The 54,810-nt window shown below is 47.1% G+C and overlaps 1 protein-coding gene and 1 long non-coding RNA gene across 4 annotated transcripts; both read right to left on the bottom strand.

Annotated features, from left to right (window-relative positions):
* Positions 1–8,040: 8,040 nt before the first annotated feature.
* Positions 8,041–54,335, bottom strand: LOC118087288 (Golgi integral membrane protein 4). Of its 3 annotated transcripts, XM_060276195.1 has the most exons (15): positions 53,729–54,335; positions 53,194–53,637; positions 41,226–41,300; positions 39,039–39,088; positions 37,897–37,950; positions 33,754–33,904; positions 32,695–32,777; positions 31,282–31,425; positions 29,520–29,816; positions 28,208–28,365; positions 25,876–26,090; positions 17,704–17,771; positions 16,601–16,765; positions 13,880–13,951; positions 8,041–8,621 (listed from the first exon to the last, which is right to left on the bottom strand). In XM_060276195.1, exons 2-15 carry the CDS (start codon positions 53,378–53,380, stop codon positions 8,538–8,540), a joined length of 1,803 nt encoding a protein of 600 aa, XP_060132178.1. In that variant the 5' UTR covers positions 53,381–53,637; positions 53,729–54,335; the 3' UTR covers positions 8,041–8,537. The 3 variants fall into 3 exon arrangements, with proteins under 3 accessions (XP_060132178.1, XP_060132180.1, XP_060132179.1); XM_060276197.1 differs by lacking the exon at positions 53,194–53,637 and having other exon boundaries at positions 53,729–54,333; XM_060276196.1 differs by having other exon boundaries at positions 8,518–8,621; positions 13,867–13,951; positions 53,194–54,335.
* Positions 18,845–25,869, bottom strand: LOC132592345 (uncharacterized). The gene is made up of 2 exons (XR_009557813.1): positions 21,108–25,869; positions 18,845–21,069 (listed from the first exon to the last, which is right to left on the bottom strand). It is a non-coding gene; the product is annotated as an uncharacterized LOC132592345 (long non-coding RNA).
* Positions 54,336–54,810: the final 475 nt, after the last annotated feature.

Raw genomic sequence — 54,810 nt, 5'->3', positions numbered from 1 at the left:
CCTTCCAACCGCCTCTTGGCTGCTCCGGGTGACCCGCTCCGCCCAGGGAACATCGAGCTCCCTGCAAAAAGGCTCATTAATAAAAGATCGCTGGGGACACGGGACCGTCTCGCTTGCAAATGAAGCCAATTTAGAATACAATCTGTCTAATGGGCCGCAGCAGATTTGCTGGGTCAAGCCAAGAGTTCGTGCAGCAGGGTGTTTCCTGCCCCCTCCCCCCGCACTGAAACTGCTCAAAGAGAGGGATCGTAGTTCAAATGGCAGGATACGTGCTTGGCGTGCAGAAGGCACCTGCTTGAATCCTTGGCGTCGCCTGCTGAAATGCTGGCAGGGAATGGCAAAGAACACTCTCTCCCTGAGGTCCAGAGTAGACTGAATGTGACCCTCAATATTTCTCCATCTGTCCCTCCAAGCTCTTCCCCGGGTCATAACCCTGCTTTGCACGCAAAGTATTAAAAAAAAATCTGGCTGCAATGTCTCCTTGAACTCTGATAATGCCTCTTGCATTTCTGTATGGAGACTAGAGAAGGGGCAAGGGATGTAGCTCAGTAGTAGAGCACCTGTCTTGCACACAGAAGACCTTGGGGTCAATCCCCAGCACCTCCAAATAACTCTGGGAGAGATTCCTACCTGAAACTCTGGAGAGCTGCTGCCAGTTGGTGCAGACGGTACTGAGTTAGATAGCCCCGAGGTGTGGCACAGTATAAAGCTCCTATGTGCTTTCATGTCTATAGAAACCAGCCTAGTGTGTGCCAAGGTAACATTTGCATTCATTGCTCTGCCCAATGCTGGCATGCGGCCCTTGGGAGTTTGGCTAAAAGGAAATGCTGGCAAAGATTCCTTAACCCTGGACTGGACAATGCTGGGCTGGATGGACCAATAGCCTGACTTTGTCTTAAATTTCAAAACAGCAGTGCACAGCGGAGGCTGGTCCTACAGGGTGGCGGGGGCACTGCCCCACCAACCTTGGTCTGCCCTCATCCAACTCCCACCAGCTTGCCTTCTTGTTTAGGACTAGTCCAGAGAGAATGACTCTGCCTACCAGCTTGCTTCTGCTCCTCAGTCTCACATCCTCCACCTTGGAGAACTTAGTAGGAGAATGGAGACACAACTATTGTTTCTTGACTCCGCCTTCTGTTGGCTCCAGCTCCGCCCACCATTTGGGCTCCCGACATTCCGCTCTGCCAGCTCCTAGGGTTAAATTGCCAGTGGCTAAGGACGCAGGTGGCACTCCGGCTCCTGCCAACCTAGCAGTTCGAAAGCACGTCAAAGTGCAAGTAGATCAATAGGTACTGCTACAGCGGGAAGGTAAACGGCGTTTCCGTGTGCTGCTCTGATTCGCTAGAAGCGGCTTTGTCATGCTGGCCACATGACCCGGAAGCTGTACGCTGGCTCCCTCAGCCAATAACGTGAGATGAGCGCCGCAACCCCAGAGTCGGTCACGACTGGACCTAATGGTCAGGGGTCCCTTTATGGAGGCACAGGATGTGGGTGGCGCTGTGGTCCAAACCACAGAGCCTAGGGGCTTGCCGATCATAAGGTCAGCGGTTCGAATCCCCGCAACAGGGTGAGCTCCCATTGCTCAGTCCCTGCTCCTGCCAACCTAGCAGTTCGAAAGCACAAAGTGCAAGTAGATAAATAGGAAAGGTGTTTCCGTGTGCTGCTCTGGTTCGCCAGAAGCAGCTTAGTCATGCTGGCCACATGACCCGGAGGCTGTACGCCGGCTCCCTCAGCCGCAACCCCAGACCAGGGGTCCCTTTACCCTTTACCTTTAAGGAAGCACAAGATAGCTTTTCTAAATGCAACCAGTGATGTTCCAGAAATCAGTGATGTTCCAGAGCTGTTCTTCGCTGCATTGCAGGGGGTTGGACTAAATGACCCTTGGGCGAAGAATGGATAAACAAAGAGATGATAGATTATGCAGAATTGGCAAAGTTAACAGCTAAAATAAGAGAACCTAATGATGAAGGTTTTGTGGAAGAGTGGAAACCCTTTTCAGATTATTTAAAGAAGTATTCTATGATGAACACACGAGCAGGATTTGAACGATGAGCAACAGAAGGGATTAAAGATTATAGTAGTTTTGTTAAGGTTTAAGACATAGAAGACTGGGTGCAGCAGGAGAGAAATAGAAACACCATGGAAAAGAGGGTGGGAAGTAAAAAGAAATGATTTTATTATGCATTGAAAGGTATGTGTGGAATTTTGGAAAACTTAATAAAAAAACCCGACCTTGGAGTAATTCGATGGACGGGGGAGACTGTTCCCAAATTGCACGCCTGCCAGAGGCTCCTTTTGCTTCTTCCTTTGTGCAAAAAACTCTCTTTTGATACCTATTTTAAATGTGTCTATGCCCTAGCCCCAGAGTGCAGGGGCGTAGCCAGGATCAAAACTAGGGGGGGGGGGGCAAGCCATGGTCGTTCAGGGGCGGGGCCCCGAAGTGGGAACGTGGGCGGGGCTACAGGGCCAGCTGGCCTGATGATATCGTGGCGGCGGCAGCAGCAGCGGCCACCTTGTGCTTCTGGGGCTGGCAGCATCGGCGGCTACCCTGCTTGGCTGGAGAGGACTGGAGGGTCGGGCAGGCGAGAGGGGGTGACAGGGCGAGGGCGAGGCAAGGCACGGCCGCAGACACGATGGTTCCAAGGCGTTGCTGCATATCAGCATAATATTTCAACCATGTTGTGGGTTCAAGCCCCACCTTAGGAAAAAATTCCTGCATTGCAGGGGGTTGGACTAGATGACCGTTGTGGTCCCTTCTGACTACAATTCTATGATTCTATTGATATATAGCCATAGCATATGCATCATTCTGCTTTCTTGAATTGTCCTACTCCTAGGCATAGCAGCCAACTCCTAGAGGCCTAGGTGCATCTCCCCCCCCCCGAATTACTGGTAAATACAGTGGTACCTCGGGTTACGAACGCGATCCGTTCCGGGTCGCAGTTCGTAACCCGAAAAGTTCGTAACCCGAAAAGGGCCCGAACCGCCGCTTTGCGCATGCGCAAAGCGCTATTTCCGCTATTTTTGCGCTTTGCGCATGCGCAAAGGCGTGCGGCGCTTCTGCGCACGCGTGCACGGCGAAAATACTTCCGGGTTTGCGAAGTTCGTAACCCGGGTTGTTTGTAACCCGAGGTGTTCGCAACCCGAGGTACGACTGTACTGTATTTTAAAGAGTCACACCCCCCCCCATGTTGATGGGCTTTCTATGTGGGGCTTTTCTGCCCCCCCCGTATTAAGGATGGAAGAGGGAAGGAAGGAAGAAATAGAGAGAGGGATAACTCACATTTGTGGGTGCCTCTGGGTGACGCTGTGATGCTGGAACTCTGCAGCAAGAGGAAGATACTGGTACGCCTGTACAGGAGCCTTGCAAGCAGCTTTCTCTCTGCTTGATTTACAGTATACAGATGCAGGAGGAGGGGCAGACTGGAACACCTCTGCTTTTTATAAACATCACTGTGTCTATCAAAAGCTACAGCCCCCCCCTTTTCTTATTCATTTCCTTTTAGCCTTGCAGAGCCACCTTAGTCAATGCACCCTCATTAAATCGCCAATAGAACTCTTAATGCGATCACTGAATGCTCATTAACAACTACCACTGAAGAACAATAGGGTGAATTGGTCAGCTATCAAACCTTGCCTGAAGGGATTTTCTGCTCCATTGTCTTAACTGCTTAAGTACCGGTAGCCACTTTGCTTTATTTATTTGATGTGTTTTTGTTACAGCTGTGTTCCCGCCCCCCCCCCGCAAGTGGAGAGCTGCTCTCGCTAAAGCAAAGCCCTTTCCACTTCAGTTTTTGGAGGGGAAAAGTGCTGGTTATGGTCTGTAAAATACAATAATTTTTTGCTTCTAGGGGGGGCAGCTGCCCCCTCCTGCCCCCCCTGCCTACGCCCATGCCAGAGTGGGGAAGCTTTTTCAGCCTAGGGGCCATGCTGCCCTCATAGACAACCTTTCAAGGACCACCTGGCAAAGGTTGGCAGCGCCAGAAGGAAAAGCCTACTCTTTCTGTAGAGTAGGCTGCAATCCAGCTGTGCCAAATTCTGAGGTTCCTGCACTCCATCCAGGGAAGGCCTTTTCGTCATTCAAGGACACGGAGCTGTGCCAACAAAGGAGAATGCCTGCGAAGAAAGGATGTCACCTGGGGAGGAATGTTGCTCGGAGAGAGTCCTGCGGGGGCCAGTTGACAGGCCTGGAAGGCCACATTAGGCCCGCGGTTCTCAGGTAGCACACCCCTGCCTGAGCAGACCCTGCTCAAGATTGCTCACTGCTGAGATGCGCTGGACTCATCAAAGCAAGATTGCAAAACACCCTGCATGTAACTAAGGGTTATGGGTTATTGCTTTTCTGTTTCATCCCTCCGGGTAAGAGAAAAGGCTAATTAGATTAGAGCTACTGTTCCGTCCCATTTTTAGAAAGGACACTGCCGCTGATATTTTTAAAGAAGGGACAGAGAACCGTAAATGGTGACAAATAGAGAATAATTGGCAGTGTTGGAAAGTGAAAGGGGGGGGGGGAGAACCACAGCTCATAGTAGCATTATGCCCATCTTTGACTCTGCTGCTCTGTTCCCAGGGCAAACCTCCGTGTCAGAGAGGGCAAGACACTCATCATCATCTCAAAGAGAAGACGAAAAAGATGCTAATTTGCACATGCTGATTTATAGGCACAGCTGCAATACCGTGTTTCTCCAAAAAGAAGACACTGTCTTATATTTTTCCTCAAAAAAACCACATGGTGGCTTATTTTCAGAGGATGTCTTATTTTCGGGGTATGGCTTATTTTTGGAGATCGTTTGACGCCTCTTAAAACGCCATAACCACATTTTGCATGATGGCTCCAGAGATCAAGGAGGAGGGGTTTTGTAGATGTTTGGAATAATTGCAATAATTTTAAAATGGGAAATGATACATCTCATCATGGTGGGAGAAACCAGGTGGCTTGGGCACCTGTTTCAGTCCGAAATAAGACACCAGGTTGAAGAAGACTGATCTACGCTGACTGGCAACCGCACTCTAGGATTCCAGACAGGTCTCTCTCAGCCCAAGCTGGGATTGAACCCAGGACTTTCTGCATACAAAGCAGATCTGCGGGGCTCCGGGCTCCCCATGCCTGCTGTCACTGGGGAATGAACCAAGGACTTTCCACAAATGAGGCCTGGGGTCTTCCATTGACCCCTGGCTGTTCCCCGTGGTCCCATCCATGAATATGATAGTTATTACGTTTTCTTCCTACTTTCCTTTGAGAAGTGCTCAGAGTGGTGTATGTACTGAATCCCCCTTTTCCTTACAACAACCCTGTAAGGTAGGCTAGGCAGAGAGATGGTAACTAAGTTGAGGGTCACATGGTGAAGTTCATGCCTGAGGAGCGTGTGCCCTACCACCTGCTAGGCCACAGGTGTGTCCATTGCCCAAGAGCTAAGTGTATTTATTATTACATGAATTATCCCAGCTTTTTTTCCTCCAAAGAGCTGAAGTTGTAGTACATGGTTCACCTGCCTCCCCATTTGATCTGCACAACAACCCTGCAAGGTAGGATAGGCTGGGGGAAGGTGACTGGCCCAAGGTCACACACCCAATGAGTTTGGGGGATTTGAACCCTGGTCCTCCCAGGTCTTAGTCTGATGCTAACCACTACACCACACTGACTCTTGCTGAGCTGAGCTTCTAAAATAGCAACATGGGAAGTGTGAATGCTTGGAACCTACAGCAGGGGTGTCAAAGCCGGACCAAAATAGGCCCACTGAGCCATTTTTGGTGGCCTGCTAGTCCCCAGATTTTCCCTGACGGCTTGTGTGTCAGGCCAAATTATTGCAACTGATTACAGCTCAAAATGATCTGGAAACAGGAAGGAGTGTTCTTTTCTGTGCCAATGACAACTTGCCACCACTACAGAAGCCAAAACTTCTTGAGATAGTGTTAGCCACCTGCTGTTTACCGATGTACAAAGGCTTTTTAAAAAATAGATCAGCTGCCTAATTAATTGGGGTCAGCTTTGTTGTCAATTAAAAGTCTATTTAAATTGAACCTGCGGCCCTCCAGATCAGCCTTTCTCAACCTTGGGTCCCAGATGTTTTTGGACTACAACTCCCATCATCCCTATCTAGCCGAGCCAGTGGTCAGGGATGATGGGAGTCATAGTCCAACAGCATCTGGGGAAACCCAAGCTTCAGAAAGGCTGCCGTAGCGTTTACATTTTAGCTTTGATACTACTAATAATTCTGGACTTTGCCTGGGACAAGCAGCACAGCTCATTTATTCCATCAAGCAGATTGGCGGAAGGAGGACAGGAGCAAAGGTTCAGGCAGAAAATCCACCCCCATTACTCATTTCTCAGCGGAGGCTTTGGCAGAGAAACGGCCGTGTCGAAACCAAGAGCATGTCAGCTCAGATCAGAATCCCGGCTGGTGATGAAAAGGGCCGCATCCCCGGAGTGAGTTGGGGATGTCATTTGACTGCTACATGGCCCGGCAGACGAATTAGCTTCTGATTAATCTGTTTGGAAAGAGCTATTCATGGCAGGCAGCGAGGGATGGGGATGCATTAAATCAAAGTTTGCGAGGGAAGAGCACAAAAATCCCCGGCTTCAGAGTTTTGTCAGCTACGCAGCTCCAAACTCTTGGGCTTCTGAGCTGACATTTGCACCTGGCATCCTGGCTGCTACCAGCCGAGTCTGGTACATTAGTGTGACTGTGGCCCCACCCAGCTCCCCACCTGCCTGCATCCTTCCTTACACCATGAATGAAAGCCCTGCTGGATCAGGTTAAAGGCCCATCCGGCCCAGCATCCTGTTCTCACAGCCAAACGTTTGGTACAGTGGCGGAGATCAGCTGTGTAATTGAGTTCACACAAAACTGAGTCGTATATTGAGATTTGATTTAGGGAAGCTTTTAATGTTTGATGGATTTCTGTATTTTAATATCTTGTTGGAAGCCGCCCAGAGTGGCTGGGGGAACCCGGCCAGATGGGCGGGGTATAAATAAATTATTATTATTATTATTATTATTATTATTATTATTATTATTATTATTATTATTTAGAAGTGTATAAAAGCTGTGGATTTGGGAATTGTGTGAAGTAAATAGAGGTATGAGAGATTTGAAATTGTAAGGAATTTTTACCAAAAAAGTCCATTGGAAATTGCTACAGATAAAAGAGAAATGAACCGCAGATCGAGGGAACTCGAGGAGGTCCCTATAGACAATGTTAAAAGGAAAAGGATTGTGTATTTGGATTTTTGCATTTTCTTTTTATTGTTATGTTATTGTGTTTTACTGTGTTGTTTGCTTTTGCTGTTTTTCTTATTTGTTGTAAAACTAATATAAATTATTTGCAGGAAAAACAAAACAAAAACAAAACTGAGTCGTGTCCCCGATCCAGCCACGTCTCTCGCTGCCTACACCTGAAGTCACATTTGTCATCAGATGCAGGGCATGTGCACATTTGGGGGGGGAGCGGGCCCTGAAAGCAAATTGGGGCTCATTTGGGCCAAATTTGGCCCACAGGCCAGAGGTTCTCTTCCCTGGCTGTTGATAACACCGAATTCTTATGATACAAACCTGCTGACTGGTGATAATCAAGAACACCTTTTAAAGAGAGCAACATGTTGAGCTCAGGGATGGAAGACCTGCTTTGCATGCAGAAATTCCCAGGTTCAATGCCTGGCATCTCCCAGTAGGGCTGGCAATGCCCTTGTCCGAAACCCTGGAGAGTTGTTGCCTGTCAGTGTAGGGAATACAGGGCTGGATGGTCTCATAAGTTCAACACAGCTAAAGGCAGCTTCCTATAGCGCTCAAGCACTGAAAGGATTTTTTTTCTTGCTTTAATCTTTTTGTAAACCGCTTTGAGGTTGCTGCTTTTACAATCAAGTGGTGTACTGTATATGTAGTAAATAAATAAGGTCCGCATGATAAACCTGCATTTCAGCAGCGCGTCTCAATGATGAATGTTCTTTCTTTTCCAAAACACCGGCCACATCGCCTTCTACCCCCGTCCCCCAATAACTTACCCATAACAAAACAGACCAGGATGTAAAAAGAGAATCTCATTCTCAAAAGACTTTGTTTTTTTAATATAAAGATGAATAGATTTTGCATTAAAGAGCAACGGGATTGAGTCCAAGACAAAGGGCAGGAAGAGGAGGATACGAACCGTCCAAGGCTTACAGAGGCTACACAACATCAGCCCCTCCTCACGGCCCAAATCTTAACAATTCTGAAACACAGGAAAGTATGCGTGTGGCAGGAGGGACAGAACCATCAAAAGAGAAACTGCAATTTATTTTCCTGTTCTGAGCTCCCTTCCGCCTTAGAACAAACGTCCAGAGAGCATCGAGAGAGCAAAATCTGCCTTGCAAGCTGCCCCGGACCTTGCTAACTTGTCACGTTGATACATCTGTGATTTACTGGAAGCAGAGATCGGGCACTAGCCCCTCTTGAATGTTACAGGCAGAAGATTCTCAGCCACATTGCAGTGGTGTTCTGGCCCAGCTCTTCCATTTGAGGCTCTTTCCTCTGGGATCCCCCATCGAGCTGGCGTGAAATTTAGTAGTCTCTTTCCACTCGGCCTCTGGGCTCCTGGGCCAGTTCCAGATCATCAGTGTCGTCCATCTCACCTCCATGATCTTCCTGTTATTGGGCAGGGGGGGGGAAGTGCTCAGTTAGTTGTTTGTTTGTTTATTTCTGAGGGGGAATTGGGAAGTGAGACCAGAGATACATCTGCACCAAACATTTATGTATTTATGATTTAAAGGTAAAGGGTAAAGGGGCCCCTGACCATCAGGTCCAGTTGTGTCCAACTCTGGGGTTGCGGCGCTCATCTCACTCTATAGACCGAGGGAGCCGACGTTTGTCCGCAGACAGCTTCCGGGTCATGTGGCCAGCATGACAAAGCTGCTTCTGGCGAACCAGAGCAGCGCACGGAAACGCCGTTTACCTTCCCGCCGGAGCGGTCCCTATTTATCTACTTGCACTTTGATGTGCTTTCGAACTGCTGGGTGGGCAGGAGCTGGGACCAAGCAACAGGAGCTCACCCCATTGCAGGGATTCAAACCGCCGACCTTCTGATCAGCAAGCCCTAGACTAATTTGTATAAAAAAAAACCCCAAAGGAATAGACCAGGCACCCCCAAACTCGGCCCTCCAGATGTTTTGGGACTACAACTCCCATCATCCCTAGCTAACAGGACCAGTGGTCAGGGATGATGGGAGCTGTAGTCCTAAAACATCTGGAGGGCCGAGTTTGGGGGTGCCTGGAATAGACTGTCTGTTCGCTCAGGCTGATGGACCATCTATTCCTGCATCCTGTCCTTGCAGTGGCCAACCAGAGGCCCGTGGGAAGTTTGCAAGCAGTGCATGAGAGCAACAGCCCTCTTCTCACCTGCGATTCCAGACAGCAGAGGTAGGGCGTAGCCATTGTGGCATGCAGCCACTGACAGCCATGAATTCCTCTTAAGTTTCCTATACCCTTTCTCCGCACAGTGCCTATTTTTTATATCCCTTCTACCATCTGCTCCCCTACCCCCACCTACCTCTCCCCCCTAAACGAAAAACCTCCAACGATTATATCCCAAGTCACAGAATAACTGTCAACTTGGAAGTGACCCCAATGGCCATCTAGACCAACCCCCTGCAATGCAGGAATCGCAGCTATAGTACCCCTGGCAGATGACCACCCTGTTAAAAAACCTCCAAGGATTATTGGTGACCTGCCGAGAGCCAAGTGTTCAATTTCAGGCAGTTGCTCGACCTGGGAAGTACGATCAGGTGCACACCTCTGCACAAGTTGGCTCCGCCCCCAAGCTGCCTCTCTAGGAGTTTCTGCTGTGCACCACAAACCGGGCTCAGTCTCAGTGGCCTTTTCTCCACCCCATCACGACAAAATGTGCCCTTTGCAGCCCTGCGAGCCTTCTCCTATTATGGTTTAAGGAAAGGAGCGTGGACTTTGAAAAGCTATTTTAAGCGTCTGGGTGTTGTTTCTTTTCTGTATACATTGTCACTTTGTTCAGAGGCAGGAGGGGAGGGGAGGGGAGGGGAGGGGGGACGTGACTTGGTGAGAAAGACAAAGGAAAACTGTCCTCAAATGAACCTAATCAGTGTCCTTGCATCTCCTGGGGTAGGGATGGAGGAAGGCACCATTTTCCATTCTGCCATGCCGCAGTTTCCGTTCTGCTGTGGTTCATCTTTTGCAAAAAAAGAAAACCCCACTGCGTGCCTCGCTGTCCGCAATGGCAAAATAGCGCAACTTACGTAATTAATGAAGGAAATTATATTGTCCTTGCGTTACTCCAGACTGTTCATTAAGATACAAAAAAGGGAACACAGTGCAAATGGTTGGTGTGTGTGTTTAAAGAACTCCGCATCGTTTGCAGACTGAAAGCAACAACGGCGGATATTGATCGAAATTTGCCGAATTAATTTCTGCCCCAGACATTGAAATGAATAAGGGAACACTGAGGAATTTCCACTTCCATGCTGTTTTCATCAGAATTCTCCAACATCCTCACTCCCGATTCCATATCCCAATTTGCTTAGGCATGGGCGGCTGGGCTTGCTCTCGCTGTTTTTTTTTGCGGCAGGTGGCTGTTTTTTATATGCTAATGGGAGGCAGCTCTGCAAGGGCAGCAGAAGAGGAGCTGAATGTCTTAAGAGAAAAGGAAGGTGGTGAAAGGTTACAACGAAGATGCAAGGAGTAGCCATTGTGGTGCGCAAGCCAGGCATTTCAAATGGTGCAGACTCTAGGACACTTCTGCTTTGCATGCAGAAGATTCCCGGTTCAATCCCTGGCCTCTCTAGTTGTTGTTGTTGTTGTTGTTTTTTAAGGACCTGGTAGCTGGAAAAGATGTCTCAAGGTTCTGGAAACCTAGAGAGCAGCTGCCAGTCAGAGCACACCTGCAAAGCTAGTCTAACCTCAAGCTGACCCCCTTATCTGTCTTCTGTCTCATTTACAACCAGACCTGCATCTCATAACACTATAGCCAGGCAGCATCCAAAGAAGCTGAATGATGGGAGGTTCAGGGTGGGCCAGAGGAAAAGCACATTATTAAGGCATCTGGTTGGCCACTGTGAGAACAGGATGCTGGACTACTAGATGGTCCAGCAGCCACACCCTTCTTCCACTCTTATATAATCCCTGTTTGGGTGCTCGGCAGTAGAGACAGGGTGTGTCAGAGTCATAGAAAGCTCAGTTCTGGGAGACAGAAGAGCTGTTGCTCCTTCAACAGATGTCTGCAATGAAGGCTGCAATCCTAGCCATACCCAGGAGTCAACTTCCTGACAGTAAGAGCTGTTCGGCAGTGGAATTTGCTGCCAAGGAGTGTGGTGGAGTCTCCTTCTTTGGAGGGTCTTTAAGCGGAGGCTTGACAGCCATCTGTCAGGAATGCTTTGATGGTGTTTCCTGCTTGGCAGGGGGTTGGACTGGATGGCCCTTGTGGTCTCTTCCAACTCTATGATTCTATGATTCTACATCACTGAATATCAGCGGGGACGGGTGCTCATTGTGACTGGTAGGGCAGAAGGCAGGGAGCCTAACAGTAGGTGGCGCCAGAGCCAATGACAAGCAGAGCCGACTTAATTTTTGTTTTTCCCCCATCCTTCCTGATAAGTTCTGCAAGGGGCATCAATGAGACGGAGGTGGAGGAGGAAGCTGATGGGCACTGCTGTCACCTGGACTGGTTGTAAGGGAGAAGGCAGGCAGGTGAAACCCCCATTTGCCCCAGTGGGCTGGCCTCCCCTGTAACATGGCAGATTTAATTTGGAATAAACACCCAGAGAAGGCCACTGTTGCTGTTCCTTTTTAAGAGCAGAAAAAGAAAGTCGTGAGAGTGCATGGCAAATATAAAAAATTCAAAAGCCACTTCCTAAGTGCCTTGTATTTGGGGGACAGTGGGGGAAGGAGATTACCTGTCTTTGGGAACAGCAGGGGCGTGCATTTTGGAAAGTAGGTCAGGGAGCTGCCTCGGCTTGTTAGCTGGGCTGATTAATTGGGGTGGAAGAAAAGGACTGCCTGATGCTGCTGCTGCTGCTAGAGAAACACTTTTGCATTTTGTGCAGCTCATGGGCTGGGATGGAGGTGGCACAGCTGGGAATGTAGGAAGCTGCCTTATACCGAGTCAGACCATTGGGATGTCTAGCTCAGTACTGTCTACACTGACTGGCAGCAGCTGTCCGGGGTTTCAGGGGGATGACATTCCCCGCCCCACCTGGAGATGCTGGGGTTGGACGTTCTGCATGCAAAGCAGATGCTCTACTACCAAGCTACAAGCTCTTCGCCTAATACATGTGAAGCTACAGCTGGAATAGCTCACTCAGTAGATCATGAGGCTCTTAATCTTAGGGTTGCAGGTTCGAGTCCCACCTTGGGTAAAAGAGTCCTGCATTGCAGGGGGTTGGACTGGATGATCCTCATGATCCCTTCCAGCTCTTAAGATTCTATGCTTTATACAGAGTCAGGCTATCGGTCCATCTAGCTCAATATTATCTACCCTGACTGGCAGCAGCTTTCCAGGGTTTCAGGTAGGGATCTTTCTCAATCCTCACTGGAGATGCCTGTGATTGAACCTGGGACTGTCCACCCGCAAAGCAAATGGCCCATTGGGGAGCTATGGCTCTTCCCTTAACAACGAAGCAACATTCTAGTCCTCATGGTCGGAAAAAAGGGTGGTTTTAAAAGGAGCATTTGAAGCTGCCTTACATTGAGTCAGCCCATTGGCCCATCTAGCTCAGTATTCTTGTCACTGACTGGGTCTCAAACAGGGTTTCTTCCCGCCCCTGTCTGGGAATTGGACCCAGAACCTTTTGCATGCAGAGCTCCTTGGGAGGAGGGACTGCTTGTTAAACTACTCTGGGAACTGTAGCTCTGTGAGGGAAGCAGGGGACTCCTAATGACTCTCATTCCCCCTTAAACTACAGTTCCCAGGATGCCATGGCTGTTACAAGTGGAATAAGAGTGCGTTAAATGAGGCAGGACATCACCATCATGATATGCCACTGCTGAAAGACTTGTGCTGACTGCCCTTCAGCTACCAGGCTAATTCAAGGGGCTAGTCCCTATGCCGCTTGGGACTAGGATACCTGAACGCTCTGCAGGTGAAGGCCTCCTCCAAGGGATGCCATCTTATCAGGGGGTCCATACCACACACAACACAGGAATGGGGCCTTTTGTGTGGTGGCCCCATCATTTGAAACTCCCTCCCATTAAATAATAGGCAGGCACCGTCTTTGGGGAACCTGCTGAAGTCCTCCCTACTGGAAAGCAAGGCTTTCAAGTAGAGCTCCTTCCCAGCCTGCTCCTGTATTAGAATTGTTCTTAAGATGCTCGACTGCTTGTGTGTTTGCCACCCTGGGCTCCTTCAGGAGAAAGGCAACCGAAATGATCAAGGGGGTGGAGAAACAGAGAGAAGTTGTTTTCTCCCTAGAACTGCCGGACATCCAATGAAGCTGAACGTTGGAAGATTCGGGACAGGAGGCAGTGACAGCTACCAACTTGGATGCCTGGAAAAGGAGACCAGACAATGGAGAAGGCAGGCAGTGGGGGGGGGGTGGCTGGGGGAAGCCCGAGGTTAGTGGGGCACCCTCCACTACTCCTTAGTTAACTGATTAACCAATTGATTACTAAGCAGTGCAATCCCCAGGACTCTTCCAGGAACCTTAAAATACTGAGCTTCCATTATTCTTTTCCCTGACTGGGGCACCTCATTTTCAGTTGGCGCACATCCTGTAACTTCCTGCTGAAATCTGTAACTTTTTAGACCTGCCTTAAATGTAAAAAAAAAAAAGATGACTGGGAATTTTGAACAGCATTAGCATTTTTCTTTAAGGCATATTCTCAAGAGGAGTTTAAGAGAGTTGGGGAGGGACAGAGAAAAGAGAAGAACCTGTGTTTCATACAAGATCTTGCTCCTGGTCTTCCTGATAATCATCCATTGGGTCATCTGCGATTTTCTTTGGTCTACCAGCATCCTGGAAAGGAAAGGGAAGGCACAAAGAGGGTGGGTTTGGTTTTTTTTTTAGGAAATAGTGGATCTGCTCCGAGCCAGCATGGTGTAGTAGTGGTTAAGACTGCTGTCCTAGGACTGGCAAGACTGGGTTGTTGTTACATGAATCTAATGCACCATTGAATCTAATGCACACCTCAATTTTCAAAACCTTGAAACCAAAAAAGGTACTTGCTGGCTCCACTAAATCTAAAGCGCACCCTAATTTTCACAACGTAATTTGGCCAAAAAGTTGCTCATTACATTTGAGTAAATACGGCATTGTTGTTATTTTTTTACTATACTGTATTCCCTTCTCTCTGAAATGCACACAGTAAATATTTTGGATTAAGGAGTTGTCAGGATCCTGCCCAATCATGACTCTGGGGAGAAACTCTTCAGTGGGAGGCAAGAGACACCTTCAGAGAGCCCCACTATAACTGGAAATCAGAGAGAACCACCTACAGTCATTAAGGCAGCCAACAAGGTTGTAGCCAACATTAGTCCTACTCAAGAGCAGACCCACTGAAATTAATCAGCATGACTAACTTAGGTCCCTCCCTCCCTCCCTCCCTCCCTCCCTCCCTCCCTCCCTCCCTCCCTCCCTCCCTCCCTCCCTCCCTTCCTTCCTTCCTTTCTACACACCCACCCACACCCACACCCACACCCACTGTATAAAATATGTACAGAGAGAGAGAAAGTGAGATAGAGAGGGAGAGAGAATTATAAACACAAACCCAATAGAGTCAGTGGTCTGAAAAAAGGATACAGTGGTACCTTGGTTCTCAAATGCCTTGGTACTCAAACAACTTGGAACCCAAACACTGCAAACCCAGAAGAAGGTGTTCCGGTTTGCAAACGTTTTTCGGAAGCCAAATGTTTTCCATTTTGAGCATTACGCTGACGATTTGAGTGCCACACTTCCGTTTTGAGTGTTACACTGAGGTCTGTCTGTTCTTGCTATTTATTTTGTGTTTTTGTGGCTCTTTTTTTTTTGTTTTGTTTTTGTGGCTGTGTGGAACCCAGTTCAGCTACTGATTGATTGTGTGACTGCAGTACATTGTTTATTGCTTTCATTTTATGGATCAATGGTCTCGTTAGATAGTAAAATTCATATTAAATTGCTGGAACGGATTAATCCATTTTGCATTACTTTCTGTGGGGAAGCATGCCTTGGTTTTAGAATGGACTTCTGGAACGGAATAAGTTTGAGAACCAAGGTACCACTGTATTTCCAAAATCATTACATGTGACTAACTTAGATTCAGTAATTTCAAGGCGCAATTCTGGGTAGGCCTTGCTTTGATAACAAGCATCTAGTCCGCATGAATATGTCGCCTGGGCCTCTCAAAAACCTCCAACTATACCCTAACCACAGGTAGGCAAACTAAGGCCATTTGGCCCGGATCCGGCCCAATCGCCTTCTAAATCCAGCCCGCAGACAGTCTGGGAATCAGCGTATTTTTACATGAGTAGAATGCGTGCTTTTATTTAAAATGCATCTCTGGGTTATTTTGGGGGCATAGGAATTCCTTCATATATTTTTTTCAAGATATAGTCCAGTCCTCCAGAAGGTCTGAGGGTCAGTGGACCAGCCCCCTGCTGACCCCTGCCCTAAGCCCTAGTTTGCTGACCCCTGCCCTAAGCCCTACAGTGACCCCTGAGTAGCATCAGACCCTAGGAAGGCCAGAGATGGCATAGGATTGCAAGGAAAGGCCTATTCAGGTGTCAGAAAAGGTCCCCCTCTCTCACACACTCACACACATAATTCTTCCTTCCTTTCTCTTTCTCTGTCCCCCTCTCCCTCCCTCCGCACCCTACACATTTCAAGCTAGTTCCAAAAACACTCAGCACTCAGATCCACCCGAGTCTACAGCCAAACCCATCTAGAGAGGGCCACACTTTCTGCTCAGATGCCACTACGTGAGTGTAGTTTTTAACCGAGCCTGCCTACCTACCTACCAATTTTTGTTTTAGATTTTGACAGGTAAAATGCAGCCTTGGAGACACAGAGAAGGCTTGGCAGCTTGTCAAAACAAGGTAGGGGATCTCGTCTCTCGGATAATAACCCACAGGCAAGTGAGGGGAAGGAAGAGGAAGGTCTGAGAGCCTGAACAAACAGTTGCTTGCTCTGTTGGAGGAGCCCGACCAGCGCCAGCAGCTTTAAAGGGTATCAGATGGGAACAGCTCTGCTGAGTTCCCGTAACACCTTCCAGGCCAGAAATCAGGGGCAGAAGGATCTTTTTCAGCAGGAGGCACACATTTCGTTCTGGGCAACCTTCAGTTGAACATAAGAGTCTGCCAATGGCCCATCTAGTCCAGCATCCTGTTCTCACAGAGGCCAACCAGAAGCCTGCGGGAAATGTTCTTATTCACAACGCATCGTTAAGATTAACCACGGTTTATCAGGTCTCTGCACCACGGCAGTTGATCGAAAACAGAACGACAAAACTTCCAAGCTCATCTTTGCGGCTGTGCTGGAGAAAAGAGCAGGAGGTGGAGCTCAAGGGCTGCTGAGGTGCATCTCCCACCCAAACAAACCATGGTTTACTGTGTTGTCATCTAAGCTGCCTCTAGTTCCAGACGCTATTTACAGCTCCAGGGTCAAACTCCAAACAAGAAACAAAAGGTTTACCTTCTGGATCTTTCCCTTTGTTGCATCTTTAGCTGGCCCGTTGGTGCTGCCAAGTTGAACGGCCTGACCTAGTTTCTCTTCAAAGTCTGGGCGTTCCAGCTCTGCCTCCTCGAACTCATCTTCCCCTTGATTGTTGGGGTCCTTGGCAGGGTCAGCATCAGGCACCTGAGCAGGAAAGCAAAGAATGAGGGACCCACACAGAGTTGTCTCCAACGCTAGTCCTATTCAGTTAAACTGTGGAACGCACTCCCGCAGGAAGCAGTGTTGGCACCAACTCGGATGACTTTTAAAGAGGACGGGACAAACTCATGGAGGTGGTGGCTCTGCTCTGCCTTCACAGTCGGAAGCAGTAATGCTTCTGAATGCCAGGAGGGCAGAGTGCTTTTGTGCTTGGGTGTGGAATTCCCTTTGCAGCATCTGCTTGGCCACTGTGAGAACAGGATGCTGGACTAGATGTGAGGTGGGTGGGGCTGAGAGACTTCAGAAAAGTGTGACTAGCCCAAGGTCACCCAGCAGCTGCATGTGGAGGAGTGGAGACGCGAACCCGGTTCCCCAGATTATGAGTCTACCGGTCTTAACTACTACACCACACTATAATGAATTGAAAAAAATGTTTAAAATAACTTTTATTTTAAAAAACCAGAGGCTTTTCTATACTGACTGGAAAGCTGATGAACCAAGAAGACCAAAACTTTAACAAAGAATGGGGGAAATTTATAATTTACCTTGGAGACCACTGTAAGCAGATGAAAATGAAAACATTAACAGGATTGCAATAACACTCGTAATGTAGCAAGTACTATGGAGATAACGGATTTATTTAAAATATGGACTATTGAAAAAGATGCAGCAGAAAAGGTTTAATAATAGGACAGAGGGGAAGGTGGGAAGTCCAGAGATTCGGAGGAATCTCCAAATGTGTATGTGTATTGTTATAACTTTATACTTTTAAAATCAAATAAAATTTATTTCAAAAAAATAATATATGGAGATATGCAACGAAGGTGCCAGGCGAGCTTCCCTGGGGAGAGCATTCCACAAGTGGGGTGCCACCACATGTTGTTTCCCGACTATGTAAAAATCCCAGTTTCCTCTCTTCTTACCATTGGTTCCTGGATGATTGCATCCTTCTGGGGCTGAGAATTGCCTCCTTTCTCAATCATGCCAGCATCTGAACAAAAGTTTAAAAAAAGGTGAAAGTGTCAAACCTCTTAACAATGACTGTCTCCAGTCCAGCCAGCTCCTGTATGTGGAGGAACCATCCATCTTGTTTGTTGCCCTGTACCTGACAAAACACCGTCTCTTCAGGTGGTGTGGGTTCAAATCCCACTTCTCCCAATTGCACTTTGTAAGACTGATTGCAGCATCAAGCAGATAAATTTTTGTGCTGCTTCTAAAAACCTGCGACCCCAAAACCAATGGGAGCAGCACAACCCCCAAAGTGGCAGGATCCCTGCCCCAAAGAATATACAATCTCAAGTTCAACAGTAGGGAAGGGCAAAGTGTATTTCAGCTTCTCTTGGTTTCTCACTTTTCCAATCTCGTATTTTGTTTTTTATAAATGTATTTATATATATATATTTTCCAGCAAAACCTACAATTTTAAAAACCCAGTAAAGAACAAATTAAGAAATATGGCTCTTGTATTACTTTTCCCCCCTGTTATGTGTCCAGTTGCTGAAGAACAAGAACTCGGAGGAGGATTCTTTCCACAGGTGTTAATATTTAAATTAGTACAATATATATACTAATTGGTGGCTTCATCCTAGAAGCATCCTTTGAGGGTTGTTGTTTGTTTTATACAATCAAGCAGTGTGTAAATCTTATGAAATGAAATAAAATAAATCATGTCTGTGTGCTGGTTCCAATTCCTTTTAGAAAGGCAGGGGGATTAAATTCGGAGCACCTCCCAGGGTGAGGTGAGTCTGTCTCCCTCATTATTAACACTCAGCAGAGATTTTTAAAGGAGCATTCCTGTTCACCCAGGCATTTGATGACGGAGAGAGACTGTTCCCAGCAACCTTGGAAATTATTTATTAGCTATGCTTGTTAGGACACCAGAAATGTAATATGGATGATTGGCTTCCCAAATTGACCAGACGAAATCTCAGGCAGTTGTACATATTATAAAACAGATTTATTAAAACATTTATTGCAATAAATGGTGGCAGTGAGAATGAGTTTCTCATTCTGCCCGACCCATGGGCATACACAGAGTGCTTTTATACCTTTTTGACAGAGTGAAGGCCAGCCTTTCTGCAGTACTTCATCAACCAATCAAGAGAGAGCACCCCAAGATGCAAAGTCATTTACCTAACTCCACTAAGTGGCGTTATGTACCTGGTACTTTCATACACGTGTAACTGCGGTTTTGTGGCAGGGCTACATCCTCTGACAGTGGGTTGAAACAGGCCCTGTCTAGTTTGCTAGAATTTCTCAGAAGTGCTGTGTGTGGTTAGATCTTTGCATTAGATGTGCAAACATGCTGTGCCTGTGTGCAAAGTGCTGTCTGGTTTACTTATCAGAGACAGAGAGATATTGAAAATGGAGTTCCTCTGGCTACTTTAGGGCCTGTGTGGCCTGACCAGGATTATTCTGGCCCTGGTCATTGCCACCCTATATTCCCTCCTCTTCAATATGGAGATGAAGAACAGGTCTGCTTCTGCATCTCCATTTGATTGACCCATTGCACTACAGTGTTTCCTGGTGTTTCCTGCTTGGTAGGGGGTTGAACTGGATGGCCCTTGTGGTCTCTTCCAACTCTATGATTCTACAGAGGAGCCAGCAGCTTCCCATGCTCCAATGTTAGGCCAAAGGATGGGCAACAGAGAGCAAAGTAAGTGAGGAAGCTTCTGCTGACTTTTCCCAGGCTTGTTATTCAGCTTGTCTCAGAAGGGCTACCAGAAGCTTTATACAGACCAAGGTTCTGCATAGGGCTAAGACAATAAGAAAGAAAATTAATATTACAAGCAGAATCTCTTTTAACTATGACCAACCTGGGAGCCAAGAACTAATCTAACTCCATACACTGGGCAGACCTGCACCGTCTAGGCTAACCTTGTGGTACAAATCAGCCTGCTTCTTAATGTTTTTAAAATCACTCTCAACACGTTTACTCTGGTTGTATACAGATGCTAGTTCAGAGCCCTCAGAAGATTGCTGGGCTGCAAAGAGGTATGTAGGGCAGAAGAAGGCTAACTGGAAGCTTGCTCAAATGTTAGGTTTTTGACTTCCAGGGAAATAGTGCAAGGCAGATAGAGAACTTCGGGGTGGGGGCTGCCTTTTCTACTGAACAGTTAAAATACCTGACCAAGGCTGTTAAATGTTTCTTAGTGTCACCAGAACTAAAAAGGTTCCAGGAACCTCCGGCTGTGATCAGGAACTAGCAGTCATTAAAGACATAGTACATTGCTTTTCTTAAATCAAATAGCAAAATATTTTACAAACAGACCTAAATTTTGTTACCTGGCACATTCAGACCTTCATTTTGAAACTTCTTAACTTAAGGTATACAAGCTAGTGTTTCTAAAACTTGTGAATTATGCTATCCAAGTGAATAACGTGCATCACAAAACAGTTTCTTAAGAGTGCTACCACACATACACATGGGGTTGGAAATCTTTCCTAAGGGGGGAATAATAATTCACTGTTAGGACAGACACCATCAGCTAATTCATAGGACTATACACAAACTCTGAGAGCCTGTAGATTAAGGCATTCAGTCTGCAGAACTGTCAGTGTAAAATAACCATGAAAGTTTTTTCTTTTTCTTTTCCTGCTTCAGCTTGATGCTATAAACCAGAGTAAAAATGCTTGCTGAATTTAAGCCTGGTTCAGCTTTTGATTAATCTATTTCCATAACTCCTAAGCATTTTCTGTTGAAGTTTTTAGCCTTCGTGTTAGACCTAACTGGGAACACATATTTGCATTATACAAACATCATTTTTGTCGAAGCACAAGTGCCACTTTCTACTACATTGCATTTCCATTTGAGGCACAACAAAAAAATCGCAATACAGACTTTTGGCAACAAAGGGTTCTTTCTCTCAGGTGGGCCATGAATCTATAATGGCCACACTAGTCTTCAGAGATACTAGGATACTATAGTTGCTAGAAATCTAAAAGCCAAGGGGCTTTAGCCACTGTTTCCAAAACTTTATGTCAGCAGGAAAATACACAGTTCTCTCTCAGCTCAGTACTGGGCTTCAATGCAAATCTGGGTTTCAAGAGTTCCTACACAGTTCTAAAGACCAGGAATATATATATAACAATTGGAGGTTTGTCCTAGCTGAGCATTTGGCTACAGAAAGAATGGCTATTGTTCCAGTTTGCCAGAATCAGGAGAGGCTTGCATTAGATATCAGTGGGCTACCAGAAGCTTCTCCCATCATTTCCAAAGCCAGAACTGAGGGGTGCACCTGGCCAGCTCTTCCAGTTACATCCCCAACCCAGCTATAGCCCTGTATCACCTAGGGAGTTGCTGGAACCCTCCCCATATCTGTATGACCTAGGGAGTTGCTGGAACCCACCCCATGGTTCAATTTCTGAAACTGTTTTGGGTCTGTTCGCTCAAGTGAGGCAGGTACACTGCCCTTCCTTCCAAATTAAGGATACTGCTTTGGGGGCAGGTAGACTTCTACTGTGGGTCCCACTCAATTGATGCCTCCCATACAAATATACATTCATACATACATATATAAGGGTCTAAGATTTACTGTGCCTCCTTGATGGTTGGGTGTTGCATAAGATGGACGTTCCTCAACCCGTGCGTCGAGTGACAGCGTCCGGAGTGTCACAGCAGGGGCTACTTCGGTTTCCCATGCGCTGGGCGTCTTTTGCCGGTCAGACGCTGCAAGGGGAAACTGGTGCACCGTGCGCTGGGTACCCACTTCTGATTAGGTACAGCAGGGTGTGGATCCAGGGGGTCATCTCAGGCACTTTCACCGGATGGAATGGATACCTCACCACCTAGGAATGAAGAGGGTCTCGTCTCCCTTCCTTCAAGGATTCACTCAGGGACTCGCTAGCGTCAGGCTGGAACCATCGTGTCAGGCTCCGCAAGGCTACACGCTGTTCGCTCGAGTGATTTCCTGTAGATAAAAAACAAAGGAGGGGGGGGGAGAGATTGTCCTTGTAGCTGCCGCTGCTGTTTTAGAACTTCTTGCTGGTAAGTCCACCACCAAACTCTCCGAGGTAGTGCGTCCCACGTATTGGACATTGAGGTGTGTCTGGCACACAGAAGTCATCTCTGGGATGTAGCAGCAGTTAGTTGAGAAGTCATCTCTGGGATATAGCAGCAGTGCCTTACAGCAGTCTTTGCCGAATTTCACAAGGCTTGCAACAGGATTCCACGTCTGGTCCATCTTTCAGGATCTCCTCGTGGTTTCTCTTTCCTTCCACAGAACTTCATGCATGTGCAGGGTTAAGGAGGGGTCCTTTAAATCCGTATTTGCCTCCCATCCAGCTGCCGACGGCTGAGTTCTGCTAGGATACTGAAGCCTGTTTTTCAAATTATGCAAAGTCTTGTGGTTTCTAGAAGAAGAAAAAACTTACAGCTGCTTTGTAGCAATGGGCTGTTTCCGTGAGACATAAAATTTTTTTAAAGTCAAAGCATTTAGAGCAGTAGTGTTTTTGTAAGCTGAAACGTGGACCTCCAAAGCATAACATCTTTTTCTCCCTACTTTCACAGCAACGGTCTTGGTCACACAATGTCACACAATAGAATGTCCGAAATGGCAACACCAGCCAGGCACAGCCACAGTCTCTAAGTGCAGGTTGCAGGAGAAAGCAAGTTGTGCAAATACAAATCATGCAGAATCGCTTGTGTAACCAAATAAGGGGGGTTACGCCACACATCTCTGCCGGAGGTTTGAGAGACTGCTTGAGATTTTTCGCAGCCTGTCTTCCAATGGTAGTGTTAGATTCAAACAGACAATGTCTTTACACACAAATCTCCATTCAGTATAACTTCCTTCTACCTTATCCTGAATTCTTTAGTTGATAAACATTCATTTCATTAAAATATGCAGTTCTACAAATTTTCCAACGTTGCTGTCACAAAAACATATGAAATGGGGTTGCAGGTAGGAGGGTAAAACCCTTTAAACATAGTTTGCTTTTAGAAGGACTCAAGTGTCTCTTTTCCCCCATTCTTGTAAGTTTCCCCAAAATTAAAATCTGCACAGCTCCAACAGGACTTGGGAAAAGATGTTAATTGTTCAAATAAAATCTATTGTCTCTTGCGTTGTGAACTACTTAAGTACATGATTTTTTTTCTTTTCTTTTCTTTTGAAGCCAGCTGAAGCATATGAAAACATTTTCTGAGCACCGTTACTGGCATTTTGACAGTATCCTGTGCGGCGGTAGCTTCATTTCTAGTGTGGTGAATAGCATTTTAAAGGTTGCAGAGATGATTTTTCTGAACCAATCCGCTGTCTGTTTGTACAGCCCTCTTAGGCATAAAATCAGTCTGATGCTTCTTTTGGCTTTTTGGTGCTGTTTCAAGGATATTTAAAAACAGAGTACTGGGTGCCTATGTTTATAACAAAGTCCAGATGCAGGTAACTCTTAAGTCACCTTGACCATGGCTCCTTGCCATGCCTGCCAAACCGATGAACTCTCTTCTGCTGGGACCCCCTTGTCCCATCTTTCTCTGAACACTCTTCCTTCCTCTTTTACATTGACCGAGACATCTCCGTCCTTTAAGGTCCAGTGGTTCCTTTCCCTAGCAACTGACCTTCACCAGTGACCTTTGAACCCCTTCTGGTTCCTCACTGGTCCTTGAGCCATTAGTTGTTGCTGTTTAACCACTGCCTTTCTCTTCATCTTCTTTCTCAAAATGCCTTTCTTCTCTCTGGGGGGGGGAATACTGGTTTGCGCCACCCTTTTTCTCTGAACTTGTTGTTGGCAGGACTTGTAAATTAAATGTCTTTTATGACATTCTGAATTTATCTATCATGAATTCTAGGGAAATCACATTTTTCCCTCCTCTTGACCATACTCCTCCCATTTATGGCCCTGTAAAGTATCCCCTCATTCACAGCACACACTGCAAACTTTGCCACACATACCATGCATTGGACACTTTACCACACTCTACCTCCCAGTTTTTCCTTGTTTCCTAAGTATCTATTTGTCAGGGGACCTCCTCCCTACTGACTACTAACATACACATTTTCCTCCTCCCTTTGCCTCTTACCCAAAGCGCCTGGTTTTCCCAGTTGACCTCTGATTAACTGAGTACTACCAACACGCTGGAGATGTGATCAGGATCTCCCTTCCCCTCATTAAAGGGGGCCAATTCCCTTCAAGGTACCTTTTCCCTTTCTACTTACCCCAGCCGGCTTTTCCTGTTCTTCCCTTCCAACCTCGGTCCTTTTGCCTCTTCGTCCAGGGCACGGAAACTCAAGGGCCACCTCTGATCCTCCGGAAAAAGTCTGCCGGTGTGCACCAGACCAGAGGCGCCGTTAGGAATCTGCGCCCTGTCCAGTGGGGCAAAAGGGGACTGCCTCTGGTTCAGGGAAATGCCCTCATCCGAGTCACGGCACCAGAAATGTAAGGACACCAGAAATGTAATATGGATGATTGGCTTCCCAAATTGACCAGACGAAATCTCAGGCAGTTGTACATATTATAAAACAGATTTATTAAAACATTTATTGCAATAAATGGTGGCAGTGAGAATGAGTTTCTCATTCTGCCCGACCCATGGGCATACACAGAGTGCTTTTATACCTTTTTGACAGAGTGAAGGCCAGCCTTTCTGCAGTACTTCATCAACCAATCAAGAGAGAGCACCCCAAGATGCAAAGTCATTTACCTAACTCCACTAAGTGGCGTTATGTACCTGGTACTTTCATACACGTGTAACTGCGGTTTTGTGGCAGGGCTACATCCTCTGACAGTGGGTTGAAACAGGCCCTGTCTAGTTTGCTAGAATTTCTCAGAAGTGCTGTGTGTGGTTAGATCTTTGCATTAGATGTGCAAACATGCTGTGCCTGTGTGCAAAGTGCTGTCTGGTTTACTTATCAGAGACAGAGAGATTTTGAAAATGGAGTTCCTCTGGCTACTTTAGGGCCTGTGTGGCCTGACCAGGATTATTCTGGCCCTGGTCATTGCCACCCTATATGCTAAAACATGACCATTGTTTTTCTTTCTTCTGTTTTTTAAAAAACAGATGTTTGGAATGCTTTTCAATAGGTTTTTTATTTTATTTTAATGGCACTGTTTCTCTACTTTGAGTTGGCTCCATTGGGAGGAAGGACAGCCTAGAAATGTAATAAATAATAATATTAATTCACATGCTTTTCGGCCGGGGTGGGGTGGCAGGGGTTTTCCTTCAGGTGAGAGCAGGACTTGCAAGGTATCCATGGAAACCACCCAGCCGCAGAGCCAGTGAAGATGGCTGCTTGTGGGCCTACCGATGCTGTGGCAGGATGGAGCGCAGCATGGATGCTCCCTCCATTGTCATGGCAACAAGTACCTTTCGTTCAGGGAAGTGGAGGGGACGGCATGATGGGAAGATCCCAGGGGGGAACCAATGGAGTCCCTGGCCCTGCCAGTTAGTTACTGGGCCCCTGGCAGACAAACAACCTCCCCGCCCAGCTTTTTCCACATCGCTTCCATGATTATTGTATTTCTACGGAGATTTGTACAAGGCACAATGCCAAACCCACACAAATGACCCCCATTATCCTAAAGGATCTCTCTCACACACACACATGTGCTTTGAGTTCTGAATGTTTTTTTTTGTTGGCTGTTGTTGTTTTTTAACGGCCTTTAAGTGATTTCATTTTCAGTTTTAACATTTTGATATTTGCTGCGCTGGGCTCCTTTGGGAAGGAGGGCAGGATAGGAACTGGAATGAATGAATGAATGCTTTCTGGCTCTCCTGCTTTTGTTCCACACAAAAGATGTCTGTCTGTGTGTGTGTGTGTGTGTGTGTGTGTGTGTGTGTGTGTGTGTGTATCTAGTGGCTGGACAAGACTTTATATCGGAGATACAGAGATACAGTTGGACCACAGATCCCACCATCCCTGACTACTGGCCAGACATTCTGGTACTGGTGGGGGTTTGGCAAAACTGGAGGGCCACAGATTGCCCATCTTTGTATTTTATTTAGAGGAGTTCATTTCCCACTCCCTGCTCACCACCCCAAATCATGCATGTGCAGAAGGCTGCGCCTTGTGACATCACGTAGAGCAATCCCAGAATCCTCCTCTGCCCGCCCACCATAACAGCCCCCTTAAGATCACAGCGAGTTCCGGAACCCATACCCATATGGAGTTCCTCGTCATCCGTTCCTCCTTTTCTGTCTTCCCAACTGGCTCGCTGCTTCCCCGCCCCTCTCTGTGGATTGGCCAGCGCTTGATTGACGCCGGCTATTGCTTGCTCTTGCCCGGGTCGGCCGCCCAGGTGGAGGCTTTGTGGGTAACGCGGAGCCTGTTCTTCATCCACCTGAGCATTGACCTTGTTGACTATGTCTTGCCAGCTGCAGAAGAAAGAAAGAAAGAAAGAAAGAAAGAAAGAAAGAAAGAAAGAAAGAAAGAAAGAAAGAAAGAAAGAGAAAGTCAGAAGAATTTCTCAGGAATTGCCTCTTCCACCTTTTCATAAAGTTGGAACAGGGACACATAGCAAGGTGCCTTATACTGAGGCCCCATCTGCACTATAGATTTAAAGCAGGATCATACCACTTTAAACCATCATGGCTTCCCCCAGTGAATCCTAGGAATGACAGCTTGTTCAGGGCACTGAGAGTTGTTAAGAGACACCTATTCACAGAGCTACCATTCCCAGAGTTTGCTGGGAAGAGGGACTGACGGTTAAACCACACAGATAATTTTGCCCTCCATTTTTTTTATTAAAAAAACCTTACAATCAGTCAGGGATGATGGGGATTTCTAGTCCAACAACAACACCCAGAGGGGACCAGGTTGGGGAAGGCTGAGCAGTGCTCTGTGAAAGTGATGGCCGTTGTGGAGAAAATTGATGTCCCTATGGTTCTTTTCCAGCCTTTGCCTGAGCTTTGGGAAGAGAGAGAGAGAGAGAGCCAAATATATTCTTATCCTCCTCGGCTTCCACTTATCACCTGCTGTTTTCATATTTCCATATAACCTTGAAGAAAAACAACACCTACTTAGCTTGGACTTCTCCCACAGAGTCTGATGGATTACCGAATAATTAGAGGCAAGCATAAGGAAGGAGCCTTCGAATAAACAGCTTAAGGCCTCCTTAATGAGAAGAGCTGAGCAGGCCATGTTACCAAAAGACCAGAAGCTTGCAACACCCTGTGCAGATTGTCGGCCTTTTATACTTAAGCAGAAACACCCACGCAACATTCTCGAACAAGTTCTGGTTGCCTCATCCCGAAAAGGATATCGCAGAGTCAGAAAAAGGGCAACCAAAATGCTGATGGGGTGGAGCAACTCCCTATGAGGACAGGTTACAACATTTGGGGTTTTTAAGATCAGAGAAAAGGCGATGTGATGTGATGGAAGCAGATGAAATGATGCCTGGGCATGGAGAAAGTAGACAGGGAAAAGTTTTCCTTTGGTCTCTTATTAACACTGGAAGAGGTGAACAGCCAATTAAACGGAAGGTTGGAAGATTCAGGATAGACAAAGAGCTTTTCACACAGTGTGCAAGTTCAGTTCTGGGATTCATTCCAATGGAAGGCAGCGACGGCCACCAACCTGGATGGCTTTAAAAGAAAATTATGCAAATTCACAAAGGATAAGGCTAGCAGTGGTTACTAGCCATCATGGCTCTACTCTGCCTTCAAGGACAGAGGCAGAAAGTTTTTGAATACTAGCTGCTGGAAAATGCAGGAGTGCAACATTCGCAGTTGCACTCAAATCCTGCTCGAGGGCTTCCCATTGCCACCTAGTAGGCCACTGTGAGAACAGGATCCTGGAGTAGTTGGCTTATCGACCTGATCCGGTAAGACTTCTTAAGGATGATGTCTTGGACTGGTTGGACACAGAGGAATGGTGGGAGGAACCAGCTGGGGAACGCCCAACGGAAGAAGGCTCAGAGCTCAGGGATTGGTGGTAGGACAACGATGAGTTGTCAGAGGGAGATGACTGGGGAGAGGTGGTGTCGGAAGCTGAAGAGGTAACAGGACTTTGGGAGCTGGGAGAGTCCGTGGCAGAGGGAAGTCCAAAATCAGAGTCAGAAGCTGAAGCAGGGGGGCGGGAGGAGAGAGGCCAAGAGGCAGAGATGAGTCAGGCTAGAGAAGAGTCATGAGTGTCTCCCGCTCCTGCTGCGACAAGCTCCCCTCCCCTCTGATCTCCCAGAACTAGAAGAGGCATGAAATGGGTGGAGGAGAGACTGGCGACACATAGGCACAGTCTCTGATTGCTTGTGGGGGAAACCCTGCGGAGGAAGGGACTTAGGCAGCTGTGGGGAGGCGGGGACTTTCAGTCTCAGCAACGGATTCATGGAGGAAGACCTACCAGGGATGAGCTGTGCTCATTAGGCCTGACACTCCTGTGTCGATCATGTTCTTGCTGATAAAGAGTTAAGTCCAACTTGCACTGTGTGGTTTACTGCTGGCTCAGTCCTGACAGGGGGTGTGACCGTGAACCCCAACCCACAAAGGCTACAAACCTCTGCACGGCGTGATCCCGCTGGCTCCCCACAGAGGGCTGCTTTTTCACATCCTGGGCTTCCTCTGAGGCGGGATCGAGTCTGAAGCTGTTTGCCATGGCTTCAGAATGAACGTTTTCCTCACTCTCCCCCGGCATGCTCTGAGCAGCTTTTTGATCCTACCGAGGAAAAAAAAAGCGACAGGGGGACACATACCCTTAAAACAGAACTGGAGAGACAGTGTGGTAGAGTGGCTAGAATGCGATGACTAGGCCTGGGGAGACCCAGTGGAAGAATATTTTGAGGGGAGAAAGGACACTTCCACATAACAATTCACTGTGGATTCGGGGCTATTCCTGAACGCCAAAACAAGCATCGCTGGCTGATTCCTAGGCTGCTTTTAAAGGCATATCTTTTCACCTCAGATTTTATTCCAGATTTACCATTTCCTATGGGTTGTTTCCTCCCTTCTTTTTCCTTAATGGATTTTCCATAGAAAATCACACTGCCAGAGTGGGAGATATGGGAAGCAGGGTTCGTTCCAGCAGCTTTGACAATAACCAGCTCCATCAAGCCACCTTCTAGCCTTGACTGTTTGTACACCAGCTGCCATAAGAACTACTGTTTAAGAGTTAGTGCCTGAGTTTGCTTCTTCCCTCTTTGCTCCCTGTCCCTTTTACCTTGAGTTTCGTGGGTGTTGTTGTTTTTAGATTGCTAAGTCTGCGAGCAGGGACTGCCTTGCTTCAAATGGATTACATGTAAGCCTCTCGGGAAGCTTTGGGGTACAAATGCTCTCAATCAATGCAAATTGGAAAGTTGAAGGGGGATAATATGGGGCGGTGCTTTGATGAAGACAGCATTGTGTGAATGTTGCATTTAAAAAAATGCATGAATGAGCAGCCGTAAGTCCACTATAAACTGTCATGTGGACTAGTCCCAATTCTCCCCCAGCAGAATGGGTACGCTGAGCCTAAATATTGATTCATTCATTCCATTTATAGCCCATCTTTTCCCACCAAGGAGCTTAAGGTGGTATTTGTGATTCTCCCTCTTCCCATTTTATCCTCACAACAACCCTGCAAGGTAGGTTAAGCAGAGAGACAGGGACTGGCCCAAGGTCACCCAGCACCTGAGTGGAGGATTTGAATTTGGCTGAACCAATTCCTAGCCCAACGCTCTAACCACTGCACCACCCTGGACCTACAAAGTAGCACTATTATTGGGTAGTCCTACTCAGAGCAAACCCATCAGAGTAAACAGATATGAAGTCTGTTGATTTCAATGGGGTCCACTCTTGAGTAGAACTGAGCTGGAGGCAACTGAGTATTCTTACCTGGTTCCCATTCTGCACGCTATTCACCATCCTCGTGAAGCGGACTATAGGGTTGTCCCTTTGCCCCGCCTGAGGCCAGGCCGGAGGCGCCAGGTGGGCTTCGTGGGGCGGGGCCACCTGGCCAAATGGCACGTTGCCCTGAGGCCTGCCGTTGCCTTGTGAAGCCTGGCCTTCATGCAAGATTGCTTCTCCCTGCTGTTTGACGCTAGAGGCCGGAGCAACAGGAGAACTCCCTGCTGGAACTGCAGCTTGCCCCACGGGACTCAGGGGTGGTTTTGCTTCATTGCCTAGTGAGGCCTAGATGGAGGAAAAAACCCAGGAAAGACAAGCTTAGACAGGAAGAGGTTCCCCAGAAACTGCACTTCATCCAGAACAAGTGGGACCTGCAACAAAATGTTGCATTATGGAGTGCTTTCTGCCAGTCTGTGAGTCGTGCCCTTATCTAGAACATGCCATTCCGTTCCCCTTCCTTGGTTTTTTCAGCATTCCATGCTCACTGAGCATGCTCTGCCTTCGCTGGGCATTTTCCCTTTTGACACCCCATTCCCAGAGATAATAACGATGACAATTCAAAAATTGGGATTCCTCTAGGCCTGCGGATACTACGGTATCTCCCTATGGCATTTGCATAGTGCCAGTCTGCCTACATGAGAATCCACCCTCGGTGAATGAGTTTGATATTGGTAAACGGCAGGGGTGGGGAACCTGAGGAGCACACTCCCTTCCAGGGGCCACTTGCCAGCTGCAGGCAAGTCAACTAATCTGAATGTCACCTCTCTACAGTAGCTCTGTTTCTACAAACACTCTTCCACCCCTATTCATGCAGACAAGCAAGACACAGAATGAGTGCAAGAGCACATTCCAGACCAGCAAAGGCAGGTGTGGCCTGCAGAGAGGAGGTGTCGCCTGGAGAGGGTCTCGAGGGCCAGGCAGAGAGGCCTCGAGGGCCACATTTACCCACTTGGACTACTGCAACGCACTCTACATGGGGCTACCTTAGAAGGTGACCCGGAAACTACAACTAATCCAGAATGCGGCAGAATGCGACTAGGGAGTGGCCACCGAGACCATATCACACCGGTCCTGCAAGGTCTACATTGGCTCCCAGTATGTTTCTGAGCACAATTCAAAGTGTTGGTGCTGACCTTTAAAGTCCTAAATGGCCTCAGCCCAGTATACCTGAAGGAGCATTGCCACCCCCATCATTCTGACCGGACACTGAGGTCCAGCGCCGAGGGCCTTCTGGCAGTACCCTGACTGTGAGAAGTGAGTTTACAGGGAACTAGGCAGAGGGGCTGTGGAACGCCCTCCCATCAGATGTCAAGGAAATAAACAACTATCTGACTTTTAGAAGATGTCTGAAGGCAACCCTGTTTAGGGAAGTTTTCAATGTTTGATCGTGTTTTTAATATTCTGTTGGGAGCTGCCCAGAGTGTCTGGGGAAACCCAGCCAGATGGGCAGGGTATAAATATATTTATTATTATTATTATTAATTATTAATTATTATTATTAAAATTATTATTATTACTACTACCCTACTTGAGTGTGAAGCTCTTTCCTCTGGGTCTAAGGTGGACATCCCCAAACTGTGGCCCTCCAGATGTTTTGGCCTACAACTCCCATGATCCCGAGCTAACAGGACCAGTGGTCAGGGAAGGTGGGAATTGTAGTTCAAAACATCTGGAGGGCCGAAGTTTGGGGATGCCTGGTCTAAGGTTTGGAGAGTGAGAGAGGAGGGAGAGGGACATCCAGACATCCTACCTTTGGCCTAACAATCTGCAACATGCCAAGTCCTGGTCCCGGGGGCTGCTCATTCTTCAGCTGTGCTTTGGCCCCAACCACTTCCTTAAAGCTCGGCATCTTTTGAAGGGTCTCCTTGAGCTGCCTGAACTCTTCCATCTGGACCTGGAGGCAGACCAGAGAAGAAAGGGCCCCAAAGGAGTTAGAACAATTGCTTTTGGGCAGAAGAGACCATCCGTTTCTCTCCAGCGAGGACGTTTTCAGCAAAGGCTCTTCTGGGCAGGTCTATCAAAGCAGGAATCAGGACCCTGGACAGCTCCCTATTCAATTCATCATCTTCACAAGATGCTGATCAGCAGTGGGGATGGGGGGCATGGGGGAAGGAAGGCATGCACCCCATAAACAGAGAGGTCATGCCTCCTTTGACCCCCACATTTCTGAACACCTGTATATACAGGTGAAACTTGGAAAATTTGAATATTGTCGAAAAGTGCATTTATTTCAGTAATGCAACTTATTATTTATTATTTTTCTTTTAATTTTTACAAATGCTTTCTTTTGGAAATTCCACAGTAATAAAACAAATAGTTACAATAATACAAAAATAAACATCGCTATTATATTTCATTAATTACATGCCATTTATAATTGACCCACCTAATGACAAATAATTACAATTACAACAAACAAGGAGAAGGGGACGACAGAGGACGAGATAGCTGGACTTGAAGCTACAAACATGAGTTTGACCAAACTGCGGGAGGCAGTGGAAGACAGGAGTGCCTGGCGTGCTATGGTCCATGGGGTCACGAAGAGTTGGACACGACTAAACAACTAAACAACAACACAACAAATAAAGGCTTGACATATCTTGCTTTGCATGTCATACTGTATCTCATATACAGTATTGGTTTCACCTTTTAAGTTGCATTACTGAAATAAATGCACTTTTCGATGATATTCTAATTTTCCGAGTTTCACCTGTACTTTGCCTCTTCTCTGCCCCTCTCCCCAATTTTTTCCCCTTGTGCCATCAGGAAAAAAGGGGGAAGTGGGCTGTTTACAATCACCGGTAACTTGTATGAACACTTCACCCTCGAAAAAATTCCAAAAGATGGGGCACCGTCTTCACAACGAAAGAGGCTGTAATGTCAAGGAGGCCACTGTGGCTGAGCGCTATGAATCACTGAGTGAATATGTATATTCCATCTATATCCCAGCTTTTCCTCCAAGGGTAGCAAGATGGTGTGTGTTGCTTTCTCGCTCCCTATTTTATACTCCCAACGGCCCAGTGAGGTAGGTTAGAGTGAGACAGTGAGCAGTTCAAGTTTACTCACTGAGCTTCATGGCCAAGTGGGGATTTGAACCCTCCCTGCTCACATCCTGGTCCAGTGCTCTAACCACTGCACCGCACTGCCCACCCCCAGAGCCTACCTGAGCACTGAGAAGCTGCGAGTGAACATCCTGGTGGGCTTTGCGAAGCAACTTGCTCTCCTCCCTGAGCTTGTAAACTGTGTCTGCGGGGGGGGGGGGGGGGAGAGATAAATGACAATAATTGCATGTTGCTCCAGTTAAATAACAATATTTAGGTTTCCAAGCTAATTGCAGAGTTGCAATTATGGCAGTTGGTTTATCAATCACCTTCGCAAGGCGATTTACACATAAAATAGCTAAAAGCAACAAAAGCAACAGGTACATTTTAAAGGAAAATCCTAACAGATGGACACTTGTGGCAAAGACTCGTTTATTCAGCCGGGAGAGCCTGCTGGAGCAAAAAAGTGCAGAGAGTGGACATCGGTTGTATTTTGACAAGGACGCTATTCTGTAGAACAAGGTCAGCTAAAAGTCCTGCTCCCTTACTCCAGAGCGGGCTTTGGAGGCTATTGGAACTTGCTGGAGAAGCTCCCGCAGCTACTGTGTGTATAAACAATAAGGTGGTCTCTCAAGCAAGGTGGCCCTGAGCTAAATAGGAACTCGCATGTTAGTACTAACACCTTGAATTTGGCCCAGCAGCAAAAGGTCACCCAGCGTGAGTTCTGTAACCAAGGCATTATATGCAACTCTCACAAGCGACCTCTAGCCGTCACCTTCTGCACCGACTGCAACCAGATCAGGGATAGCCCTACGCAGAGTGCATTGCAGTACTCCAGCATGTGAGGTCACCAAGGCATGGACAACCGTGGTCAAGCTTTCCTGATCCGAGAACGGCTGTAGCTGCCTTAGAAACTGAAGTTGCAAGAGGTCATCCAGTCCTGCCCAATGCAGAATACAATGAAAGAACATGCCAGGTGTCAATGGGCAGGGAGTTCCAAAGTGTACGTGCTACCACATTAACGGACTATTGTGTGGCGCCTGAAGATGACCCCTGGTGAAGGGAAAGGGGTGACGGGGCGAGTGGGTGGATGACCCTATCTCTGGAGTCAAAGGAGGATACCCAAATATCTACTGCTGACTTCTCCCATCCTCTCTGCGAATGCAATATCCCGCACTCACCTTGCAAACCTCCCACCTCGCTTTCCTTCTCCCTCTGCAGCTGGGAGTATTTCTGGTTGTGGGTCTCTGTTATCTTGCGGTGTTCCAGTTTCAGCCCATTGTGTTGCATCTGCAGGTCGAGAAGCTGCTTCTTGACATCTTCATGCTGATTCTAATCCAAAGGAAAAATAAAAATTAGAAATGAGGCAGGGCAGGAGCGGCGGTGCAAGAGACAGTGTGACACACTCAAGTTTTCTCTTCCCCCATTCAGAACCTTTCCAAATTACTAACAAGGAATCAGTCGCTCTGTCTACAGGGTTCAGAAATGAGTGCCAATGGTTGGTTGGTTTCATAAAATGTACGTGCCACTTGACTGTAAACAGAACTCTCAAAGCACTCATACAGTCAAAATGGTACCATCCATGCCATCTATATATATATAAATGTTGACTGGGTATGTTGGTTCGTCTCCAATGTTCAACAAAACCGCTTGACCGATTGCGTTCAAATTTTGACACAAAGTCAAATGTGACTATGTGAGTGACCCCATACCGTTTTCAAGACAGATGTCACACCTGGGCCAGGTAAAACCCCAAAAACCACGTGTTCCAGAACTCACAAATCAGATGAAAGTGCATGCTGGGAGCACAGGAGAGGTTGCAAAACAGCGCCCTCTAGCGACAGCTACACTGGTACTGCACCTAGGAAAACTTCCCTCTCCACAGCATGTCGGCTTGGCTTTCCAGACTGGGCCGAGTGGAGGTGGGGGCTCGCCTGGGTGGGGGATGGGGGGAGGAGGGGGTGGGATAGGTCATGGGTCGGGACAGGATGGGGGAGTCACAGGGATGGGCCTGTGTAAACAGAACACGCTTAAAACAGGGGGACTTTGAAGGTCAGGGGAGTCTGAAGGGGGACTCTGAGGCTCTATTTAACAGACTGAGGCACAGAAACGCGTGGCAGGGCCAGCTAGTATATACATAAAAGTTAGGAATCCTTAGGTTTGGAAGAAACCCCAAGGGTTGTGGGGACTCATATCTGGTAAGGAGTGAGCGGGGTCAGTGGCCACTGAAGGCTGACAGGCAGGTGGCAAGAGAAAATAAAAGGAAATCAGGAAAGGCCGGAATGGAATGTAGTGTCCTGAACTGGAATACTCCATGCTGCAACATTTTGTGGCAGCTCCCACTTGTATTGTACGTTTCTAATTTCACCTCCAAAGGCTCTCTAATCACATTAGGGCAGGGGTAGGCAACCTAAGGCCCGGGGGCTGGATCCAGCCCAATTGCCTTCTAAATCCAGCCAGAGGACGGTCTGGGAATCAGCGTATTTTTACATGAATAGAATGTGTCCTTTTATTTAAAATGCATCTCTGGGTTATTTGTGGGGCATAGGAATTCATTCATCCCCCCCCCCAAGAAATAGTCTGGCCAACCACATGGTCTGCGGTATGGTGGACTGGTCCATGGCTGAAAAAGATTGCTGACCCCTGGATTAGGGCTTAAAGCTGTATAGTGATTTATTCAGATTCAATCACTTCACCAATCAGTTGTTTTTAACTGGCTGATAGCCTTCTCAGCAGCAGCAGCTTTTAAAATTAATTGACTGATAGATTCAAGTTGATTAACTGTAGTGGGAGCTTCGTTTGTACCAATGAGAGCAAACTTTTATAGTACGGCCCTATGCCGGTTTTCTCCCCAGACTCCACGGAGCTTAACAAGGCTTATTCCCAGGTCAGGAAGACATACTGTACCGTCATCCAAACAACTGGGACCATTCGGCAAGACTCAGTGATGTGGCTGCATTGGAAGACAGCAGTTCCTTCCCACTGCCACCACTTCTTCCCTTCTCTTCCCCCAAGCATTCCCTCTAACCAACCCTGCCCATCTAGCTTCAAAAACTGGGGTGGCTGTGAAGAATTAGCTATTGTCTATAAGGGGCCAGGGGTTCACCTGAGCACCCATCGATCTACATATATAATTGGTGCTGCCAAGCCAAGCAGAGCACGATCGCTGCAAGTTACTATGGGAACACGGAAGGAGGTGAATTCTGGGTCAGTGGCACCGTGCGAAAGGGTTTCCCCGGTGTTTTTTAGAGGTCCCTAGCTTGGGAAAGGGCGGAGAAAGACAGAGCTATAAACTCACATGGGGGTTCTCGGTTCAGTCATAGAAAGAAAGGCTGAGCTATGTGTGCTTCCCAGAAACAATCAAAGTATTCCCCAGCTGAATAATGGGGTCTTTGCCACGATTTTCCACTTGTCAGTCTTGCTTTAAACATATTTGCTGCTTTTGTGTTTTTAGCTTTGTTACAGGTAAATCGCCTTGAGGCAGTGGTTTGGAGGGCGACCAATAAAGCAAAGCAATAATAATGATGATGTTGATGATGATGATACTCTTTTGTTTTAACTCATCTTAATATTGTATTTTTATATTGTTGCAATCCTCCCTGGGACTTTGCAAGGAAGGGCAGGTAAAAAAATCACCACCACCACCTTCAGTCTTGCATTGGTTACTTTTTTTAAAAAAAAGAAAAGAAAAACTGGAATCCCTGTAGCCAATTAATGTGCTGTAAAAGTCCAGATTAAAGAGTGTGTACTCAGAATCTATTAACAGTGAAAGCATAACAAATCTGGGTTAAGTGACCCAGAAGGAAACTAACAAAGACAGACTTTATTCCACCTCTCCCTCTCTCAGGCTTTTTAAACTGTGTGTGTGTGTTTAAAAAAACCCATTGGGAAATAAAATTAAAAAATTCCTTCCAGCAGCACCTTAAAGACCAGCTAAGTTTTTTATTTTGGTATGAGCTTTCGTGTGCATGCACACGAAAGCTCATACCAAAATAAAAAACTTAGCTGGTCTTTAAGGTGCTGTTGGAAGGAATTTTTTTATTTTGTTTCGACTACATCAGACCAACATGGCTACCTACCTGTAACTAGAACATTGGGAAATGTTCATGATTGGAGTTTCACTGAGATTTTGTCCATTCAACAGATTTTTTTAATGTTTGTTTTTAAAGTTTCTATTTTATCAGTATTTTTAAATGAGTCTTTTATATGCTTTTGTGTGAACCACTTAGAAGATTTCGTTGATTTTTGTTTTTATTATTTATTTAAAACTTATACAGTGCTTTTATATAAAAAAGTGGCTTACAAAAAAGATAAAACAATAAAATTATAAATTAACAAAATTTAACAACAATAATAAATCCTGCTAAACAATAATAAATCCTGGTAAATGTGTACCAATAGCCACAACGGGGACATCGTTTATCCCACAGAATCTAAGGCTTGCATCCAATACTACTCAAAATAGACCCATTGAAGTTTATTTAAACTATATTTTGTGTGTGTGTGCCACACAATGTAAGAAAAGCTCCAAGCTGTTTATCAAAAATATCACGTGAAACATTAATATTTTTGATTTAAAAAGTAAAATAAAAAATGTAAAATAAAAAGTAAAAAAAGTAAAATAAAAAGTAAGTAAAAGTAAAATAAAAAATGTATTTTCAAACATCCAAAAGATCAACAGTAGCTAAAATAAATACATATATGTAACTTTTACAGGCCTGGATAGCCCTGCCTAAACAAACACATAAGTAGGCACTGAATTATATAATTGTAGACTTAGAAGGGAGGAAGCAGGAGAGACTGGACCAGGCACGCTCCAAACTGTGGCCCTCCAGATGTTTTGGCCTACAACTCCCAAAATTCTGTGTCTGGAAACGCATTTAAAAATTCCCCATAGGAATCAATGTAAATCGGGGACTCATTAAGCAGACGCGAGCCTAACAAATAACTTCCTGAGAACATGTCGTGTTTGGATAGTGAGACCTTTGCGTACAAATGTTAGGGCCAGTTTCTAAAGCAGTCGTTCTGGACACCTTCCCCAGAGTATGTAGGGACCACTCTAGATTGGGTTGGGTTTTTTTTGAGTGGATAAATTCTGCCACATGCCATTTACACAATAATGGTGGATTAATACCAGACCATCCAGACAACATTCCACATCGTTCTGTGATGCTTCCACCATACGCCATTACTATTAGTAGTAGTAGTATTAGAGAGGAGGATGGGAATGCAATGCTTAGAGTTGTCGTCTGGAGGGAGGCAGGTTCCCCCATCCCTAAAAATGGCCGAGATTCCTGTGCCAAAAAGAAGCAGGGTCCGTTTACCTTCAGGATCTTATGCTGCGAGCTCAGGGCTCCATATCTGTTCATAGAATCTTGCTGCAAGGAAAAAGGGACAAGCGCAACTGTCAGTAACCAAAATGACCGAAAGCGGGTATTACCCAGCACAATGGTGGTGGTCTTCTTGGTGGTGGCACACCAGCTGCAGAACACTCTCTCTCCCCTCCTCAAAGAGTGACCGGCTCCTATTCTGTCTAGTCTGAGGTGTCAATTAAAAACCCACCACTTCGTCTAGGTGACAAGGGAGCTGTGACGAAGCAAGGCCAGCTGCAGTGGCATAACCTGGGCTTTTTCCCCCAGCCGGAACTTGCCGGAACTTTGTTCCTCTCAGGTGGGAACCATGGCCATTCTAAGAGAACTAGGGGGGTGTTCAGGGCAAGTTCCGGCACAATTTTTTTCCTGGAAAAATAACACTGGGCATATTGTTGCAAGGAACGATTGGGGGGGGATGGAGGTTACGATGTGGAGAATTTAAATTTTGTCCTCCATTATTAGATTTGAGGGTTGACTGAATAAATGGGTGGAAATTGTGTTCATTTAAAAATGCTGGTAGCATTAAGATAAATTCAACCGTGTCAATAAGTTCTGATGGATGTAAACAATGGTTTACTGAATGGCTTGGTTCATGTAAAATATGCAGGGATGTGTGGCATGCAAAATGAACCACGGAAAGAGAAGAAGGGAAGTCATTGATTTAAGGTTGTTTAAATGAATATTTTGAAATGTAAATCAGAAAATTTAATTTTATATGCATGTATGTACACAACACACACACACACACACACACACGGGTTTCATCCAGTGCAACGAAAAACCATGTAGAGTGAATATTATTAATAAAGGATAGTAAATATTATTTTTAAAGGATCGATCATATTGATAAAGGATATTTTTCCTTTGTATGTGTGTGCCCCTTCCCCTACCCTTTCACCCCTCCCTCTCATATTCCCCAACCCTCTCTCATCCCTTCTGTCTCCACCCTGTCTCTCCCTTCTCCTCTCTCTTCCCTTCCCTCTCCCTCCCCCCTTTTACCCCTCCCTCCCTCCCTTTCCCTGCCTCTCATCCCCTTCTACCCCTCCCCACCCCACCTCCCTCTCACACCCACAGAGGAATCTAATTTCACCCACCTTTTCTTTGTTGAGGGCTTCTTGAGCTTCTAACTTGTAGACTAAAAAATCTAAGAGGGGGTTGGGAGGGAGAACAACCAGGGAAATTAGTGAGACGGAATTTACTAGAATCTGGTTTACATTTGAAGAAGGAAGCTGTTTGAAAGCCTGTGAACCTAATAGGAAGGAATGTGCCCACCATTATTTTTATTTTTTTTAAAGAAATCCCTGGAAAAGCAACTAACTAGAAATCCAAAGTTTAAAAACGCAGAAGCCTATCCTCCATTGTATTTCAGAAAAGAATTCAAAGTGAAACCCGTGTCTGAAAGGAGCACCAGTGGAAACACTCTGTGTTGCTGACAATAACAACAATTGTTTGTACTCACACACGGAACGAACACACATATATATTAGGCAGCCTAGCCGATGGTCAGGGATGTTGGGATTCTAGTCTAAGAAGAAGAAGAATACCATACAATGCTGTATAATTCAGCATGACTGATACCCTGGGATGCTGGGAGTTCTAATACAAGATTCCCCATCGCTGCTGTCTAAAACCCCTCAATTACAACCAAAACTCCTTCGCAACTTCTTCTCCAATCGTCAAGTGGCGATTAGCCACCCAGCGCACATGGCACAGAAGGCCACATCTTTATCCAAGATGATTAGAGATCACTTGCAGCCTGCTCATAAATGCTTCCAAGTAGAACAACTGCTATATTGATCTTTTGCAAAAGCTCCGAGACACAAGAGTCGAGCCAGCCTTTTAATAAATGCTTATTTCTTTTCTAGCGGGGCGATGTGGCTAAGCGCTGGGGCACCAGCACAAAACCCCGGAGGTTTGGGAACGAGGGACGCAACAAGGGAAATGATGGTAGCTCAGTGAGGCAGCCTCTGCATTGCACACAGCAGGTCCCAGGTTCGATTCCTGCCACCTCCAAGTAAGGAATGTCTGCTGTCCGACACCCTGCCGCCTGTCTGTGTGGACAATACTGAGCTAGATAGGTTGCCAACTTTGGTCTGGCAAAATACACAACAGGGTGGGGGAACTGCATACCCCGTTAAGTGTCCCAGATCAGGACATCCCATTTTTTATTGCGAGAGCACGGTGGCCATTTTGGTTGCCACGATCTCACACGATTTCGCAGTGAAATTCCCCCTCCCCCCAAAGTGCTTTTTTTCCAGGGCTGCAATTTCATGCATTGCCCCCAAACATGCATTTGTGGGTGCTGTGTGTGTGAAAAAGTACTTTTTTGGACTGGTAGGGTTGCCAGACTCAATAGAGGACAGGACTTCTGTGCCTTTAATTGCCCTGCTCTCTTTTGAGTCTGGAAACCTTAAAGAGGAACCAGCAGACCCTTTGTTTAATTTCCAAGCAAAGGGTCTGCTGGTTTCTCTTTAAGGTTTCCAGACTCAAAAGAGAGCAGGGCAATTAAAGGCACAGAAGTCCTGTCCTCTATTGAGTCTGGCAACCCTATGGACTGGGGAAGAGAGGTACTCATGGCAACCAAAATGGCCACCTTCCTTTCATGGTAAAATACAGCAAGACGGCGTCCCGAATTTGGCTTTGAAGTGTTGGAGGGTATGGGAGAGAGAATCAGCAAAACAGAAATACAGGTACAGGACAAACTGCCTCCTGTACTGAATCAATATAGGACACAGCATTTTACATTGAAATACGGGATAATCCTGTATTATACAGGACAGGAGGAGACTTTAGCATGGGACAATGGTCAGACTCAGCATGGGGAGCATGGAGCAGCTTCCAAGTTCCTGACGAGGCTCATAGCTTAGTGCTACAGCATCCCTTTTACTAGGGCTGCCATATGTCCGGGAAATGTAATTTTGTTCCCAAAAAAACCCTCAACATTTTTTTTCAGATCTTCACTTAAAAATAATTAAGCATTGATTGAATTAACACACACACTCTCTCTAATCTATTAGAACCATACTGGTAATTACAATAAAAACAGTGCCAAGCCTTTCATTAAAAGCAGGTAGGTCCCCCAAAGCCTGTTGGAACAAGAAGAGTCTTCACCTGCCGGCGGAAAGACAAGGAGGAGGGAGCCAATCTAGCATCCTGAGGGAGGAGTTCCAACATTTGGGAGCAGCCACCAAAAAGGCCCTTTCCAAAGCAGCGTATTCTGCTGTTTTGAGCAAACGCCTCTTCGAATTTATCTCAGGCAAAAAAAAACCCCACAACCTTACCTTCTTTTGTTTTCTTGTGTTCCCCTCGTTCTTTCTGCAAGGATCGTTCTAGCCGTGATCTGTGTTCATAAACAACTGAGGGGGAGAGAAGGAGAAGGAAATAAAAGCAAATAGGAAGCAGCAAAACTTCTTAACACTCTACCCAAGTGATTTTCAGGCGAGGATTTAAAAACGAATACTGTAAATAAACCTGGGTTCTGTGCCAAGCTCAGGTTGCCAGCATAAAGGGTGCAAATGGAACAAGCCTGCTTGGTGTCTCTGTGTTATTTATCCTGCCATTTCCCCTGCTTTGTCTACTATATATTTTAAACGGTTGTTTGTTCACTAGGTATTTGACACCTCACTGGGATATCGGAACCGTATTTTTGCGTGGCGTGGATAACCTTCCCTTCGCTTCTCGTCTGTAAACGTTGTACACCATAAATGTTCCTTGTTTTATTTTTCCATCCCAATTTTTTTGCACTATAGCTCTAAAGTTGCCCCTCTGGACTACAATCATGTGGTAATACTGGGAACACAGCAGAACAACTACGGTAATAGAGCAGAATGACGTGCAGATGGCCTGGTATAAATCAACCGCTGATGCACTATGGTTGTGGCTACGACACATTGCAACCAACACACTAGGGTACAGGGTCATTCTGGAGGGTCCCCATATTCAAAGGCTGCCCTGATCTTCCTGGCATTCAAAGAAAGAGCGAAACAATACACTACTTTATCTATTCATATAAAGAGGGGAGGGAGGGGAGGAATAAGAGTTGCTCACCACACATCCAAGTAAAAACGGCATTCTTTCAGGTCATAGATGTCTCAAGGCAAGTACATTGTGTGTCCCTCTGCCCCCCACCCCCACCCCAAAAGAATCACAGCCAGAGGCCCAGTAAATACAAGAGCACTCAGCACGATGGAGGCAAACAAGCCAAACCTAGCTTGCCAGAGGAAGGGAGGGCAAAAAATGAACAAAAATAGTTTAAAATCAGCATTTGATGTGACAGATGAGTTCTTTCTCTCTCCCTCTCCTTTTTTCTTTCTTTCTTTGATCAAGAAAGAACAAGTGCAAGGCTCCAGTTGATTTCTCGCTGCTAAGTGAAAAGGACCCCCAGGCATCCCTTTCAACCTCCGTGGATGTTTAACAATGACTTTTAATGCACTTTTAAAGGCACTTGGAACCCTACCGAGCAGTGGGCTTTCTGGTGGCGAGGGGGAATGCCAAGCCCGAGGATCTGGCCTTCTGATGAAGCCTTGATGGATTTTTGGGTCTAAGAGATAAGACACAGAGCTCTGTTTTGGACCAAGTTACATGGAGTTCAAAGTGGCAACGAGGGAGATGCTTATTTTGGGTTGCAAAACTGGACTGGGGAAGGCATATATACATGACTGAAGTGAACAGGTGGTACGAAGGGCAGGCTCAAAGCAGAAGCAGCAGTACACTAAGGACTAGGAACCTGTTCCGTTTATAACAACGTGGAAGCTGAGATTCTCAGGAAGCTTGCCTTTATTGCAGCCAAATTCTGTGGCTTTTTTGCATTCCACCACACATGCATATCCCACCAACTTCATGTGGGCACTTTCTGTAATGTCATCCTCTAGCATTTGTGGGTGGGGAATCACCACTGTCCTTTTTCTGTCTGTCCGCCTATCTGTGCCCCAAATAGGAGAGAAGTATATATTTGTTTCTGCCCCCTCAGAGGTGCCTCAGAACGGACCTGCCTTGCACAGGAGGATGTATTTCGAGCCGCATACCACAGAGTCTCGCCAGGCACAACGTGACAGGATATGAACAAGTCCTCTGGGAATTTATCCCAGCTCACACTAAAGATTTCTTACGCCCAACGAACCGTCCGCATGATATAACCACTGCCTTTCGCTCTCCTCTCTGGATCTCACAAACTCTCCTTCAATGTAAAGATAGTTAGACTCTAAAGGTAAGCCGAAATCACTCCCAGGGTTTCCCCTCAAAGTATTCTCTTCTATGTACAGCTAAAAAAGAATAGGAGCCACAGACATTTGGGTGGGGGTCAGTGAAATGTGCAAAGGGTGTTGAATTTTTGAACAGTCGGCGTGGGGAGGAAATTCTGAGGAATTAACTATTGTGAGAAATTTCGGCCTCTAGAATATTTGATGCAACAAACACTCTTGTTAGTTTAGAGTTAAGACTCTTGGACTGAAGGAAGCCATGAGGATAGAGAGGAACACTAGGAGAAGCAAAGGTCTGAGCCCATCGCTCCCTTCGACTAGATTAAAACTTAGTGGGCAGGATCCACAGCTACACCTGAAATTTCCCCACTGTAACCGCAGGTGGTGAAAAGCAGCAAGAGGTTGTTGTTACCAAATATTCTCCATGGAAGGCTGAAACTCCAAAATATATTTTTGCTTTTAACTGGGGTGGGTGTAAGCTGAGAAGTCGTGGAGCAGTTCTAGGCTAGATCTTGAAAAGGCACAGCGATAACATTGTCTGTTTGGCTAGCCAGTTTATCCAAGATGATCTTTCCGGCAACAGAATCCTAATCCAATGCAGAAGAGGAGGGTACCGTAATAGTTTGGTGACAGTGGCTTTTTGGGCTAGGATAGTGGGTGGGAAACCTCCAGCCTGGAGACCAGTTTTCCCAAACCACACCTGCCTGTGCATCCCCTGGGTGGAGTTCAATACTGCTGGGGTGGGCAAGTGTGGAGGACTCCCTGGCCCTGAATGGGTAACTGTGCCCCTGAAGGACCAGGTGCGCAGCCTGGGAGTCATCTAGGACTCACAGCTGTCCATGGAGGCGCAGGTTAATTCTGTGTCCAGGGCGGCTGTCTACCAGCTCCATCTGGTACGCAGGCTGAGACCCTACCTGCCTGCAGACTGTCTCGCCAGAGTGGTGCATGCTCTAGGTATCTCTCGCTTGGACTACTGCAATGTGCTCTACGTGGGACTACCTTTGAAGGTGACCCAGAAACTACAACTAATCCAGAATGCGGCAGCTAGACTGGTGACTGAGAGCGGCCGCCGAGACCATATAACACCGGTCCTGAAAGACTTACATTGGCTCCCAGTATGTTTCCGAGCACAATTCAAAGTGTTGGTGCTGACCTTTGAAGCCCTAAACGGCCTCGGCCCAGTATACCTGAAGGAGCATCTCCATCCCCATTGTTCAGCCCGGACACTGAGGTCTAGATCAGGGGGCCTTCTGGCGGTTCTCTCCCTGCGAGAAGTGAGGTTACAGGGAACCAGGCAGAGGGGCTGTGGAACGCCCTCCCATCAGATATCAAGGAAATAAACAACTATCTGACTTTTAGAAGACATCTGAAGGGAAGTTTTTAATGTTTGATCTTTTATCACTATTATTATTATTTTGTTGGGAGCTGCCCAGAGTGGATGGGGAAACCCAGCCAGATGGGCGGGGTATAAACAACAACAACAACAACACTGTTCAATACTGCTGAATGTGCCAATGAAGCAGACCCCTTGAGCCAGCAGGATTGAACCCTCTGCTCATCAGCTCGTGAGTGGAAAGTTCAATCTTCCTATGTGGTGCTTCACTAACCAACCCCACCGGGGCGTCAACTTTGACAGGGAGGCGGGTACTGCCCAATTCTCAGTCAGCCAGCATCATCATGACAAAGTTGGCCCATGGCATGGGGAGATAAAGATCTGACCCTCTGGGCCTAACAAGTCCCCCAAACCATGGTTTAAATTGCATAAAGAATATGACATTGGTGGTAGGAAAATTATCTGGAAAAGGATGAAGATTTGACTGCTGGGAAGTATTATTCCCCTAATATAAGTGATGTGTACATTAGCTTGCAAACGGAAAACACGTTAAGAGGAGGGGGCTTGAATAATATGCAAAACTTGGAAATTTACAAAACCCATTAGAAATAAAAAAAACAGCCCATCCTCTCTGGCTGCAGACCTCTGGACTACAACTTCCACCATCCCTGACTACTGGCCAGGTTGGCTGAGGCTGATGGGAAATGAAGTCTAGCAACATTTATCAGTCCACGATTCACCATCACGGCAGTAATAGATAGATCCAAGGCAGGGAGATTGGGCTGGACTCAATTCCCAACGGGCTTTGTCAATTGCTAGGGGTGGTAGTCAATGCTAGTCCTACTCAAGACAGGGTTGCCATATTTGTGAAAATCTGGAAATGTTGTTGAGCTTTTTTGGGGCAAAGTTTTAAAGCTATTTTAAAGGAAATTCACCAAAAAATTAAACACTTCCAACATGGGCGGCTGCCATGTGCCCAGGTTTTCTGATTTTCGGAAATTCCGTCCGGATGCTACTTCCAATGGACAAATCCTGGATATGTCTGGGAAATCCTGGGCATATGGCAGCCCTATACTCAGAATCACCCTCTTATCATCACAACACCCTGTGAGGTTGACTAGGCTCAGAGTCAGTGACGGGCCCCACACCATACCGGTGGCCTTAACAGCGGACTGGAGATCTGAGACTGATCTCCTGGGTCCAAGTCCAACAGTCTAATCCGGGCACCCCCCAAACTTCGGCCCTCCAGATGTTTTGGACTACAATTCCCATCTTCCCCGACCACTGGTCCTGCTAGCTAGGGATCATGGGAGTTGTAGGCCAAAACATCTGGAGGACCACAGTTTGGGGATGTCTGGTCTAATCCAAGTACGAGGAACCTTTGCCTCTCCAGTTATTGCTGAACCACAACTCCCATCTTCCCTGGGCATTGGCTATTCTAGCTAAGGCTGATGGGAGTTGCAGTACAGCAACATCTGGAGGACCAAAGTTTTCACCCCATGCATGCTCTGACTACTATCCCACACTGCCCTGTCTTTCTAGGCACCAACGCAGATGGCTGAACAGAGCAAAAATAAGGTTGTGAGGAGGGGGCAGGAGACTCCAAGACGCAGAGAACTGCAGAACTATGAGCTGAGCTGGCTGCTGTCCCATCCAGCCATTACGAGCAGCTACTAAAACGCCTCTTTAAAAAATCCCCCAGGAGCAATAACTTGCAGAGAGAGCTTCTTCTCTTTGTTAACGTTTCCAGCAAGGCAGATGTGCCAGCAGGCTTCAGCGTGGAGAAATAACCATTCCCGCAGGCTTTCCGCAGAATTTAAGAACATTCCTCTCTCTTTCTTGTTGTCTGTTTGCCATTTTGGAAGTGATCTCTAAAGAAGAGAGGGGGAGAATACACTTTGCCAGCCAGCTAAGAGCTGATTTACACACTCAGGGGGGAAAGGGGGGGGAGTGATGTATCCATCCCTGGAGTGAACCAATTCAAAATTCGAGGAAACATCGGAAGCTGCCTTATATTGAGTCAAACCCTTGGTTCTTTCAGAGTAGTGTTGTCTACACTGACTGGCAGCACCTCTTTAGGATTTCAGATGGGAGGGGATTGAACCTGGGACCTTCTGTGTGCAAAGCAGACACTCTGCCACTGAGCCACACAGGGGTAGGGGGCACATGCCAGTTGCCATCCTGTTAAGATGTGGCAATGATGGTCAAGGGAGTTTGACAGAAGGGGATTAAACCCAGCCATGGAACAATCTCTTAGGGAAGAATCATTCCCTCTTGCGCATGTGTGTGTGTAAGAGAGAGAAGGGAGAATGCCCTCTGCAATTTTTTAAAGCCCTTGCCTTTTAAGATATGCCTTTATACCATTTGCATGCTGCCCGATAGGACCTGGAATAAATGGTTCTGTTTCAGGTACCTGCGTAACCCAGCATACATTTCAAGCATGTGACTACCCTCAAAGAATCCTGGGAGCTGTAGTTTGTTAAGGGTGCTCACATCTGCTTCTCTGAGATGGCTAAAGTACAAATCCCAGGATCCTTTGGGGGGAAGCCACGGGCTTTAAATGTGCCCCAGTCATGCCTGCCTGAAGACAGGCCTGACTGACACCATTTTGACTCTCTCTGACCAGAATCACACACACCTTTCCACATGACTATCAATTTGGGAGCCATAATCCTGTAAGCCGGAGGCTCTGCCAACTGGACATTTCCCCATCAATGGTGCCAGACTGCTAGCCATCTCTTTCACAATGGAAGACTCCTCCGAACAAAAGATAGTGATCAACTTTTAGGAAACTGTTAATTTCTCTTTGTGTTTAGGAATTCACACCTGGGAGGGGTGAGAGGACTAGGAGAGGTGTCAAAGGTGCTCAGATTTCTACCTTGAACCCTCCCTTTTTGTGAGGTATTGATTACGTAGCTGTGATGTAGGAATGATGTATTTTGGGAGTGTTTCTTGGTGATGGGAAAACTGATAAAAGTGGAGGTTCTCTTTTGTTCTGGGTTCCTTCCTTGCTCTCCTGTGTTGAGGGGAAGGACCCTGTTGCAACAGCAAAAATAAAGGCTTTGCTTCTCAAAATTCTCTGGTTGGCCTCTGTTACATTCTCCGACCGATGGAGAACCCAATAAGGGAATAAGAGCAGATTTTTGCTTATATCAGCACCCTTAGGTCTGTTGCTTTTAAAGGGTCATGTGTTGTACCTCTACCAACCTCACTCTTCTCCCAAGTCTGTTGAGATTCCCCTTATATTTCTCAACAGCCCTGTTTTGGCTCTGTTTCGATTGGCACTCAGCAGCTGAGTTTGCTATTAAAGGGAGATTTTATCCGTATGTGACTTATGCACACACAGAGAGAGAAACCATTTGTGCTTCTTTCTTCTTCCATGCTTCTAAGATTTTTGGGTCGTCCTCCCCCCTCCTGCAACCGCAGCTCAAACATTTTTCGATCTAGTCTCTGCCAGGGCTTTTCGTCAAGCTCGGCCCGGACGATGGGATTAGAGGACCTTTGAGGGTCTCTCTCTCTCTCTCTCCTGCTCCACAGTTCTATTCTAGAAAAGTGTAGCCAGCTGGGAAAGCAGGGCGGGCATCTCTAGCCGTAATGACCAGAACTGGCACTCGGCCAGGATGCCTGAGCTCACGGCCGGGCCCCAAGCAAAGCATGCAGGAAAAACATTTAGAAACCCTTCAGATATCAAATGGAGGGCTGGAAAGGAATGCAGGAAGTTGTCTTACACCAATTTGGCCCATGAAGCTCAGTACTGTCAGCACTGGCTGGCAGCAGCTCCCTAGGCTTTTGGGCCTCTTTACCTCTGCCTTTCCTAGAGATGCCAGGGAGGGATTGATTGACGGATTGCCTTTCTGCCCCACCCTTTTCTCCAAGGAGCTCAAGCTGGTGGGCGTGGTTCTCTCCCTACCCTCATTGAATCCCCACAACAACCGTGTGAGGAAGGTTAGGCTGAGAGGCAGTGACCGGCTCAAGGTCACTCAGTGAGCTTTCTGGCTGAGTGGGAACTTGAACACCCACATCTTAACCTGACACTCTAACCACTACGCCACCCAGCCCCTTTTGCATGCAAAGCAGGTGCTCTGTCACTAAGCTATAGCCCTTCCTTCAAACGAGCAATCTGGCATGGGTGAAAGGGCCGGAATTTGGGTTTGGGTTTTTTTTTTCCCTCTCTGCAATGGCCCAGGAGGCGGCATTTCCCTAAGCATTCTGGGAAAAGTATTACGGGAAGAACCACCAAGGTGGCGGTTGAAATCAGAGCTGTTGATGCCAGAGAACTGAAGGGAACCCTCCCCAATTAGCAAATGTGGACACCAAAGGGGTCCCTCTCCAGGCTGCTGTTTGCGTCCTGGGTTTTTGGCGGGTGTATCTGCAACACGTCATTAAAAGCGCTGTCTCCATCAGACTGTTACAACCAGCCCAGTCCTGTGGAATACCCTGCTAACAAGAAATTCAGTGGGCACCTTCTGTGCCAACTTTTAAACGCCTCCTGCTGAAAACCCTTCTCTCCTGCCAGGTTTCTGCAGGCTATTAAGAATACGTCCTTCCACTATGGTTTAATTGGTTTCTGTTTTTAACTTTCTGAATGGTTTTTGTCATTTGGTTTTGCATTTTTTATCACGGTACCATTGTGATACCATTTGTTACGATGCAGCAGTATACAAATATTTAAAAAATAAATGTGACCACCACACATCGTTCTCATCTGGAGGGGCAACCCTTGCGCCAATGCACAACAAAAACAGGACAGCAACAGAGAGAGAGAGAGAGAGAGAGAGAGAGAGAGAGAGAGAGAGAGAGAGAGAGAGAGATGGAAAAGTTGCAAGGCCTCACCAGGAAGTTACAGGACATGCACGGATTGGAAACGAAAAAAGCCTGCCCATCCCAAAACCATTGCAGGAGCAAAGCAATATCACCTATAAGCAACGCGATACAGGCACAGTAAAAAGAACTTCCGGCTTCTTCCAGCTTCTGCCCAACTAATTCTTGCTCAGAGTAGACCCAGTGAAATTAATTGCTCCACTACCACAAGCACTTCACAGGATTATCTCCCCCCCCCTCTTCCCCCATACGCTGTCCTGGAGTTCTCCCAACCCTCCAGAGTGGATCTGGGGAGAGGCACTGTGTGAAAGCTCTTGCTCTGGCTTCTGCAAATGCATCTGATTAGATCAATCCCATGTTCCTATAAGAGGGACCCAGGTGGCTCTGTGGGTTAAACCACTGAGCCTAGGGCTTGCTGATCAGAAGGTCAGCGGTTCGAATCCCTGCAGCGGGGTGAGCTCCCGTTGCTCGGTCCCAGCTCCTGCCAACCTAGCAGTTTGAAAGCACATCAAAATGCAAGTAGATAAATAGGAACCGCTACAGCGGGAAGGTAAACGGCGTTTCCGTGTGCTGCTCTGGTTCGCCAGAAGTGGCTTTGTCATGCTGGCCACATGACCTGGAAGCTATACGCCGGCTCCCTCGGCCAATAATGCGAGATGAGCACGCAACCCCAGAGTCGGTCACGACTGGACCTAATGGTCAGGGGTCCCTTTACCTTATGTTCCTATTTATATCTGCCCGTTATTAAGAATCATGAGGACCAGCACCTTGCTATGTTTTTAAAGGAAGTGGCAGGCCCTCAAACCCGGGGGGGGGGAGGAGAGAGAGAGAGGTAAGGAACCTGCATGCATTTTGCAAACCCCAAAACAGCAAAGTGTGGAATACCATATTGGCCTGAATATAAGCTTCACTTTCCCCCCAAATTCCGACTGTGAAAAGTTAAAGTGTGGCTTATATTCGCAACCTTACGGTATGCAGCCAGGAGTGTGGGGCAAACAGCGCCAGGAGCACGGCAAGGTGGCGCCCACAACGCTGGCCATGCAGCGCGGCTCCCCCACCCCCAATATGCAGCCAGGAGCAGTGAGGAATAGAGCAGCTTACAGTATATTGGGGTATTTTTCCTTTTTGTCCTTTCCCCCCTCCAATTTTAAAGGTGCGGCTTATATTCAGGCCAATACGACATGTTCCTTCCAGAAATCAGAAATCAATCCCTGCCTTCCCTTTCCCACACCAGTAAAACGGTTGCCAAACGTTTGATCAAGCCTGGATGAGAACCCTGCCAAGAGGCAGGCAGGCAGGAAGGGCGGAATCTGCCCAGCAGCTGGATCCAGTCCCAGAGACCACCAGTTACCCGTCAATCCGGGAGCAGGGAGGAGGGGACATTTTGCTATATAAAATAAGAACGTCCCTCCATTGGACATGAGCGCCGAGTTCAGTAACTGCAAGTTTCTGAAGAATGCCTGCATGCGAGTTGGAGGCAGGGAAGAGATAATGAGAAACAAACAGTGTGCTGCTTCTGCTTCTGGTACGTTTAAAGCTCCTTCCTGAACTCTCCAGTTGGTCCTTCCAGATTTATAGCCAGCACATGGTGCCAGGAGAAGCTATTTGCCTTTTGATCCCAGGGGGGCGAGCTCTGGAACTGACTCAGCAGAACAGCAACGCTGTGTGTTGCCTGTGTTGTGATTCTGCATCCCGGGTGACCTCGGGTTTTTCAAGCAGAATAAGGCCTGGTCTCTCAAACCCTGAAGAGCATAATGAGCAATCCCCCTGAATTGGATTTCCCTGATCTGGTGCCCTCCCGAAGTTCTGGATGACATACAACTCCCATCAGCCCCCAGGTGGCATGACCAATAGTCATTCAATGAGTCTGATATCATTTCCTTTGGCCTTTCCCTGCTGGGCAGGCAAACCCACCAATGACCTCTAAGGCATCAGAGTGGAGCCCAAGGTTAGTGCTCGGTTCCATGTTATTTGCTTCCAGGAAAAAGCAATTTGGAAATGAGCCCTGAAGTCACTGCTACAATTCTGGAAGTGGTTTTTATGTCTTGCGAAAGCTCAGGTGTGATGCAGAACTCAGCAGCTGGGCAAATGGTATAAACTGCCCTTTGACCGCAGCCTAAGACTACTAACCTAAATCTAAAATCAACTAGATGCACCATGGACAAAATATGGTGATAAACTTAGATAGCTCAAAGCTTACCCATCGCCAACGGTTTGACACATCCATGTAGGGCAGGACGATAGGTGAAGAGGCATGATGATAGTTTGATGGAGCTTCCATGTCCACCAGAGCTGGGGAACCTGTGGTCCTATAGATGTTGCTAGATGACAGCTCCCAACATCCTAAGGACAGGCCTTGCTGGCTGTGGCTGATGGGAGGTGGAGTCCAAAATCTGTGGGTCCACAGGTTCCCTACCATAGATGTATATAGACACTTCTGAGCACAAGGTGGGACACAAAACAGGAAAGAGGAATTTGCACTGGCTGCCTATTAGCCACCAAGTCACATGCAATTTCTATGCTATTTACATGCAATTCGGCTGATCGCCGAAGAATTAATGCTTTTGAATTACGGTGCTGGAGGAGACTCTTGAGAGTCCCATGGACTGCAAGAAGATCAAACCTATCCATTCTTAAGGAAATGTTCACTGGGAGGACAGATCCTGAAGCTGAGGCTCCAATACTTTGGCCACGTCATGAGAAGAGAAGACTCCCTGGAAAAGACCCTGATGTTGGGAAAGATTGAGGGCACTAGGAGAAGGGGACGACAGAGGATGAGATGGTTGGACAGTGTTCTCGAAGCTACGAACATGAGTTTGACCAAACTGCGGGAGGCGGTGCAAGACAGGAGTGTCTGGTGTGCTATGGTCCATGGGGTCACGAAGAGTCGGACACGACTAAACAACAACAATTTACATGTGTGCATGCACACGAAAGCTCATACCTATGACAAACCTAGTTGGTCTCGAAGGTGCTGCTGGAAGGAATTTTTTTATTTTGTTTCAATTACGTCAGACCAACACAGCTACCTACCTGTAATTTACATGCAAAGCCTTAAAAAAATCTGGACCAGGTTCCCTGAAAAACCATGCTCCCTTCCACTGTTCAGTGAGGGCACTGTGATCAGCAAATGCAACCTGGTTAGTTTTGCCATGGCCTGATGATCAACTCACTGAGACACAGAGGCAGGCTTGTTTAGTGGTGGCCCCACTGTTGCAGAACACCCTCCCTGCTGGAATGCAAGAGATCCCATCAGTATTGGCATTCTGCCGGCTCCTGAAGACACACCTGTCTAGAAAAGCAATCCCTTGAACTGGAACTTTTGATCTCGTTGTTTTAGCCATTTTCCTTGTCATGCTTTTTATGTAATTGTCATGGCTTGTGTAATTTTTTTTATTATGAGCATTTTTAAGGTTTACGTGGACTTGTTTTATTGCATGCTTTAATTATGTGTGGATTTTATTGTTGTTGGCCTATAAATGGCACATGAATTAATAAACAATTAAAAAAACAACACCAAGCACCCTTCGACCTCAGACTAGCTTCTGCAGGACTAACCAGAAAGAGACAGCCTGCACGCCCCCCAGGCTCTGTTCCCCTGGACTGCATGGGCCAGTTACTTTAGATATTAAATTGTATGCATGTGTGCTGCACATGATGGGAATGGACCAGAGCCAACTAATTCTAGTTTAGTCCCCATCCTCTTCCCTGCCGAGTCCCACAAGGGGCACCACTGAGCCTAAGGAGGAGGAAGTTGGCAGGCCAGGGAGACTTGGCTGAGGTTGGTAGGGCAGCACCCCATCTGCCCTAACAGACCAGCCAGCCTCCCCTGCAGGGGGGGCGCTGCATGCAGAAGAAACGCAACCGCAAACGAAGCAAGCCAAGACGCCTTCTCACCTTGCAATTGGGCCGAAAGCACCTCCTGTTGCTGCTTGTATTTCAAAGCCAAGGCTTCTGCCGACTTCACCTTCTGCTGGAGGTGGTTGTACAGGAAAGCTCCGGATGCTAGGCAGGCGACGGCCACCAGGCAAAACCCTGTTTGCAAGAGGCCCTTTTGCCTCCTGGTGCACAGCCCTGTCCCCATCCCGGGAGCTTCCTTGCCAAAGGATTTATCTTTTTTTTTACTTTTCTTCACCGCTGTACCATCTGGTCCAAGTTTCTGTGAGCACCCAAGAACAGCAGCTTCCCCTCTTTCCGAACGGCCAGTCCGTTGAAATAACAACAACAGTAAGGATGGTCTTTCTTTAAATTCTCCCAGATGGAGGATCCTTCCTTTTCCTCTTCTCTTTACAGGACCAAGCTGGCTTAACAATCCTCATAGTCAGTGAGAAGAAATAGAGGCTGGGGAAAAGGGAAAGCTCATCTCTTTCCAGCTAGAAACTGCTGGGGTTTAAAATAAGCCCCAACAATTTTTTTTAAAAAAAAAACCTACCAGAGATTGTACCGTTTTATTCCAGCTCCTTCCGCTGTTTCCTTTCTTCTCGAGTCCAGGTGTGTGCGCGTGCACAGGAGACAACTTTTTCTTAAACTTCCTTTTTCCTTGCGCTGTAGGAAGCGGGAGTTGGGGTTGGGGAGGGGAGCGCAAAGCAGGATCACAGATACGGATCACCGAAGTTTCTGTGCGCACGGAGGACTTTCCCAGGTTTAAGGAACTTCCTTTCCCGCCCAGCCCCCTCGCCCAGCCCAGCAGCTACACGCACAACACTAGGGGGCAGTTTGTTATCGCGAGCTACCCTCTCCCTCCCCTTAAAAACTTGCAACAATCTTAACACGGAGAGAGGAAGCCGAAGCAGGATCCCCAAGGGAAGCGTGGAAGCGGACCAGGAAACGGACCGCAGGGTTTGCAGGCGGCTGCAAAAACATTAACTCCTTTCTGTTCTCCTTTCCTCCGGACTCTCCCTCCTCCAACTTGAAACGGGGTGGTGGCGGTGGTGGGAAGGATCGGCTGGGGAGGTGGAGGAAGGATCCAAAAGGAGGAGGAGGAGGACAATTTTGCGATATGCAGAGAGAGAGAGATTAAGAGAGGTGGTTGGCGGCGGTGGAAGGAGGATGCGGAGCTGGGCGGAGCTGAACTAGGAAGGAAAGGGGGCGGCGGTGGGAGCATCAGGGGAAAGGGGAGAGGCGGGGGAGGGGAGAGGCGCGGGGGAGGGGAGAGGCGCGGGGGAGGAGCCGGAGGAATAAAATCCCAGGGATCGCCAGCCCTCCTTAAAGAGCAGGGTTGCAATGGAGGAGTGGGGCGTGCTTTGCGCGCGAGACTGTCAAGCCCATTGCGCGCTCACTCGGAAGTAAGCCCCGCTGACCGGCCGCCGGGGATCGCTGCTGAAATCCGGCTCAGTGGCGCGGTTAGGGGATCACAGATCCCTTGCGCCCTCTTCCTAACCTTGGCTGGGCCGGCTCCCAAAGTTCCCTGGAAACTGCCTCCTGTTCTGTGTTGGTGAGAACTGTATCAATGCGAGGGGTAAACTATAGTTCCCGGGGTTGGTGAGCTGGGAGAATCTGTGGCAGAGAGCAGTC

This window comes from Zootoca vivipara, chromosome 6 (genome assembly GCF_963506605.1).
Source record: "Zootoca vivipara chromosome 6, rZooViv1.1, whole genome shotgun sequence".
In the NCBI taxonomy this organism is placed as follows: Eukaryota; Metazoa; Chordata; class Lepidosauria; order Squamata; family Lacertidae; genus Zootoca; species Zootoca vivipara.
Note: the sequence above shows the minus strand (reverse complement) of the source record. Positions and strands in the feature narration are given on the sequence as shown.

Excerpts from the sequence above, each read along its gene's own strand:
- LOC118087288 (XM_060276195.1), bottom strand. The coding sequence starts at position 53,380 with ATGGGGACAGGGCTGTGCACCAGGAGGCAAAAGGGCCTCTTGCAAACA. Across the intron at positions 29,817-31,281 it reads TGCAGATTGTTAGGCCAAAG|GCCTCACTAGGCAATGAAGC; the intron begins GTAGGATGTCTG and ends TCCTCCATCTAG. Across the intron at positions 13,952-16,600 it reads CAAAGGGAAAGATCCAGAAG|GATGCTGGTAGACCAAAGAA; the intron begins GTAAACCTTTTG and ends TTTCCTTTCCAG.